Here is a 72,089-nt window from a genome sequence, read left to right as displayed (position 1 = left end):
CAGTGTCGACTTGGGCCAATGATGGAAAGAGAAAGATTCAATATCCTAAGTTTGAAATTTTCAAAGAAAGGTCTTTTATTTTAGTTAAATCTCTTCATCTATTCCTACTATTCAAAAATTGACAAACTGTACCCTTATTGTGTGCATATTGTCTTAAGTTATCCTTACGTTTTTCAATTTGTATTTCACTATTCATCAAAATTTCAAAATAAAACCCAACTTATGAACAAATAAACCCAAAATTATAACCTCTGCAGTGGCATGTTTCCCGGCCAAAAGTGGACTCCCTCCTCATCTTGCATTAGGAATTCTCTATCCCCAACCACCCTAATGATCTCCAGCCGTGATTTTGGAGTGCTGGTGGTTGGTGAACTGAGCGTTGAGTTCTCTAATGTAAAAAAAGCAACGACAATAGACCAGAATACCTTAGTCAAAACATGCTCCGCTCTAACGGACCGTGTTGCCCAAACTCGAGATATCTTTAAGATGTAGTGTCAAGGAAGGAGATGGGTTTGTGTGGGAAATGAAAGGATCCTTAGGCAAAGCTAAAGAACAACTCAAGGCACTGGATTTTGTGACGAAAACAACAGAGTATTACCATGCAAGATCTTCCAAGGGGATTATCCGCTTCAGTTCAACTATTTTCTAGGCATGGTTGATCAAGTATACATTGACATTGCCCGGGATTTGCAGAAGTGAGCGTCCGTAGAAATCAGAGCAGCAGTTGCAAGATCGTTGAGGAAAAGGGAGGCTTTGTCACTTAGTGCTGAGGTTAATGATGATGATAAGAAAGATTTGAGCCCAAGAAAGACAAGGAGGAGAGTCGTTGGAGTGGCATCGAACTGAAACTGAGGCTGAGGAAACTGACTGTGTTGTTCTTCAACCTAAAGAACCAACGCGCCGTTCAACCTAAGCAGGAACCCTGTGAACCCTGTGCTGTTCACGTTAATCGCTTCCCGCTTAGAAGTAGTGAGGACAGAGAAACCTTCAGGTGTGTGTAAGGTCTGTTTTATACTTGGTTGGTCGTGCCATTCCTTTTCCCAAAAAGATCACCAGACATCAATGGATCAAATGTTGCAAGATCTTGAGGTTCTTAATCTGTCAAAATCGCTCGCCCATTGGAACGGAGTTAACGCCAGCGGAGTTCACGCCAATGTGGAATGGGATTTGATCTGCGTTCATTCCAGACGGGCACCGGTCCTTGAATCGGTCCATATAAACGATGAGGGGGAGGACAAGGGTCATTGAAGACAGGCATGGAAGTCCGAAGATTACAGTTTTCCCCATACGTTGGAAATCTAAGCCGTAATCTGTGCACTGAACAATAATGGTATTTTAGGAATTTTAAAATAATTATACGTCAGACGAAAATTAATGGTAAGGGAGATTTTATACAATTGTCAGAAAACTTGAGGGTAGCTTAAGACAATATCTAAACAGTAAGAGTACAGTTTGTCAATTTCGTAAACAGTAGAAACAGTTTAAAATATTTATCCTTTAGTTTTTAACTCTATTTAATTTGATGGCAACTTATTCTATTTTCCTGTGTTTTTCCATGAAACAGGTTAATATTGGTCATAGCGGAGACTTGGGATTGAATCCAGTTGCACTTGGGTTGGAGGATAGGCTACCCCGTTGTGTAGCCATTCAAAATAAAAAACAAAAAATAATAAAAAGAGTTAATATTGGTATTTTTCTGTACCGGTCTAGAAGTTCATGGGAAAATCTTTGAAATTTTTGATGAGTTTGGTGGGTTTTATGCTTTAGGCAGTATTTAGATGCGATAAATCAAGAACCGATGTAAAATTTACATCGATTCAGTTTTGTATGCGTTTGGAAAGAGAGTGTGTTTATTATTGATGTAAAACTACACTTCGGTTCAGTTTTGTGTGCGTTTGGATGGAGTGTAGTTTTACGTCGATAATTGATGTAAAGCCTCATCAGCTCTAAAGTTTTACATCGATAATCGATGTAAAAACTATATCGAATTTATCGATATAAAACTTTACACTCTTCCACCCATCACTATTTTCAAAAAAGCAATAGTCACTTTCTAGTTCAATGTAAAACCCAGCCTTACTAATTAGTCTAACCCGTCAATGGAATTTTCTGTAGTATAAAGCCTCAAGATAGATCTAAATCAGGATATAGACCATTTCTCACCTATAATGGCCCACCCAAATGAAGTTATGGAATGTCAAAGTGTGGAGAAATTAAAGAAATAGGTAAAATCTATGATGCAGAAAAGATATGGTATGACTGAGTTTTGACCAATCAAAACCCACCCATGAATTTTGATAAATAACAGTTAATTGGTTACCATGTTTATGATTCCAGTTAACTGGTCAGAAGTTTTTCAGATATCATATTTTTTCCACATCATAGTCGAACCCCCAAGAATATTATTAAAAGTAATGGTAGCGATTACCATGAGAGAGAGAGAGAGAGAGTTATGGAAAGAGGGAGAGAGGAAAGAAGGAGAGAATAATGGGTGGGGGAGTTAGGATTAAAAAATAAAATAAAATCATAAAATAAAAAGGGTAACTTAGGTTGTATTTGGTTTCAATGCCACTTTTACATGTTTTATGTCGATCAATACAAATTTTATGAGAATAGATATTTTTTATCACAAATGTTTTTAGTTTTCAACACAATATTTGGTACTATTGATGTTTTTTTAGGAAATGACAATTTTGGTGTTTGTATTGACTAACTTTATATTAGGGATGACAACCAATGGGTTTGTTGGGAAGAGTTTTGTAAATTTTGGAACAACCCCACCTCCCTAACTCTCCCAACTTGTACTTGTTTCAAAAATCAAAACTCATAGTGGATTGGATTTTTGAAAATTCAAACCCTTCCTACATATGAAAATGCAAAACCCTCCCTAACCCTACCCTTTGCATTCAAGGGTAGAGGCATGTTAGGTTTAGAATCCACATCTAATTTTCTATTATTTTTGTCATATACAAGTAAAATGAAACAATATAAATAAACAACAAAATTTTCAATTATCTTTTATATCAAATTCAAAATATTATTAAATTCTAAACCAATTTCATTAAATTTGGATGCTTTTCAACAATATGCAGGTTGGAAAAGTTTGGGGTGATACCATAGAGCCGGGATTTTCTACCCACTCTCTACCCGTCGTAAATTGCATCTACACATCTCTCAATTCATAAAAGAGATGTGTCGCTCCAATTCACGACAGGTAGAGAGGGGTCCGAATGTAGAAGGCACGTTAGGTAAGCACAATGAGTGAGCACCTAATAGCTATGTGACACTTGTCCCAGTTAATGCGCTCTTCACCCAAGCGTTTTTGCTCCGTTAGACATGGATTATTTATTATTTTATTATCTTTGTCAAAATAATTAAGAAAAAATACAATTGAAAAGGAAAACCTACATGCTAGGAGTTGGAACTCATTGGACTCTCTCCAACCTTCTACCATTTAGATTTCTCTCTCCGGTTCTGACCTTCAACAACCATAACGGAGTTCTCTCATACCACAACTTTTCCTAGTCATATTCTTCCTCATTCGTTATGTTTACAATTATAAAGAGGGTTTTGAACTTCTACTACGGGCATTGTTTTTTAGCGTGCAAAAGGGCAAGAGAACTACACCGACTATTGTAAATTTGTAAGTCAGAAATATTAACTCTATCAATTTGTTAGAATAATTTATGCATATTCCTACAAAATTGAATCACCCTTTATTAAAAGTAATTATTATAAAGTATCCTAAAATGTAAAAACTATTAATTTACTTAAAAAGATTTTTATTTTTGGTGAATGCTCTAATTTTAGAGAATTAATATATAATAAAGCATTACATGTTACAATTTTAGAGAATATTTCTTATGCCTAGATTGAATTCTTTAATTTTCCATTTTTCCTCAATGTAGAGGTATAAATTGGGTCGTGTCACCCACGGCTTGGCCCGACTTTGGACCGGCTTGACACGGCACAACACAATGGCACGTGATGCATGCCAGGCCTGATACGGTGGTCCGTGCCATGCTGGGCCTAGGGTTTTAGGTTTGTGAGCCAAGCCGGCATGGCACGACATGTCAGCATGGCCCATATATATTATTTATATATATAATATATATTATATATTATATAATAATATATAGTATATAATATATTAATAAAATAAACAATTATTTTCAATTTTATTATACTAATTTATTTAATTATTATATATATATAAGAAATTGTATACATCAAAATTCATATAAAATTAAAATTTGAAGTTTCTTTTTTCAATTTTTTTAAATAAATATGAAAAAAATAGCTTTGGCCCTGGTCCATGGCCCAGTCTGGGCCCGTACGAGCTTGGGTCGTGGGCCATGCTGGACTGGCCCCCCAAGTTATCCCAGGGGAGGGTGGCACGGCCCAAGACGGCCCATAGGCCAGCACGGCATGGCCCGCACTTTGCGCGGGCTACCTGTTTTATGCCTCTACCTCAATGTATCTGACATTAAGATAAAACCATTTTTTACTTTATATAAAACTTATTAAACCGTGTAATTAAATTTATAATTTTCAAACAAAATGTTCAAGAAAAACATTCCCATAGTAGCCTATATTATATACTATTTCTTATTATTATAATTTACTTTCTTTTTGTTAAATTGATACTTTTTTTTCCATTTTTATGTGTTTAATAAATAAGTAAAATATTTTTATCATGTCTAACATAATAGTCAAAAGGAATATGGAGGTTGGTCCTCACTCTCTTGTATAGAAAAAAGGTTGGAGAGAGTCCAATGAATTCCAATTCCCAATAGGTGCTTTATTTTTAATTATTTTGATAAAAATAATAAAATAATAAATAATTTTTGTTTAATGATGTAAAAAGATTTGGATAAAAGAAATAATAATTGAGACAGGTGTCATACAACTAATAGGTGCTTTAAATTTGAGTGGGCACCGTAGGCTAGAAATTGTCATGTAAAAGGTTGCAAGTAAAATCGACAATCGTAGCAAACACGACATCGGGGAGATGTTTCCAATACACGGCTTGAATGTGCCACGGTCATACAACGTAGCAACATACTTTGCCCTCTGGGCAGGAATTCCCGCCCCAATGTTATGGTTCAGCACAGGCTTAGCCTTGCCTACGCTTGGCAGGCTTACGTTAGGGACATGCCCGTCATTTTCGCCTGTAAGATTTTTGGGAGAACTGATGTCATCTTCAGGCAGACCACCAGAAGCTTAACGTACTCTTTGAGGAGGGGTGGTCGACCTCCTTGGGTGCCTAACCTTGGCACTCCTAGACCTTCATCCCCTTGCGGGGCGGCCCTGGTTAACGGCTAGCATGGCTACCAGGGTTCCTCATGGGCGCGCACTTGCTCATGGGGACAGTGTTGGACCGGCACTGCGCTACCGATACTCAAGGGAGGCTTGGCATGCGGGCCTGGCTCAAGCATGTCCCTTCACTTCGCCAGCCCCTTGCCCAAGCTGATTGAGCTATCCCGTTGCCCTTAGCGCACGGGTGTGTTCCGGCCCAAGCGGTTGCCTATCATCAGGGCACACAGGTGCCTGTCATCATCGGCATACAGGAGACCCTTCACATCGGTGCCAAGTCACCTCATCGGCGCATGGTCGCCTTCCATGATGGTTGTCCCCCTTTAGCACGTAAGCGGCGCCTCCCGTGGACCGATCTGAGCCAGGAGAGTGCCCCGGCCATTGGACTTGAGGTCATGATCCAGTGCTACTGACGTTGGTGGAGCCATCCCATCGGGCAACTCCTAGCCTCTACGCGCAGAAAGGCTTGTCCTGGCCGGCCTTGGCCAGGACGCCGCACGGGTTTCTTCCGCTGCAGAACTACCCCCGTGACACGAAGGTAACCTTGGTCACACCGTGGACGGCTCCTTTTCGCTTCGCTTCTGCTCGGAAACTTCGTACGATAGGGAAAAAATGCGTTTACGACTTTGCAGTCAAGCTGAAAGCAACCCACAGAAACAATTAACATGAGCTGTTGAACGATGATCTGGTTTAATTATATGTAGAGCCAAGGACGTTTACTTGGCTCATTTTTTCTCTACTTTGATTAAAATTTTTTTTCTCAACATCTCTGCATGAAAATGTCTTCCAATTCCAACTCCTTTACACTAGCTTCTGATGGGAACGGCAATTACTGGTTCGCATACCCACCGCCGGACCTCTCCCAGTCGATAGAACACCAGTTCCAGAGAACACTTTCATGGGTGGTAGCAGCTTCTATTAGTAAGCTATCCGATTTAATTCGAAGCTTAATTCCAAATCCATCTTTTCGTTCAAAACTTAGCGTTTATTTTCCAATCCAACAGCCGGGACATATAACAACCTCAATAGTTTTATTTGAATTGCAGTTTCTGTATGGTTGGTTCAGCGGCAATTGTTGCGATAGTGTTCGCAATTGTCAATTGCTTGAAAAAAGTTGGAAGCGCAATACCAACATATGCCCGGGTGGCAACCAGAGAAAGTTCTGTAGCTTCATCACCGTCTGCTAGCAAAGTATTCCCGGATACAGGCACCGATACCATCCAAGTGACTGTACCACCAGCTTTCCCTGTGATTACAAATTAGCAGATGAGGATAGTGACTATCGAAAAGTTTCTGAGTGATATTGCCAGGGAGAGACCTATCCGGTTTTCGCCTGAGCAAGTGGCAGGATTCACCAACAACTACTCCACGGTATTGGGTTCTGGTGGTTTTGGAGTAGTCTACAGAGGAGAATTTCCAAATGGAGTGAAAGTGGCTGTAAAAGTGCTCAACAGAATTTCTGACAAGAGAGTGGAAGAGCAGTTCATGGCTGAAGTAAGCACAATTGGAAGAACAAACCATGTTAATCTGGTTAGATTGTATGGGTTCTGCTTCGACGACACCCTGAGAGCTTTAATCTATGAATATTTGGAGAATGGGTCCCTCGACATGTTCTTGTTTGGCGGGGCGCATACAGTCGAATGGGAGAAGCTGCAAGAGATTGCAATTGGGACGGCCAAGGGAATTGCGTATTTGCATGAAGAGTGCCAGCAAAGGATAATTCACTATGATATAAAGCCTGGGAATATCCTTCTTGATCCAGACTTAACTCCCAAGGTTGCAGATTTCGGATTGGCCAAGCTTTGTAACAGAGATAAGACCCATGTAACCATGACTGGGTTGAGGGGAACGCCAGGGTATGCTGCTCCGGAGCTGTGGAGGCCATACCCAGTGACCCATAAGTGTGATGTTTATAGCTTTGGAATGCTTCTATTTGAGATCATGGGTAGAAGGAGAAACCATGACCCTGATCTAAGCGAGCCTCGGCAATGGCTCCCAAGATGGACTTGGGAAATGTTTAACAAAGGAGAGTTGGCAGACCTGATGGCAATTTGTGAGATTGCAGAGGAAGACAGAGTCAAGGCAGAGAGGATGTCTATGGTGGCACTGTGGTGTGTTCAGAGCTCCCCTGAAGCCAGGCCTCTTATGAGCACTGTGGTGAAGATGTTGGAGGGAGGAATCGAAATTGTCCCACCACCAAATCCATTTCAATTTCTGGAGTCATCATCTCCAGATTTAGCAGCTTTTGGGGAATCTACCACAGGTTCAGACTCCTCATCAACAGTACAATCCTCTGAACCATGTTATTCCACTGCACGGAAGACAACTTTTGAGATAGAGATTGCTAATAGTTCATAGAAGCAAAGGAAATGGATTGGTTAATGTTTAAGATCATGTGTTTATGATGCAATTTCTTAATATTCAATTTAATTGCTGATCATCTGTCTGTTTCTTTCTGTATATAGAATGTAATATAATTATTTTGTTGTTTAATCATAATATTGTACATCTTATATCTGTTATAATCAAATATATGAAGCAGTTGAAGCTATTGGACATCAATAAAACAATCTAATTGAACCAACTATGCTAATAAACATACACTAGTTTCATGGGTAGATCGGGATTCAACCTGTTTCTAAATGGATATCATTATCTATTCCAGATCTTCTTCGGTTTCTCTCTATGATCACCACCAACTCATGCCGTATCGCCTTGAGTGATGGATGATCTTAGCTTGTCCAATCCACTAACATAGTCACCTCTCTATTAAAAGTTTCAACAGAGGCAACACTACAGGAAGCGGAGTAAAAAACGCAACTTCTACATTCTCAAGCAGCAGATGGAAACGGTAGAGATGATGCATATCTATCCCTTTATCAAGAGCTTTATTGCATCATCACATTTCTTGTAGATGGAACAAAACCATGGTATTAGGTACATGGATTTGGTATTAGAGTAAATGGGTTTGACTTCATTTCGGGTTGTGGACGTCACGCCTGTCATGTGTCGTGGATGATGTTCAGTGTCTTCCAAGCATTCAAGGGTGTTTTAAATTTTATATAGACATTAACTATTCAATGTAGTTTTCAAGCGTTTTTGTATATTCTTTGTCACCCCAGACCCCACAGACAAATCTGGCTTGGGGCAATTCAAAATTTAACAAATTCTCAGTCCAACTTGACCAAAGTTGCAAAGCTAGCCCACCTTGTTCCACTTCCCCTACACCACACTGACTTTCTATACTCAAGGGATATGGCCAAATCAGGTCAGGTCCGGATTGAGCTCAGCCCATACCCATACCAAATGTGACCCATTGACATTCCAGTCCAATCTATTACTTAACCACCCTTCTTAGGATATTTCTTGTTTCTGTTTGGCCTGGTGCCAGATTTAAGACCCAGACTGGACGATTGAACTTGCTAGTGAACCGATAAACTATAAGGGTCTTGGATGTTTGATGGGTTTCAGGGTCTGAACTATGAACAATCTAAGCAGCCGGTTGAGCAGTAAAATCATGAACCTATCAGCTTTTTGAGGAATCTGCAGAGCCTTCTGCTTGGCTGTGCGTCTGTGCCATCTTCATCTCACACAAGGTTCAAAGTATCAGAAATGATAAGTGCATCAGAAAGATAATTTTAAAAGATATACGGGAATACGTTTTGGATACGTATACGTACCGGAGAAAAACTAAGATACGCATAGATACGCTTGAAAACACTATAAATACTTTAATAAATTATAAAAAATACATCAACAACACTAAATATAAGACCTCAATGAGGTGCATATATATTAAGTTAATATATTTTAATGGTTTTATAAAGAAATATATTGTAGTTAACCATAATTTCATTAAAAATCCTATGCTTAACTATAATTTATAAATTATAATTCTTAAGTTGTAATGTTTTATGGATGGGAAAAACCCAACTCTCCTATCTAATCATAAAACATGCATTAATACAACTTCTATGTGAAAAAACAATTAATAATTATTTATTATATAAATAACTATTATTTATTATTCATTTCCAAAAATCATAAAAAATAAATACATTATATAATATATTCAAAAAATAGTTATTAAAGAAGAAATTTCAAATGCTTTGTGGATATGATAGGTCATCCATAGAATTATAATATATTCAATCATTGTGATCAAATAATAAACTATAATTAATTAATTATTTTTTAATTATAAAATATAAAAAAATAATAATTATTAAAGAAGAAATTTCAATTGGTCTGTGGATATGATAGATCATACATAGAATTATAAGAGAGACGAGTGATTTTTGAAACTTGTGTGCATTTGAGAATGGGAGAATATCAGTCTAAAAGCAAAATGAAGAAACGAAAAGAAATTACCAGATGAAGTTGAGCTTCAACGGGATTGGTGTTTTGGCCTGAACTTGGCTGGTGCTACAAGCAACGACTGATACTGATGACAATCTCTAGGACGTGGTTCACAGAAATGATAATGATTCGCCGGAATACGAGTGGCGACCACAACCATTCACTGCGGCGAGTTACTCTTCATTCACCGCCACTGTGGAGCAGGAGACGAACGGCGTTCTCTCCCGCCCAGAGCTCTCCTATCGACTCTCCTTCTTGCTTTCTCAAAATGAAGCTCCCGGTCCCCTTTTAAAGAAAAATCGGGGGCAGTTTCATAAATTAAAGAATTTCAGGATGAGGCCTACAACTTTGCACACGTGGGTCAAAAATGGCTCAGTGGGTCAAACCGTGGGTTTGGTTCGATGATGGGTGGTTCCGGGTTAAAGAAAATGGAGGATTGAGATTGGTCCGATCACAAAGAGAGATTTTGTGTCAGTGGGCTAACGATATTGGTGGAAATGGAATCTTTCTAGATGGATGGATAAATTGGGGGTATTTTTGACTGAAAATTGACAGGGTGAGGTTTTTGGAGATTCTGAGTTGTTTGGTGGGGTTGGATTGGGCCAAATGGGCCCAGATCTTCCTGATTTGGAAAAGGTTTGGTTTAGCTAATTTGGAGACTAGGAATGGAATATAGGTGTGATCAAGGGGAAAACAGGGTCTGTTTTGGATGAAACTTCTTAGGTAGGGTTTTTGGGTAGTCTGAGGTGATTTGGTAAGGTCATATCGGGTCAAATAGGCTCAGATCGGAAGGACTTGGGATTCGGTCAATCTAAAGCCTTGAAACGAAATCTTGGTTTGATTGAGGGTATTTTTGGTGAAAATTGGCAGGGTGATGTTTTCGAGGGTTTTGGACTGATTGGCGGGTCAGATTGGCCTAAATGAGCTCTGATCGAACAAGTCTAGAAAGGGCTTGATTCAGTCAATATAGAGCCTCAAAATGAAATCTAGGTGCAATGAAGGGTAACAAAGGTGTTTTGGCCTGAGATTTCATAGGGTAGTGATTTTTAGGTAGCTTGAGGTGATTGGTAAGGTTAGATTGAGTCAACTATGCCCGGATCGAGTGAGTGTTGGAATCCGATCAATCTAAAGCCTTAAAATGGAATCTAATGATAATTGAGGGTAAATGGGCGTGTTTTGGACTGAAATTTCACAAGGTGGGGTTTTCAAACATTTTGAGCCATTTGGTGGGGTCATATTGGGTCAAATGGGCCCAGATTGGGCAGATATGGAAAGTGTTTGATTCAGTTAATCTAGGGCCTCGAAACAAAATCTTTATGTGATCGAGGGGCAAACGAAGGCACTTTGGACTGAGATTTTACAGGTAAAGGTTTTCTAACATTTTGGGGTGATTGGCAAGGTCTGATTAGTTTTGACGTGTTTGGGTTAAATGGATATGGGTTATGGGCACGAGATGGGTCGAAAGGGAATCTTTGTTTGGCGAGAGAGGTTAAATGGATAATGGTTGTGTCTGATTTAATGGCTGAGGTGTAAATGGGTGTTGATCGGGGCCATCAGATAGGTATCAAGCAGGTTTAATGGTGGATTTGAGAACTCTCAGGGCAAAATTTGGGTTTTCTGTGTTTTTGGGTGTTTCGTGGAGATTGGAAGGGTCTGATAAGACGTTCGGGGTGAATTGGGGGTTTTGGCGGTAGACTAAGCAAAAATCAAGTGCTGACAAGGGACTTATCATAAAATGGAAGACTCTTCCACGGTACCTTAGGGCTCCCTATATGACGGGTCTACACTTACTATTTAGAAAGTTGTAATCTAAAATGGCAATGGACCTTGTCTAATGGAGGCCAAAGGGAAAGCTTATCAGATAGGTGGAAATGTGATCATGAACAGAAAGTAATGGAGTTATGCAACTAAAACAGTTGGCCCCATGGACCTATATGATTCCCCACATTTCTATAGACATGAACTATGTCCTTATTACTGAGATAGGAGGGAAATCTTAGAGATGAACAAATGGAGATGGAACATAGATGTAAGTCCATTCTATGAAAGATAACATGAAACAATATTAAGGTCATGGACTAATTAATTACGCCTTTTATCAAAAGTGGCTAACAGACAAATCGCTAAATTGTTAGGCGACAACAAACTCAAGGGACCCAACTATGTAGACTAGATACGTAACCTTAACCTAATGCTCATATCTGAAAAATTGGATAATGTTGCAAGTAACATGTACTGAAAGAGGAATTGCCTTCAACATCTAGAAACCCTCAAGAAGAAGAAATATGGTAATTCCAAAAGACAAGTCAGAGACCAATCTGTTGGTCACGTATGCATCCTAATGTATAGACTCAGGAACTTCTACTCATGCATGTAAAACATTGCAGGGGTTCAAGGAAAACAGAAAACTAAATGATGATGAGGTTGTAATTTACTTAAGGGCAACACATGTAGGGGCTTTTACCATGCATGTAACACATTGTAGGGCTCAGTTGATGTTGGTGTAGTCAGCGCACATGTGCCACTTGCTGTTGGCTTTCTTCATGGTTATTGGGTTAGCAATCCAGCTCGGGTATTGTACCTCTCTAACAAATTCTGATGCGAGGAGATTCCCAACCTCCTCATTAAAGGGTCAACATTTAGCCTATGAGTTATGACAAAGGGTTCTATGTCGAGCATTTCCTCTGTCGACTAAGCAAAAACATCTATATTTTTAATTAAAAAACTTACCATCTCAAAGCGTAGTGATTCTGTGAGGCAAGTTTTGAACTACATTGTCTTCTCAAGGTCGATAATCAAGACCGGCACTAGGATGGTGTCCACCATGGGTTAAACTCTCTTTTCATCGTTCTCTGGAGGTGGCTCCAAGTTGATGTCGACAGCCTGCTTTCCCTTTCCCTTTAGTACGGCCACGTAGCACTTGCGATACTCAAGTTGATCACCTCACACTAGTTCTACTCCATTATCTATCGAAACTTCATTAACAGGTAGTAGGTCAACACTACTGCTTGGAGGGCATGCAATATAGGTTGGCCCAGAATGACTTTATGGCCACCACAAAGTCATGATTGAAGAAAACTTAGTTCAGGGTTGATCCCACTGTTATTGGCACTCTCACCCAACCTAGGGAACAAACCACTTCTCTACTAAAGCAGACTAAGGGGACGTCGGCCGGCTACAAATCCTTCCTCTCGAGCTCCATCTGCTTGAATGCCTCTAAGAAGATGATATTGACCGAGCTTCCGGAGTCAACCAAAATCTGCTTTACCTCAAAGTCATTTATGACTAACTTGACTATGAGGGCACCATCATGCGGATACTGGATCCCGTGAGCATCATCCTCAGTAAAGTAAATCACTCTCTCTACACGAGGGTGCTTTGGCAAGTTCTCATCTTCACGCTTAAGATCCCGAACCAAGTTCTATCCCATTAAGGTGTTGCATCTTGCCACTAAGGACCCTCCCATGATCATGTTGATAACACCACAGATGGTTCGCTCTACTGGTGGTGGGTCTTAGGGAGGCTGGTCTCTGTTCTGGTCCCTCCTCGATTGTGAAACTTCTCTTGGTTGGTTAGCAAGTTGGTTTTGTTCCTCTCGCTTAATGAACTTCTTTAAATAACCTCAACGGATCAGCTCCTCAATCTCGTCCTTGAGGTTGCAACAATTCTCAATGTCATGGTTGATGTCCCAATGGAAGTGGAAATATTTGATGGGGATTCTATTGGCAGAGTCCCCTCTCATTCGAGGTGGCCATTTGATGTACTCAGCCGTCTTGATTTGCATCAGAATCTCTCCCCTCTTCACATTCAGCACAATGTAGTTATGGATCTGGACTAGAGGGGTGCAAGAATGCTGACTTGAGGACCTGCTACTTCTGTAAAGAGACATGCTTCTTCTCTGTGGTGACCTACTACAACAATTGTGGGAGAACCTAATGCGCCTTGGTGACTTTCTCTTACGACATTGTTTGTTGCTCCCTGGCTTGTCTTCTGACTTCTTTCGCTTGCTGCTCAGCTCCAACCAAGATCCGAGTACTTCTTTAGGCTTCATAAACTTGGCCGTTTGGTTGAGAAACTCCTCCATAGAGGCTGGAGGGTTCAACAAACAAGTCGGTGGATGGCATTCAACAAACAAGTCGCCGACTTAGGGCACCGCTTGCTCATTGCAAAGTATGTAGTAAACAAATCGGGAAATTGGTTCCAACTTTTGATGGAGCCTGGGGCCAGCCTTGAATACCACATCTAAGTTGTGCCCCCAAAAGGTGGTCGAGAAGGCCATGCGACGGCTCACATTGTTTGTATTGTGTATGTGCATCAGGGCCTAGAAGTTGTCGAGGTGGTCGACCAGGTCGGTTGTTCCGTTGTAGGACTCCAGGCTAGGGGCCTTGAAGTCTTTTGGTCATGGGGCCATAAGGATCTCAACTACTAGTGGTGAAGTTCGGTGCACTGGTTGTGTTGCTGATGTGTCGATCTAATTCACCTCATTTTCTTCCTCTCCCCTTTCTGCCTCCTCATTGTCATTCGGAGTGAGGCAATTCCTTCCTGTGGTGCAATGTATGCATATGTGACACCTTCTCCGTGACCCCTCAATTGACCTGGTGGCCTTGGTCTTGATCGGTGTTGTGGCCCGACTTAGTTCCTCGATTGGGACCTGTTTTGGTCGTCAGAGTGACGAGGTGGGTCAGGTATTGGGTTCTGATTCTAGTTATCAGACTACTGGTTTTGGTTATGACCATCGTTCTCCCCAGCAAAGCATCATTCCATGTTCTCATCTACAGGTTTATCCTACGAACGTATTGCATTAACTCATTGAATTGGCGGGCATTGATACCAATAGGAACTATTGATGGCTTGACTGTCGGGAGATGTGTGTTCATGTTGGGCAATGGAAAGTTGGGATTCTACATGACGGGGACGCTCGGTAGGGCTAGGAGCACATTAAACTGCCCAATAGTCACAGAGGGGATCTCGGGGTGCACATCGGGTTGATCTGGCCCCCCTATGACCGAGTTATTGTTGTTTACAGGGTTGTTGATGGGAGTGTTGTTGGAAGATGCCATTGAAGATATACTTAGAAAGGAAGTGTGAGAGTACAACTTTCGTGTAGTGTTTCTCACAGACATCGTTGATTGATGGTGCACGATTTGGAAGCTCCCTGTTGGAGGATAGCTCAGACACCGAATTATGTAGGTCTCTTGGTCGAGCTATAAAGAAAGTGAGAGGATCAGAGTACTCGGGCTACTTTACCCGATGTGGGCACTCTAATACTTAAGTCAGCGAATTAGAGTTTTTTTGAGATCTAGAAAGCAAGAGAGAGCTTGAGTGCTACATCGCACATACCTTATGAGGTTGGAGGTGAGGCCCTTATATAGGCAAGCTGTCGTGAACCTCACGAAACGCGTCCGGGATCTCTGGCCCATCTGGTTTGAAGGTGGTTTCACGCTTGGAAGTGGACTCCGCGTAAGTAGGTAATGTCTATCCAATCTCGCCCGAAGTGAGCAGGGTGATCCCACTCTTCCTACGTGGCTGTCGTGAACCTCACGAAACGCGTTCGGGATCTCCGGCCCATCTGGTTTGGAGGTGGTTTCACGCCTGGAAGTGGATTCTGTGTAACTAGCTCTTCCTACATGGCATTGTGATCCTAGGGAATTTGAAGGTGGTAGCCCACTTAAGGGGGAGGTTACTCGGCCTGTCAGGTAGGTCGCTAACCGGAAACAGGTCAGATAGGTGGAAGCAGGTTGCCTCTTACACCGACCTAAGGTCTTGCCTAGTTGTTCTCAATTCGGCCTATTAGGGTGGTGCTAAGATTGTTGATGCAGTTGTAAAGTGTTTGAAGTGCTCCTGGGGTCTACTTATGTGGTGTTGAGGTGTTATTTTTCTATTCTGCATTGTCACATGTCGTCATATCATTAGAGGACCAAATTATCACATCAGGTCGCTTGACAGGTTCTTGTTTGGCAAGACCTAGAAAGTCGAATGGGATAAATTGCAAAAGATTGCAATTAGGACGGGCAAAGAAATTGCATATCTACATGAAGAGTGCCAATAGAGGATAATTCACTATGAGATAAAAATTGAGAACATTCTTCTTGATCCAGAGTTAACTCCCAAGGTTGCAGATTTCGGATTGGCCAAGCTTTTTAACAGAGATTATACCTATCGATCTAACCATGACTGGGTTGAGGGGGACACCAGGGTATGCTGCTCCAGTTCTGTGGAAGCCATATCCAGTGACCTATAAGTATGATGTTTGTAGCTTTGGAATGCTTCTATTTGAGATAATGAGTAGAAGAAAAAACCATGACCCTGATCTAAGCGATACCCATTAATGGCTCCCAAGATTGAGTTGGTACATGTTTAACAAAGGAGAGTTGGCAAATATGATGGCAATTTGTGAGGTGTCAGAGGAAGATAGAGTCATGGCACAAAGAATGTGTCTATGGTGGCATTATGGTGTGTCTAGAGCTCCCCAGCGGCGAGGCCTCTTTTGAGCACTGTGGTGAAGATGTTGGAGGGAGGAATCGAAATCATCCCACCATCAAATCTATTTCAGTATCTACATAGTCATCTCTCCTCTAGAGTTAGCTTCCTTTGGTGGGAGTTCCACAGGTTCTAATCAATTCTTCATCAATAGTAAAAATCTGTGTATCATCTTTTACTAATAGTTCGTTGAACAAAAGGAAATGCGAATTAGTTCATGTTTAAACATCATCATGTGTTTATGACTCTATTTTCTTTATATTCCATTTTAGCTGGAGATCATCATCAGTTCGTTTCTTTTTGTATATATATAATATGTAATATACTTATTTGTTATTTAATCATAATATTGTGGGCTATCTGTTATAGTGAAATATATGTAGCAGGACAGTTGAAGTTATTGAACATGAATATAACTATTTTATTGCACTGCACTTGAACCAATTACCAGTTGGAAGTCATGGTAATTGCTTTGCCCAAAGTAATGGACTTAGATTTAATGACAATCTTTATTGTTAATACCTTTCCATTTCTAAGGAAGTGTTTGGTAAGTCTTTTTAAGAAGATCTTCCAAAAGCTCAAGACCTCAAAATACAGACTGATGAGCTTTTTTGGGTAGATTTTCAAAGATCAAAGACCGTTTGGTTGCAATTTTTTTTTCATAGATATTCTTAAAAGCAAAAAGACCCAAAGACCGTTTGGAAACACATATAGCACAACAAATAAGTGTTGAGCATTTGAATGGAAATACACCTTGGAAATGTCATGTGTGGGACCCACTAATGCATTCAAATGTGTATTTAGCACTTATGGGCCCCACCTACACATTGGCTTATGCAAATGTCCGGAGGTTTGTTCGTTTAGGAGGCCTATGTGTTCAAATTCCTCAGTGGTGGAATGTGAGAGTGAAACTAGGGTTTTTTTTTTAATGAAGAAAGATCTCAAGCTCAAAAAGACCAGAAGCCTCAAATGAAGCTTTTGAATTTTGTACAGTTTTCAGCTTTCTCGAGCTTTTTAGGGAGCCTATCTTTTTGGCTTTCTATCTTGTGGTTGCCAAACGAAAAAGCTCAGTACAAGGTCTTTCGAGCTTTGAAAAGCCTGAAAGACCCCATAAAAAGACTTCGCAAACACCCTCTTATAACCATGGTTTTTGAACCGTCATTGATTTGGATGGTCGGATTGTTTGGCCCAAGAACCGTTTAAGCAATTGGTTCCGTTTTACCTCAAGCCAGGCCCTTGTCCAAAAACCATTAAATTAGTCAATGACCCATTGACTTGAGTGGTCGAATCGTTGATTCATGCGACCCATTCAAAGATTTTTTACCATTTTTTAATTTTAATTATTTTTTATTTTTTAATTTATTTTATCAAAACATACCATCCATTCGGACCAGACGATCGAACCATTGACCCAAAAACCAATGGCCAGAACAATTCTGATTCTGGGTCATTTTTTAAAACATTGCTTACAACAATGCTCTTAGGTATTGGATGGTAAACCTATGGTTAGAGGTACAACTATTGGGTAGGAATGGGATGGGAAGTAGTTAAATTTTTAATGGACTTTAACCTAAGCTGAACTCAATGTTGTTGAAATTCTTAAGATCAAGCAATCCGGCTGACTTATAACCCTACCTGAGGTGCAAGTATTGCTATTTGCTACATTTGATCCTTTGATAACAGTCGTAGTAGCTGAACTGAATGACTTAAAAACAATGTCGTTTGGGTTTTGAGAAGTTTTCAAATAAAATCTGCTATCCTATTTTAAAACACTGATATTCAGGATATATAGCTGGATGCGCGTGACCAGCAATGTATCAGGGTCAACAGATCCGCATACAGGCCGATACGTCTCATATCAATATTCAGAATCTTGGTGGAGACAATAAATAAATATATATATATATATATATAATATCAGTTTTTACTTTTGAAAGCTATCATCGAAGACCTCATTAGATCGTCAACTGAGTGTGTGGTCCATGATGTACTAATTGCAATACCCAAGTGATGAGGGCGGATTTGGCCCTCCAATGACATTATGACACCAGGCAGCCTCTTGGCAACTAAGTGCATCCTCTTGACAACTACACAGCTCGCTACAGGCAGCTCGCCACAAGCAGCCCACCATCTTGTAGCCTGGCAACTCAGAACATCTAGGTGACACCTGGGGCCACTTTGGCAACAACTTGCCTTTGCTAAGATGATGGTGTCCCATAGGCATGGCCTGACACAGGCGCGGCCAGGCACAGACGCGACCTGGTGGCCTAGCCCTTGGCATGAGTTGGTAGCCTGGCCTTGGCACGAGCTGGCAGCCTGACCCTGGCCCGACCTGGTGGCCTGGCACAGGCATGAGCTGGCAGCCTGGCCCTGGCACGAGCTGGTAGCCTGACCCTGGCGGCCTGGCACAAGCACGAGTTGGCAGCCTAGCCCTCGCATGACCTTGCCCTGGCACGAGCTGGCGGCCTGGCCCAAGCACCAACCTGGCGGCCTGACACAAGCGCCGACCTGACAACCTCGAGGAGCTCACCACTGTACCCCGCATTTTACGGGATTGTGACTTGTAACGGCTATATTAGCTCACCCACTCCCCAGTTCTGACGAGAAGGGACAATTTTACCATTTGATGGCATTTCACCCACCTAACACGCAAGCGAGTTCCATCACAGATGGGATCTAGGAACTGCTCCACCTAAATCACGAGGACTCCAGTATATAAAGACCTCACCCCCAGAGGCAAAAAAGGATGAAAAGGATGGTAACCACTGCTCTCTAGCTCTCTCATTCTCTAATATCATCTTCAAGCTCTCTACTATCAAAGTGCTAACTTAGCCACTGGAGTGACCTCGCCGGGTAAACACCCCCGGGTTCTCTGATTCAGTTCTTGCAGGTCCCTCAGCTCTCGCTGTCTACAAAGATGAGCTGATCATCTCCTGCAGGGTGCAGTTGAGTTTCACCACCAAGTAGCTCATCAAGGTAGCTCACCACAGAGCAATTAGCCACCAGGTAGCTCACCACCAAGCAGTTCATCCAGAAAGCCAAGTAGCCCACCCGGTAGCTCACCTCCAGGTAGCCCATCAAGGTAGCTCACCTCCAGGCAGCCCATCAAGGTAGCTCACCACTAGGCAGCCCAGCACCAGGCAGTTCGTCACTTGGTAGCTCGCCACCAGGGAGCTCCGCTTCAGCCTCTGAGTCACTGACCACATGAGAGCATATGAGATGACAAGGTACTTAGCCAAAAAATTGACACCACCAAAAAATGATACGTGACCGGAAACGGTTACATCAATTGGCGTCGTCTGTGGGAAAAACACTACAAAAAGCTAAGTTCTCATCCTACAGAAATCTAAGTCCTCTTCTCCCAGAAAGCTAAGTCCTCACTTTTTAAGAACTGAATCTCGAGCTTTTTAGGCGGCCTATCTTTTTGGCTTTCTATCTTGTGGTTGCAAAACGAAAAAGCTCAGTACAAGGTCTTTCGAGCTTTGAAAAGCCTAAAAGGCCCCATAAAAAGACTTCCCAAACACCCTCTTATAACCATGGTTTTTGAACCGTCATTGATTTGGATGGTCGGATTGTTTGGCCCAAGAACCGTTCAAGCAATTGGTTCCGTTTTACCTCAAACCAGGCCCTTGTCCAAAAACCATTGAATGAGTCAATGACCCATTGACTTGAGTGGTCGAATCGTTGATTCATGCGACCTGTTCAAAGATTTTTGACCATTTTTTAATTTTAACTATTTTTTATTTTTTAATTTATTTTATCAAAACAGACCATCCATTCGGACCAGACGGTCGAACCATTGACCCAGAAACCAATGGCTAGAACAATTCTGATTCCGGTTAATTTTTTAAAACATTGCTTACAACAATGCTCTTAGGTATTGGATGGTAAACCTATGGTTAGAGGTACAACTATTGGGTCGGGTTGGGATGGGAAATAGTTAAATTTTTAATGGACTTTAACCTAAGCTGAACTCGATGTAGTTGAAATTCATAAGATCAGGCAATCCGGCCGACTTATAACCCTACCTGAGGTGCAAGTATTGCTATTTGCTACATTTGATCCTTTGATAACAGTTGTAGTAGCTGAATAGAATGACTTAAAAACAATGTCGTTTGGGTTCTGTGAAGTTTTCAAATAAAATCTACCATCCTATTTTAAAACACTAATATTCAGGATATATAGTTGGATGCGCGTGACCAGCAATGTATCGTGGTCAACAGATCCGCATACAGGCCGATACGTCTCATATCAATATTTAGAATCTTGGTGGAGACAATAAATGAATATATATATATATATATATATGTATATATAATGTCGGTTTTAACTTTTGAAAGCTATCATCGAAGACTTCATTAAATCGTCAACTGAGTGTGTGGTCCATGATGTACTAATTGCAATACCCAAGTGATGAGGGCGGATTTGGCCCTCCAATGACATTATGACACCTGGCAGCCTCTTGGCAACTAAGTGCATCCTCTTAAAAACTACGCAACTCGCTACAGGCAGCTCGCCACAGGCAGCCCACCATCTTGTAGCCTGGCAACTCAGAACAACTAGGTGACACCTGGGACCACTTTGGCAACAACTTGCCTTTGCTAAGATGGTGGTGTCCCACAGGCACGGCCTGACACAGGCGCGGCCAGGCACAGGCGCGACCTGGTGGCCTGGCCCCTGGCATGAACTGGTAGCCTAGCCTTGGCACGAGCTGGCAGCCTGATCCTGGCACGATCTGGCCCTGGCCCAACCTGGTGGCCTGGCACAGGCATGAGCTGACAGCCTGGCCCTGGCACGAGCTGGCAGCCTGACCCTGGCGCGACCTAGCGGCCTGCCACAGGCACGAGCTGGTAGCCTGACCCTCGTACGACCTTGCCCTGGCACGAGCTGGCGGCCTAGCCCAGGCACCAACCTGGCGGCCTGACACAAGTGCCAACTTGACACAAGTGCCAACCTGACAACCTCGAGGAGCTCACCACCGTACCCTGCATTTTATTGGATTGTGACTTGTAACGGCTATATTAGCTCACCCACTCCCCGGTTCTGACGAGAAGGGACAATTTAACCATTTGATGGCATTTCACCCACCTAACACGCAAGCGAGCTCCATCACAGCTGGGATTCAGAAACTGCTCCACCTAAATCACGAGGACTCCAGTATATAAAGACCTCACCCCTAGAGGCAAAAAAGGATGAAAAGGATGGTAGCCCCTGCTCTCTAGCTCTCTCATTCTCTAATATCATCTTCAAGCTCTCTACTATCAAAGTGCTAACTTAGCCGTCGGAGTGACCTCACCGGGTAAACACCCCCGGGTTCTCTGATTCAGTTCTTGCAGGTCCCTCAGCTCTCGCTGTCTACAAAGATGAGCTGATCATCTCTGCAGGGTGTAGTCGAGTTTCACCACCAAGTAGCTCATCAAGGTAGCTCACCACAGAGCAATTAGCCACCAAGTAGCTCACCACCAAGCAGTTCATCCAGAAAGCCAAGTAGCCCACCCGGTAGCTCACCTCCTAGCAGCCCATCAAGGTAGCTCACCTCCAGGCAGCCCATCAAGGTAGCTCACCACCAGGCAGCCCGGCACCAGGCTGTTCGTCACTTGGTAGCTCGCCACTAGGGAGCTCCGCTTCAGCCTCTGAGTCACCGACCACATGAGAGCATATGAGGTGACAAGGTACTTAGCCAAAAAATTGACACATCACCAAAAAATGATACGTGACCGGAAAGGTTACATCAATTGGCGTTGTCTATGGGAAAAACGCTACAAAAAGCTAAGTTCTCATCCTACAAAAAGCTAAGTCCTCTTCTCACAGAAAGCTAAGTCCTCACCTTTTTAAGAACTGAATCTCTCGTTTTATGGTTTCCATTTTTTGTGAACTCAAAGACTATACAGGGAGCTAATAGACTAAGTAGCTCTAAGATGCCCACTCGGCGGCCTAGCACGGCCTACGGCCTGGAGGCCTGGTCCAGGCGCGAACTCACGAACTAAAAAGGCACCAGCCTCAAAAACAAGTAAGCAAGCTCTAGCTCTCAGATTGTGATTTCTAGCTCACAGTCTACTTGAGAGTATTGACTTAGCTCTCGGAGCGACCTCACCGGGTTAGCCACCCCGGGTCCTCTGACATTTAGTTCCTTGCAGGTCTCTAAGGAGCAACAAATTTCAGGAGTGGACTACGGGTCCCTCCCAAAGTCTAAGGGCCACAAGAAGACTCAGTCGCCTCTACGACATGGGAGAACTCAGGAGCGGACTACGGGTCCCTCCCAAAGCCTAAGGGCCACAAGAAGACCTAGTTGCCTCTATGGCATGGGAGAACTCAGGAGTGGACTACGGATCCCTCCCAAAGCCTAAGGGCCACAAGAAGACCCAGTCGCCTCTACGGCTTGGGAGAACTCAGGAGCGGACTGCGGGTCCCTTCTAAAGCCTAAGGGCCATAAGATGACCCAGTCGCGTCTACGGCATGGGAGAACTCGGGAGCAGACTACGGGTCCCTCCCAAAGCCTAAGGGCCACAAGAAGACCCAGTTGCCTCTTCAGGCATGGGAAAAGTACAAGAGTGGACTACGGGTCCCTCCCAAAGCCTAAGGGCCACATTACTGCTGAAAGACCCAGTCGCCTCTACGGCATGGGCAACACTACTGCTGAAAGACCCAGTCGCCTCTACGGCATGGGCAACACTGCTGCACAAGAGCCAGTCGCCTCGTCGGAATGGACAAACTCAACAAGAGTGGACTATAAGTCGCTCCCAGAACCTAAGGGCTAAAGTACCAAACTGGCAGAGACCTCAGCACCTTACAGGCAGCTCACTTCCAAGCAGCTCCCAGAGCCTAAGAAATTGAATCAGCACTTACGAGCTCGTCAAATTATGGCCCAAAAGGAGAAAACTACTCCCTTCGCCGAGTTACTTTCAACTCGGGAGTGGGGGGCTAATGATGAGGGCGGATTTAGCCCTCCAATGACATTATGACACCTGGCAGGCTCTTGGCAACTAAGTGCATCCTCTTGACAATTAGGATACTCGCTACAGGCAGCTCACCACTAGGCAGCTCACCACAGGTAGCCCACCATCTTGTAGCCTAGCAACTCAGAACAACAGGTGAACACCCGGGACCACTTTGGCAATAACTTGCCTTTGCTAAGATGATGGTGTCCCACAGGCACGGCCTGGCACTGGCGCGGCCTGGCACAGGCGCGACCTGGTGGCCTGTCCCCTGGCATGAGCTGGCAGCCTAGTCTTTGCATGAGCTGGTAGCATGACCCTGGCGTGACCTATTCCTAGCCTGACCTGGCAGCCTAGCACAGGCACGAGCTGGCAGCCTGACCCTAGCATGTCCTGGTCCTAGCATGAGCTGGCAGCCTGGCCCAGGCATGAGCTGGCAGCCTGGCCTTGACACGAGTTGGCAGCCTGGCCTTGACACTCGCTAGCAGCCTGGCCTTGGCACGAGCTGGCAGCCTGGCCCTGGCACGAGCTGGCGGCCTGGCCCAGGCACCGAACTGGCGGCCTTACACAAGCGCCAACCTGACAACCTCGAGGAGCTCACCACCGTACCCCGCATTTTACGGGATTGTGACTTGTAACGGCTATATTAGCTCACCCACTCCCCGGTTCTGACGAGAAGGGACAGTTTTACCGTTTGATGGCATTTCATCCACCTAACACGCAAGCCAGTCCCATCACAGCTGGGATCCAGTAACTGATCCACCTAAACCATGAGGACTCCAGTATATAAAGACCTCACCCCAGAGGCAAAAAAGGATGAAAAGGATGGTAACCCCTGCTCTCTAGCTCTCTCATTCTTTAATATCTTCTTCAACCGCTCTACTATCAAAGTGCTAACTTAGCCATCGGAGTGACCTCGCCGCTTTAACACCCCTGGGTTCTCTGATTCAGTTCTTACAGGTCCCTCAGCTCCCGCCGTCTACAAAGATGAGTTGATCATCTTCTGCAGGGAGCAGTCAGGTTTCACCACCAAGCAGCTCATCAAGGTAGCTCACCGTAGGGCAGTTAGCCACCAGGTAGCTCACCACCAGCAGTTCATCTAGAAAGCCAGGCAGCCCATCAAGGTATCTCACCTCTAGGCAGCCCATCAAGGTAGCTCACCTCCAGGCAGCCCATCAAGGTAGCTCACCACCAGGCAGCCCGGCACCAGGCAGTTCGCCACTAGGTAGCTCGCCACCAAGGAGTTCCACTTCAGCCTCTGAGTCACCGATCACATGAGAGTAGACGAGATGACGAGGTACTTAGCCAAAAAATTGACACATCACGGAAAAATGATACGTGACCGGAAACGGTTACATCACCAAGGTTCCAAGCAACTTCCATTAATTCTATCAATACAAAGTGAACTCCTGGCCCTGGATCTATAGCAGCTCATGGCTGCTCTTAGACCTGATCCATGGACCAAATCGTCGGTGGGCTTTGTTAGGTTGAATACTCATGGAGCAGTTGGACCTTCAAATTTTGAGAATTCAGCTTGCTCACTGCCTTTATGCTAAAGCAGTGTGGACTTCCTTCCCACTAATCTCTGTCTGCTTGAATTGCATCATACATTGCCATCTTGTATTATAAGATGTGCGGTGCAGAGTTATGTAAATAAGGCAATGGGTAGAGAAAGTGAGTAGGAAATCTGAATTCCTCTCAAATATATCCAATCCACAACTTATAGAAGTGATGATAACCATTTTTGTAGGGTTCAAATTTGCATTCGAACTTGGAGTTTCACATATTAATTGTAGTTGAGGGCGACGTCTCTACTATATTCAAGTCCGAGTTGGTGGAGTCTGTGAACTTTGATGGATAGCAAGTTTTGTGTTTGCATTGAAAATTAAAGAGTAGAAATACAAATATACATATAGTACAAATACATTGTAGGCCCTGTTTGATGATTAAGTACTTGTTAAAAGATTGGAAATACTTATTTTAACAATCCTTTAGTTGTTTGATAACTCACTTTTTCAAATCACTTATTATGTTTTTAAGTATTTATTGAGGCGGGAATGTTTGGTAAACTACTTTCCCAATAAGTGCTTATATTTATACAAATGACAATTTTAGCTCTCTCCATTTCATACTTCTTCCTTTTCTTCTTCAGAACCCCTAGAAATCCACTGTTCATCATCTTCCTCACGACACAGAACTACATGGCAGTGAATTCATTCTGATCTCCACCTTCTACCATTCCATCCTCCTTGAACAGTCAAACTTCCTTTCTCTTACATTCGGAGCTCGACTCCAGCCAGTACTTAATCAATCCATTTCATAGACAAAAATCATATTTTTCCTTTCATCTCCTTTCCTCTTGATCAGAATTATTGCTTATATTAGTTTTTTTTTTACTAATAATCGTCCGATATTTATTAAAATGACCCTCTTATGTTTTCATTTCAAAAATTTCTGTCCACTTTGTTTTCTTTATTGCAATCAGAGATATAATCTGAGTACATATATAGGAAGGAATTACCGGTCCGTTGAGCAAGTACACAACAAGATTGATGGGCGCTGATTTGGGAGTTTGTTTTGGGCTTTGGATTCCTACAACTGTTTGGGAGTTTGATTCCCAGAGATCTGAATCTGAGAATTCCACCGCTTTTTTGGAGTACATCTAAGTACATATTTGGGAGTTTGACTCCTACAGCCGTTTTACATGTATTGTAAGAACTTCCACCGCTTTTTTATTCTTATACTAAGAAAGGTGTTGGGTGTTGTTGTATCTCTGTCGGTTGTATTATACACCCAACTCCGTTGGCAAGAACGACTGTATTATACTGAGAATGATGTTGGACTTGCAAGAACGGTTGTATTATACACCCAACTCCGTCGGTTGGCTTTTGCTCACCGTCGAACATCACCGGTGGACCTGCAACCAAACACCGTTATTGCCTGTTGTTGTAGGGTTTCAGATGGAAGATGATAAACTCAAGTGGGGGTAATTTTGTCATTGAAAAAAAAACAAGGACAGGTTTGTCCCATTCAAATGAAGTACTTTAAAAAATGCTGAAAAAAAAATCACATCTATATCACTTTTTTAAGAAGTACTTTTTTTAATAATAAGTACTTCTTACTCTCTTTTTTAATAAATATGCATAAGTACTTAAAAACCACTTAATGTATGATCCCATGTCTTAAAAGAAATACTTATTTCCAATAGAAGGGTTATGGAAGCTATCCCCTATTGCCTAGTCACCTGAAAAAGACAAAGAGTTGATTAGGACGTGACTGGTACTGTGGTGTCAAAAGTGTGGTATATTTCAGACTACTGGGCCCCACCATTATATGTTTAAAGGCGTTAGTTCTGAGACCTTGTTCCAAGATATTGGGATGTGAAAAATAATTTTTAATGCTAAATCAATGTTTTATAATTAGGCCTGTAAATGGGGCAAATTCGAATATGAATATGGTTTGATTCGAATTAGAAACTGCAAGAAATTATTCCAATTCGATTTGATATCCGACGTATTTTTAAAACAACCAACTGAATTCGAATTAGTCTAGTAAGTTAGAATATCTAAATTTGATTTAAATTCGATTGACATAAAATGAATAAATAAAAATAAAAACATATCAGTAGTGCTATAAAAAACCATTTAACTATAGTAGAGATTAGGTTGGTAACAATCTCAATCTTGAAATTGAAGAAATAAACTTTTGAATTTCAAGTACAAAAATATAAAACAATGTAAGGATTCAAGATTGGTCTCTTAATCCATACGAGAATGGAAAAAAATGTTCGCATGTTGCAAGGATGAAAGGACAACAAAAATGGATCCAAAGAGGTATTCAAAGCCGAGAGTGATAGCAATGTGAACAAGCCACACCGTGGTTTTGCTGAAGGTTTTCTACTATAGAGCCGCATTCTTTAACATAACTGTAACTTTGTGATTGATGGTACTTCTTTGATGAGTTAGTGAGGTATTTGAAGATATGATTCATCAAACCTTTAAGCTGCGAGCCTATGACCCATGGCTTGCCAGCCACCACCTGAGAGAGAGGAGAGAGAGAGACCGATGACTGCCATCCCTTGTAGAACACTATTTGAGAGAGGGATGAAAAGCGGCTACAGGGATTTGGAGGCCTGTAACCGGGAAGAATAGCCAAATGAAAATGTAGAAAAATGTAGAGAAAATCAAATAAAAAAGTAACAAAAGAGATGGTCGGGCTTCCCCTTAAAAATATTAAAATACCATTTTTTTTTTTAAGTTATGAAATCAAAAAGTAATGACAAATGGATGGGTGGGCTTTCCCTTAAAAATATTAAAATATCAAATTTTCTTTCAAAAGTTTATGATAGTTTCTCTTTACATTGTCTTTTCACCGATTTTTATTTACTAAAATAATATTATGTTGGACGGTTTTATAAAAAATCATCATGGTTTGCCATTCAACAATTAGTAAAATAATATTTAAAAATGAATATTCATTAACACAAATATCGATAGATAGATATATAATTTATATATTTATAATACCTGTAATCAAATCGTCTAATATTCGAATTCGATTCCATTAAATAATCGGTATTAAAATCATATTCAAATTCGATCATTCATACGATTCGAAATATTCAAATTCCATTGGTTTAACTTGATTTCGAATTCCAAGTCGAATTTTCAAATATCGTTTACAAACCTATTTACAATTAAAAAAGGGATGTGTATTTTGAAACACGAAAAATAAACATGTTTCAAAATTTGTAATATTTTACATTCTAAAATCTAAAGCCAATTTCAACTGCTTCTGATTCCAGAACACTCAATGTCCTAAAAGATCATGTGGCCTTCATGGTATGCTTTTGAACTTGCTGAATTGAATAGAGTACCGAATACCCCCTAATTATTTGGACTTATCGAATAAATACTATTTGGGCTTATTTCCTAAATGTAAATAAGCCTTGTTGATGTGGTCCCATGATCCCATCCCAAAATGGGTGGTTATTCGAACAAGTTCAAGCACTCGAAAACTTGGCCTAACTAAATTATACGAGTTTTGAATTTGATGACTCGGCTCTATATTTGGAGGGACGCCCAATGACCATCTCAGCTAATTCGGATATGTTTAATGTGGTCACATCCCAAATTGGTGCAGATTTATTTGAGCCCCTGTGGCAATGAACCATTTACCATTTGAAGACAATAAAGCGGATTCGGATGATCCAAACCCGATAGGGTCCGGATGCGGCAGTACGGATTCATTACAGTTACAGCCCTAGGGCTCCATGGAATCCGGCCCAAACCATTGCAGCCTCTTGATTTTGTCAATATCCAATTAGGCAATTTTCCACTCATTCCCCTACACTTGGACACCTCCTCTCCGCTTAGCTTCTTCTTGGAAACTTCATACGATGGCGAAAAAACGCGTTTACGAGAAGAATTTGCAGTCAAACTGAAAGTAACCCCATTGAAACAATCAACATGAACTGATGAACGATGATCTGGTTTATATGTAGAGCCATAGACGTTACCATGGCTCATTTTTTTTTCTCTTGCTTCGATTAAAATTTTTGTCTCAACATCTCTGCAGGAAAATGTCTTCCAATTACTACTCCGCTACAGACCCCTTCAGCAAATTCCAGACGATGGAAGACCAGTTCGGCAGTACATTTTCATGGATGGTAGCAGCTTCTATAAGTAAGTTATCCGATTTAATTCAAGACTTAATTCCAAATCCAACTTTCTGTTCAAAACTCAGCAATCCAACAGCCGGGACAATTAACAAGCTTATGGTTTTTGTTTGAATTGCAGTTTCTGTAGTGGTTGGTACAGCGGCAATTGTTGCGATAGTGTTTGCAATTATCAATTGCTTGAACAAAGTTGGAAGCGCGATACCCACGTATGCCCAGGTGGCAACCAGCGAAAGCTCTGTAACTTCAGCACAGTATGCTAGCAAATTATCCGCGGATACAAGCACCCATAACATCGAAGTGACTGTGCCACCAGCTTTCCCTGTGATAACAAATTCGCAGATGAGGACAGTGACTATCGAAAAGTTTCTGAGTGATATTGCCAGGGAGAGGCCTATCCGGTTTTCGCCTGAGCAAGTGGCAGGATTCACGAACAACTACTCCACCGTATTGGGTTCTGGTGGTTTTGGAGTAGTCTACATTGGAGAGTTTCCAAATGGAGTTAAAGTGGCTGTAAAAGTGCTCAACAGAATTTCTGACAAGAGAGTGGAAGAGCAGTTCATGGCTGAAGTAAGCACAATTGGAAGAACAAACCATGTCAATCTGGTTAGATTGTATGGGTTCTGCTTCGACGACACCCTGAGAGCTTTAATCTATGAATATTTGGAGAATGGGTCCCTCGACATGTTCTTGTTTGGCGGGGAACATGCAGTCGAATGGGAGAAGCTGCAAGAGATTGCAATTGGGACGGCCAAGGGAATTGCGTATTTGCATGAAGAGTGCCAGCAAAGGATAATTCACTATGATATAAAGCCTGGGAATATCCTTCTTGATCCAGACTTAACTCCCAAGGTTGCAGATTTCGGATTGGCCAAGCTTTGTAACAGAGATAAGACCCATGTAACCATGACTGGGTTGAGGGGAACACCAGGGTATGCTGCTCCAGAGCTGTGGAAGCCATACCCAGTGACCCATAAGTGTGATGTTTATAGCTTTGGAATGCTTCTATTTGAGATCATGGGTAGAAGAAGAAACCATGACCCTGATCTAAGCGAGACTCGGCAATGGCTCCCAAGATGGACTTGGGAAATGTTTAACAAAGGAGAGTTGGCAGACCTGATGGCAATTTGTGAGATTGCAGAGGAAGACAGAGTCAAGGCAGAGAGGATGTCTATGGTGGCACTGTGGTGTGTTCAGAGCTCCCCTGAAGCCAGGCCTCTTATGAGCACTGTGGTGAAGATGCTGGAGGGAGGAATCGAAATTGTCCCACCACCAAATCCATTTCAATATCTGGAGTCATCATCTCCAGATTTAGCAGCTTTTGGGGGATCTACCACAGGTTCAGACTCCTCATCAACAGTACAATCCTCTCAACCATGTTATTCCACTGCACGGAAGACAACTTTTGAGATAGAGATTGCTAATAGTTCATAGAAGCAAAGGAAATGGATTGGTTAATGTTTCAGATCATGTGTTTATGATGCATTTTCTTAATATTCAATTTAATTGCTGATCATCTGTCTGTTTCTTTCTGTATATAGAATGTAATATAATTATTCTGTTGTTTAATCATAATATTCTTATATCTGTTATAATCAAATATATGAAGCAGTTGAAGTTATTGAACATCAATAAAACAATCTTCGAAACAATCTTATTGAACCAACTATGCTAATAAACACACACTAGTTTCATGGGTAGATCAGGATTCAACCTGTTTCTAAATGGATCTGATTATTTATTTCAGACCTTCTTCGGTTTCTCTCTAGTATCACCACCAAATCATGCCATGTCGCCTTGAGTTGTGGATGATCTTATTGTCCAATCCACTAACATAGTCACCTCTCAATAGATTCAAAGTTTCAACAGAGGCGGCACTCACCTCTCAATAGATTCAAAGTTGCAACAGAGGCGGCACTACAGGAAGCAGAGTATAAAATGCAACTTCTACATTCTCAAGCGGCAGATGGAAACAGTAGAGATGATGTATATATATCCCTTTATCAAGAGCTTTATTGCATCACTAGGTGATGAAGGATGATTTGACCCGATTTATGAAACGGCGACACGTGGACACTGACTCGACATAGGCGACAGCTCAGCATTGCGGTCCAGTACGGCTAAGTAACGGGCCCATAAAGTAGCTCGCTACATCGTAGCGCACAAAAGGAGGAGCTCGCCACGACGCGAGCTCCGGGTTCCCCGAGCTGCCTTCAAAGGGATATTCCGAGGCAACCTTAGCTCGCAAGCTAAGGAAACCAGCTCGCCCGAGCTCCCAAGCAGACAAGTCATCCCGATGATCAATTCTACTAAGGGCACTCCTGAAGTACTCCGAGCTCGCTGAAGAGTAGCTCACGAATGAGTCGCACGAGCATTCCTTAGGAAGCTTCTATCCAACAGGCCGTACCAATCAGACTGCACCAAGTCCCTTACTGACGGCGTAGTCCCTATCCTTTTGGCAGTCTGCACTCACGTCTCTCAGCAGGCGGAGGTATGCCTATCACTTTGGGGACATGTCACTTACCCAAGCAAGGAGCACGTCACAACGGCCACCTGCGCAGCCTTGGCAGGTAACGGCTGTGGCAGGGGCCCAGTGGCGGTTATGCCCAGTCTCACAAAAGCGCCTCTATAAAAGCCCTCAGGGCAGAGGAGAAGCTTCTGGGGAAAAAAAACCTCTACTCGATCGAACATAGTGATAAGCGTAACCTCCACTCTTAGCCTTCGTTTTCTCTTTACTTCCCAGAATCAATACTAACTTAAGCTTCGGAGTATTCCCACCGGGTAAACCCTCGGAATCCTTCCTTTCATCTTCTCAGGTGTCGTTCGTTGCCAACAAGGAGCCAGTCAGCAGTCAGTTAGGAGTGTTCGGATCGCGCTACATCATTTGGCGCCGTCTTTGGGAAAGGGCCACCCCTCGGGGTTACAGACCACAAAGTAGTCTCGCTTCCAGGCGGGAATCTTATTCGGCAGCTCGTACAAGAGCTTATAGCCACGATGGGGAGAGAGGTAATAAAAGCGCCTCTCCAGAGGAACCCCAGGAGCAACGTTCTTTATACAAAGGATAGAGACGAAAATGTCAAGGTACAAAGGAAGACAGTACTTGTGACATAGGGATATGGTCCCAACCATATTTCGAACAGTGTTAGGATGAAGCTGGTCAATAGTGACGTTGAAGTGATTCAACACCTCCACTATCAAGGGGTGCAGGGGGAGGCGCAAGCCAGCCTCGAGCTGTTCTTGGAAGATTACTATATCATTAGGACCATGCTCCCAAGGGAAGTTGCCAGTAGGGAGGCTGTAAACCAGGTCCCGAGGAAGGCGAAAGTAGCGGATCAGAGACCTAAGTCTCTCCGCTGTCATTAAGGAAGGGCCAAAGGTATCAGGCTCCCTCCCCTAGAAGTAGACGCCATGTTGCCAGAGGCCTCCTGAGCCTTCGGGACATGCTCCAAGGCTCCTCCCGAGCTCGAGGGAGCATCATCATCTTGGCTATTGACCCTGTGATAGGTATGGCGTGGGTACCCAGACATGGCTGGCGGCGATTAGGACTCACTAGAGTAAATGGAACGGAGCAGAGTGAGGAACTCGAGTAGGCTAGGCGAAGTACGCGACCTCAGAATCCAAAAGATGGCGTGGAAGAAGATAGGGCCCGAGGGGGCCCCCTATTTATAGCCCCCATCCTTTCAAAATGACGGCCCGGATCAAAGCAAATCCAACGGTCCGCAGACACCCTGACCGCATGCCTTCTGAAAACCGAAGGTGATTGGCAGCACATCTTCCATAATTAAGGTAGTCGCAGCCGCACGACGTTCGGAATTAAAGGCCACCTCAGCACGTTTTCGGAATCCGAAAAGTCAGGGAAGTCAGAAGATCTCTTGATTCCCGCAAATGCATTTAATGGGGTATTCAATCAAATTTGAATTTCGGTCAAATCAGTCCATCGCGCTTCATAAACTCCCCGCACTAAGGCGATACTCTTAGCCCGAGGAGTGGGGGGCAATTGATGAAGGATGCTTTGACCTGATCTATGAAACGTCGACACGTGGACATTGACTCAATTTATGCGACAGCTCAGCATCGCGGTCCAGTACGGCTAAGTAACGGGCCCATAAAGCAGCTCGCTACAGCGCACAAAAGGAGGAGCTCACCACGACGCAAGCTCCGGGTTCCCCGAGCTGCCTCCAAAGGGATATTCTGAGGCAACCTTAGCTCGCAAGCTAAGGAAACCAGCTCGCCTGAGCTCCCAAGCAGACAAGTCATCCTGAGGATCAATTCTACTAAGGGCACTCTTGAAGTACTCCGAGTTCGCTGAAGAGTAGCTCACGAATGAGTCGCACGAGCATTCCTCAGGAAACTTCTATCCAACAGGCCGTACCAATCAGATTGCGCCAAGTCCCTTACTGATGGCGCAGTCCCTGTCATTTCGGCAGTCTGCACCCACGTCTCTTAGTAGGCGGAGGCATGCCTGCCACTTTGGGGACGTGTCACTTACCCAAGCAAGGAGCACGTCACAACGGCCACCTGCGCAGCCCTGGCAGGTAACGGCTGTGGCAAGGGCCCAGTGGCGATTATGCCCGGTCTCACAAAAGCGCCTCTATAAAAGCCCTCAGGGCAGAGGAGAAGCTTCTGGTGAAAAAAAAAACCTCCACTCTTAGCCTTTGTTTTCTCTTTACTTCCCAGATACAATACTAACTTAAGCTTCGGAGTATTCCTACCGGATAAACCCCCGGTAATCCTTCCTTTCATCTTCTCAGGTGCCATTCGTTGCCAACAATGAGCCAGTCAGCAGTCAGTTAGGAGTGTCCGGATCGCGCTATATCACTAGGGGTGAGCAAAAAAAGTGAAAAATCGAACAAAAAAATTGGTTAATCAAATCAGTCGGTTCGGTTTTGGTTCTATATTGTTAAAATATTGACAATTCTGATTCAATTTCGGTTAACCATTTAAAAAAATCGGCGATTAACCAAGTGGTAATACCTGTTGCCACCTCGCCCGGAAGCAAGCACCAACATCGTGTCTCTATCTCTCTTCTCTTTCTCATCTCTCTGCAATTTTTATTTTGAATGCATAAAAGTTCCAAAAAACCGAGCTACGGTTACTCGGTTGACTGATTAACCGATTAACTGGTAGCATCAGTTCAGTTTCGACTTGGATATTTAAAACCGATCGGATCGATTCGATTAAAAAAAATCCCACACCCCTAGGTCCATCACATTTCTCGTAGATGGAGCAAAACCATGGTATTAGGTACATGGATTTGGTATTAGTGTAAATGGGTTTGACTTCGTTTCGGGTTTTGGACTTCACGCCTGTCATGGATGAGGTTCAGTGTCTTCCAAGCATTCAAGGGTGTATATTCTTTTGTCACCCCAGACCCACAGCCAAATCTGGCTTGGGGTCATTCAAAATTTAACAAATTCTCAGTCCAACTTGACCCAAATTGCATAGCTAGCCCACCTTGTTCCACTTCGTTCCCCTACAATGCCTACACCACACTGACTTTCTATACTCAAAGGATATGGCCAAATCAGGTCAGGTCCGGATTGAGCTCAGCCCATGCCCATACTAAATCTGACCCATTGACAGTCCAGTCCAATCTATTACTTCACCACCCTTCTTAGAATATTTCTTGTTTCTGTTTGGCCTGGTGCCAGATTTAAGATCCAGATTCAGACTGGACGATTGAACTAGTGAACCGAGATGTTTGATGGTTTTTAGGGTCTGAACAATGAACAATCTAAGCAGCCGGTTGAACAGTAAAATCATGAACCTATCAGCTTTCAGGAGAATCTTCAGAGCCTTCTGCTTGGATGTGCGCCTGTGCCACCTCCATCTCACATACTCGCTTGTCGCTTCAAATCCATATCCTACTCATTTTGAAAATACTCTTGTTTAATCAGTCCACCTCTAGGGTGGAATTAGGATTTTTAGACTGAATCTTAACCGTGGATTGATACCAAATTTATGGGTAGGATAATATCTTTCTTTTTTTGGGCGACGGGGGAGAAAAGTTCACATCTCTACTCCACAACTTCTCGTCTCACGGCACATTCCCACCATGTATTGAGAACACCTCCCGATGATAACATCATTAGATCTGATATTATCATCAGGAGATATTCTCAATACATGACATGAATGCGTTGTAGGGCAGAGATGTGAATTCATCTAAAAATCCCTTTTTTTTTCTTGAATGGAGTTTGACTTTGACCTATCCATGTGAAACCAGAAGCCTGGAAAAATATAATAAAGAAATGTCCATGTGAAGACAAATTGATGGTACCACATCCACATTACCTAACCACAAAAAATAAAATTGAAGGGGAATTCCATGAACTCGAGACCTCTCGCACCCTAAGCGAGAATCATACCACTAGACCAAATGCCCTCACTTGTAAATAGTTAAAGTGTCTATCTATTTGAAGGCGGAAAACTCAACCAAATTGGTTTCTTTCCTTTAAATTGCAACTCACCGTGATAAGATAAAGCAGGATATATTTGAAGCCCACCAACTGTTCTATGCGGAGAGTATGATTTTACATATTTGATGTGGGGTGGGGAGGGGGAGGGGGAGGGGGGAAAGATGGCTAAAAAAATTAGCAGACGTTTTTGAGGACTATAACACCTTTAAACCACAAGAAAAAAATCGCATTTTTATGGGGTTGGGTATGGTGGCCGGGGTGTAGCAAGTTGCCACCGTAAGACCAATTGAAGTGGCAGATCAATTGCCCCATTAGGTATTTCTGGTTTAATAATAGGAATTCGGATTTCCTCCTCACAGGTGTTAAGTACATCCACCTCACACGGGCGGAGATAAGTATACTTGTGGGACTTCTTTGGCCTCCCCAAGTTTTTTGTTAATTCATTATTTATATAGGATTATTAGTAGGAGGTTGGGTCAAAATGTAATAAATTGGATTCTAGCTTCTCATACTCTAACTCTCTGCCAACCCTTAAATTAAAAAAATAAAAATGTTTTCTATATCCTATTTCTGCTCTCTATATCTCATTTTCTAGCTCAACTTAGCCCCTAAAAGAAAATTTCTAATTCTACCACTGACTTTACATTACATGCAATTGCACATTAGGAATATCTTTCTAGTATTATGTTTTCATTCATAGAGATGTCACACAATGCGAGGTGGATGCGAGTGAGATCGACTTTTGTGAGCACTGAAGCTGATTTCAGTGTGAGGGCGTGGAAATCCAGATTCTAATTTTAGTATTATTCAATGTGATTTTGTTAATTTCTACTTTTCCGGTTGATAGGTCAAATTTTTTGACAGGAGTTCACATTTGTGGGGTGCCCCCACAGCACATTTCCGTCATGTATTGGGAATATCTCTCGATGATAGTACCAGTCTTGATGATGTCATCATCGGGAGATGTTTCCAGTACACGGCGGAAAAGTGTTATGGGACACTGTGGGGCACCCCCTTGTGGGACACAGATCTGAATTCTTTTGACAGGTCCATCATCGAACCATTTTTGTTATTTCTGGAACCAAATTCAAAAATATCTGGAACAAACTTATTATACCAATTCACTCGCGCCCCACAACACATCTCAATCGTGTATTGGCCTATTGGGAACATCTCCCAATCACAATTATGGAAGATGTTCACAGTGCATGCTGAGATGTGCATGTGGGACAATTGTGGGGCACACTCTGTGGAGTGCAATGCGAACTCTTATAACACATGGTACAGGTATATATAGACCCGGTAACACTACTCTAATCTAATCTAATCAGTTTGCACTGTTTGCACTCATGTATTGGTTGCTTCTAATTCTTGGTAACTATGACAAGTATCAAATCATGGGGCTCAGATCAGTTGCATTTTTGTGCCAACATCCAGGATTTAGGGGCCATTTAATAACAGCCGGAATGGCTGAACTGAATTACTTAATTGCTCTGTGCTGTAGTGAATAAGTAGGAGGTTGAGAGTCCCTTGATGCTTTTTTTTTTAAACACCCATACGCTAGTTCATTCAACAATTACTCAGTTATATTAGATTTTTGAAATCGAGAAATCAGGTGGTAAAGACCAAGTATAAGGCCTGAAATAAGAGATAGCATGTTTAACAATTCAGTGAGCCACCCAATTACAAAGTCTAAGTGTATAGGTAACTGAGTAGTTTGGATGGCAAGCGAGAAAACTCTTGCAGTCAAAAAAACACCCAGTCTCACATTAGAAACATATATCTATAAACTTAACATATACATAGAAGATATTCCCAATATGTGGCAAGATTCTGTATGTGCAGAGCTTTTGTTTGCAGGAGATCCGAGCTCTTATCATATGATCCCACAAATAGTGTGTACTCCTTTGATGGATGAATGAAATGTTTTGGTTGATTATTATATATATACTTAGTTTTGAAGAAACTCAACTAGGGGTGCAATTTAGGTAGACTTGGGTTGGGCTTTTATCAAATTTTGAATAGGCGTGGGCCAAAGGCCCGAAGAAGAAGCAATGTAAATTGTTAACTCATGCCAATTCAAATTGTATCGCTAAACTTAACATAATATTAGTGAATAGAAAAAAAAAAAAGAAAGAAGATATGCATTGCATTTTACGTAGAAAAGTGTAGAACATCTTTGTGCATATGAATATATGTATTAACAGCCAAAGAACAATTTTTTTAACGTTTTTTTGGTAATCGATGTCTTTGATTTTGATAGTTGAGGATTAGAGAAGCCATGGTTGGAGAAAACTGATTGACTAAAATGAAAATTGGATTTGTGTATCTTGGGCCTGGCCAAGGCTAGCTATGCCCTTCGTCCGTGTAATCATATTTCTCAAAAAAAAAAGTGCATCCTCCGACTTTATTATTTCTCTTTCGTAAATTAAAGTTTAGTCTTATGTTAAAATCTCGGGCTGAGGGGAGTGAGATGGCAGACACGGATTCATATTTGAGAGTGGTCAATTTATGCAAAAAAATGACAAAAAAAAATGCCCTTAACCAGTATACACCTTCAAAGATAAGGGTGCAATTTGAGCGGATTTGGCTTGCAATTTTATCAAATTTTGAATGGGCTTAGGCTTTGGACCTGAAATAGTGTAAAAGGTTAATTCAACTAAACCCCATTTGCAGAAAAACTTTGGCTGTTGGTGGCCAAAAGCTTTGAGAGCGTTTTTGAGAATGTCACGTTACTTTATAAATAGAAATTGCCCTCAATTTTTTTAACCATAATCATAGACATGATTGTGAATTGGTGAATGTGTCCGGCCTAAAAATGCTGTCTGGCCCTCAACAGCCAAATGAACTCCTGACTTACGCCCCTATTAAAGGACCCCAGATAGCTGGGAGTCTTGGACCAATTGTTTTACCCTTCATCACTTAAAGCCAAAAGAATAATTAGACAACCACTTCAAAGTCCAAACAGCCCTACTGAAAGGAGTCTGAAAGTCTTATGGTATCAAAATATCAAAGTATTGGGCTATGTTTAATTTTACAGAAAACTAGCGAGACCCCTGGTTTGTGGAGGGGCGAATAAGAAGGAAAAGGCAATATGAAAAAAATGGTTGAATTTGTAAAATTTGAAATTTCCTTATTCTAAAATATTTATATAAATATATATATTCACATTATTTTAATGAAAGGCGAGTGCTATCAAATCCATTAAAGACATCATGGGAGTTTCACAGGGGCAATTGTTAAAATTAAAATAGAAATTTCTTTCACTTTTTGTTTGTTTACAAGTATTGGAACTTGTTACTTGGAAATCGTAGAACTTCTAACGAGAGGTGGGGGTGGACCATGGTTTTAGATTACAAACATTACATGCATGTATAATTATTAACTAAAAGAAGACACATTAACCAGAAGAAGACAGGAGTAAGAAAACTTTGACAAGTCAAGATCAATATCAGTTTGTAAATATATATATATATATATATATATATATATATATATATATATAATGCATTTAAATCAAATTCCAAAAAAACAAACTTGAGGTCAACCATCCCATAACTTCATCCATGCTCTCTTCCCTGGTTTTATAAAATGACACGCTAAAATCACAAGGCAAATAGAAAGAAACACTGTCCAGCCATTATAGATGGAGATGGGCCAAGCCGGTGGCTTCTGCTATTTACAATCATCACCGGAAGGACGGTATCATCTTGTGGATGGATTAAGTCATCAATGATTCTCTTGCCGATTACTTGACAGAAGATACAAGTCATCAACACCTAAAGTGCAAAGGAATATGAGACCCCACCATTTGCTATAGTTAATATCAAAATCCATCACAACAGAAGTAATTGCAAGAATGGTGAATATCAAAATCCAGCATTCCCATTTGCTCTACCTAGTTCACTATTTGCTCTTGTTAATCTATGTGTTGAACTCCCCACCAAATAAAAAATTCCTCATACATATACATAAATGTTATTAGAGTTTGGAAACAGGGGCTTCAAGTATTAATCTAAAGAAAAGCATTGAGGAATTATATTTTATGTTATAATATATACAAATATTTTATATAACATGCTTATTATTTTATATAAAATATAAAAAATTTAAGTTTTATTATATAAATAATAAATAAATACTAATAAATTGACACATATCAACACTTGCAATCTAGGCCTGGGGAGTGGGCCAAGCTAGGCCCAAGCCTAGGATAAAGCCCTTATAATTGATGCTAAACCTAATCTAAGCTTAGACCAGCCCGACCCATGACCACTCCTAGTTCTCCCATTCATAGAAATAAAAGCGAGAGAAGCGAAGGAGGTTCATCAGTAGTCATTCACATTCATACATCATATCCTTTACATTTTCGTGCTGTCTTGGTTGTATCGTGTTGCTCAACAAATTAACTCTAGTAAGTTGAATTAAATTTACATTGTCAGACATGAACAATTCTCTTCATTTTCACTTTCTAATTCTTTCACCAAGTGCCACGCCAATAGCTTTGCTTGTTTTATATACAAAATTTGCACTCGATTTAGTTTTGTGTTGTAATTATGATTTGCACTCTTATCTGAAACAAGTTTTGTACCTTTTATTTTATCTGCTCTTAATAGTGCATTACTTTTGATTCTAGTGATAGTGCAATTTTGTATTTCAACGGCTGATGCAAAATATTTGTCACCTTATTCCCACCTCAATTTTCTTTAACATCAAAGTGAGAATCACATTATTTTTGCTTCCTACCTCACTCTCAAGTTCCAAATCCTACCTCTAATCTCTTTCATATGAGGTGGGGATTACATTATTTTACTTTTCACAAGCAAACAAGGCAAAGTCAGATCAAAGCAAAAGCAAACCAGTATTTGCATTTCAAAATATTTGTAATCTTATGCATTTGCAACATTATAAATAAAATTTTCAGTGCAAATAAACTGAGCCTTAGTTCTAGCAAGGTATCAATGATGATACCTGACCGGTTTTATGAAATTAGGACCAATTCAGTGATTCTTCAATTGGATTGGCTACTCCACCAATTTTGGCTAATTTTTATCATTCTTGACTTTAGAGATGTGATCGAATTGGCAAGTAGACCAATTCCTGGTTTTGGGTTTGATTGACCAGTTTGTATTATTAAATTTGGAGTCATGCAACAAAGTGTCAAGACCTGTTAAATGCACAAGGCATAAGTCTAACTAGTGACTGGTGCTCGTGCTAAACATGAACATGTACACAAAAAAGGTTACTATAAAAAAAATAAAAAATAAAAAGTAAAAAAAAATCATAGAATACTCTTAAAGTAGATAAAATAATAATGAAAAACATGATTGTCACATAATAACATTATTAAATTGACACTAATAAATCTTGACTTAATTATCTATAACATCTCACAACATACAACAATAAGACAGAGCTACATATGGCCCAGCAGTTCACCCCTAAGATCAAGTTTGGCCCATCATGCTTAACAAACATTAGCAATCAAAACTTCAACCTGGTCTATACCAATTCTTTGCATTATCCACTTTTGAGAACATATAAAAATAAAATGCAAGACTTAACTAATTAATCCACCCTCTATAGTTCAATCCCCTGTACTACCCATTTCTCCCAAAATATAAATACACTACTAGTGGGGACTTATGCGATGTACGGGATTTGTTAAATTAAAGATAAACAGTAGAAATATGTAAGAGTATACAATTATTTTATATAATAATTAATAATTATCTATATTTTATATACTATTTTTAATAATTTTTTTACAATATAAAAAAAACAATAATTAATTTTAGATAGGGCTGTTTATCAAACTTAGGGATGGCAATTTCCTCATTTCCCGATCCTTGTGGGGATTTGCCCCGAATGGCATAGGGGTGGGGATGATTTTCCCCTGTGGGGACGGAGATGGGGAAATTTTCACTCCTGATGGCGGGGACGAGGAGAGCACTCCCTGCCCCACGTGGACCCTGATCCCTACCCCATTGGATCCCCATTAATATATATATATTGGTCTTGGGGTGAACTGCTAGGCCATATGTAGCTCTGTCTCATTGTTGTATGTTGTGAGATGTTATGGGTAATTAAGTCAGATTTATTAGTGTCAATTTAATAATGTTATTATGTGACAATCATGTTTTTCATTATTATTTTATTTACTTTAAGAATATTCTATGAAAATTTCTTTTTTTTTATTTTTTTATAGTAACCTTTTTTGTGTACATGCTCACGTTTAGCACGAGCACTGGTCACTAGTTAGACTTGTGCCTTGTGCATTTAACAGGTCTTGGCACTAGTTAGACTTATGCCTTGTGAAAAGTAAAATATCCACATATGTATATATGTATATATATACACATACTCTATATGTTAATATTTTTAAGGCTAAAATACAAAAAACTCCCCTGAAGTTTCTGACAATCATAAAAACATCCCCTATAGTTTTATTTTAACAAATACCTCCCTTGAACTTTTCAAAAACTCGACAAAAGCCTCCCTTCTGCCACCGCCCCAAATGGAAAGTGTTAGACTGATGCACCAACTTTTTCCAAATATCCATTCTACCCTTATAAATTATTTTACATACAAAATTACTGAAACAAACCCATTTTAACTCAACAAAAATACATATTTCAGTAATTTTGTATATAAAATTACTAAGATGATCATAAAATGGTGTTTTTATTGAGTTAAAATGGGGTTATTTCAGTAATTTTGTATGCAAAATAATTTATAAAATGGTAGAATGGGTGTTTGGAAAAAACCAGTGCATCGATCTAATGTTTTTCATTTGGGACAGTGATGGAAGGGAGGTTTTTGTTGAGTTTCTCAAAAGTTTAGGGGAGGTATTTGTTAAAATGAAACTATAGGGGAGGTTTTTATGATTGTTAGAAACTTGGAGGTTTTTGTATTTTACCCTATTTTTAAAAATATGGTTGAATATGTTTAAATCTTTTTTAATAGGATTGTAAATTTTAATTATTTTATTTTTAAATAAAATGAAAAATAAAAACATGATGATTGGCATTATAAAGAATCATGGGGAGTGGGGATCCCAATGGAGATAGGAATGGGGATAACTTTGTCCCTGTTAACGAGGATGGGGACGAGGACGTGGATGGGGAGAGGCTCCTCGTTCCCACCCTGTCTCGTTGCCATCCAAATCAAACTAATGAAAATCGAGCAACCCGATTTCTAGTATTTCTAGTCAGCTTTGGTTCAACAATTTTCCAACCTGACTAGGTTGGATCAGTTTCGCTTTGGCCATTTGCAAACTGACTAAAATCAAACGGCTCAAAAATAGATATATATTAATATTTTATATTTTAAATATTTTTTTTAATACAAGAAAGTGGGAAATTTTCAATATTTCTTAGGCTAAAATAGTTCAGATCATAAATTTAATTTTTTAAGTTTAAATTTTTGAACCAACCAACCAAACCGATATAACCTGATTGACCAACCCCCTAAACTGACCAGGTCAATTTGGTTGGCCAAACAACCAACTGAACCAAACCAACTTGCGAACAATAGTTTAATCTCCAATAATTATTAAAAATTTATAGCAAAAATAAACAATAAATTAAATTTAGAAAGATAAATAATAGTAGTTTAAACTCTAATAATTATTGAAAATTTTCTATGAAATAATAAAAGAAAAATATATTTATACAAGATTATTGAATATATATTTATCACAGAAAACGATAAATAATTACTAAAATACAATAAATATTAATTTTAGTATAGATAAATATATAATAAATAAAGATTAAGTAGATAGATGTAGATAAAAAGTGGGAAACAAAATAAATAAGAATTAGAGATAATTTAGGAGAAAAAATCTCTACTAGATTAGAGATAACTTAGGAGAAAGTTGGGGATAGTGGGGGAGGTTGTTTAGGAGAAACTTTAGGATATTAGATTATTTAAGTTTTTAAACGTGAGAGAGAGATAGAGAGAGTGATTTTATGAAGATTTATTTGGGGAAATTAGAGTTTCTAATTGGTTGTTTCGAAAATGACATTGCTCAACATGGGCTTGTAGGGCTAGTTATTACTTTTATATTAATAAAGAAGTAACTATTAGTATAAAATTAATTATATTTTAAATTACATAACGAATAAGGATTGCTCAACATGGGCTTACGGGGCCGGTTGTTACTTCTATTTTAATATAAAAATAAATTCGATCTAAGTTCTTATATTTTAAAATTATATTTTTTAAAATATCAAAATGAAATGGAGTTGGATTCAAATTCCGATCAAAGTTCTTATATTTTAAAACTACACTTTTTTAAGGATTCAAATCTGATGCAAGTTCTTATATTTTAAATTAATATTTAATTTAAATCCAAATTTAGATTATTGAACCAAAATATCAATCTAAAATTGGATTGAAACTAGGAATTTCAGTAGTCAAATTGAAACATGTTGATTCCATTTTAGATTGGTGAATTAAGTAATTTAGTTAATTATTGTATCATTAAGTTATTTACTAATTTACTTGAACTTAATGTAATTCTTTAAAATTTGTTATTAATTAATTACTTGCAATTTTTATTAGAGTTGTTAAAATTTGTTATTAATTAATTTACTTGGGTCGGTTTACTGAGATTTTTCCAACCGACCCGACCTGGTCGAGTTACCCAAAATTGAAACCGAAACCGACCCTGTGTTAAGCAAAACCGACCTGGTCGATTTGAGTCGAGTTGGGTCGGCTTCGGCTCTAAGTTCAACCATGCTTGAGAGTCAAATTGTATTAGAGATTGTGCTTGAGTTGAGGGGCTAAGGGGGGCAGACCAAGTTAGAATAGAAGTTATCAAAAAAATAGAAAGTCAAACTATATTAGAGAAAGAAGACTAAAATTTGTATATTTCAAGAAACCTTCTAATTTAAGTAAAAAATGGCACCTAATTATAATTGTAATTGGTTGCCTATTTGGTGTAAAAGACCATAGAAAATAAGATCCTTTGATTCTTTTCTTCAAATTTTTCCAAAAAGATTCCTTGTCTAGTTGTCTTACAATACTTGTCATTAATGTCATTCCTAACTAGAAGACTACAAATTAAGTTAGGTTGTAACTAGGATAGAGACAACTTAGTTAAGTAGGAACTAAGTAGGTTGTAACTACTAATTAGGAACTAACTACTAACTACTAAGTCGGTTTGGTTCAGGTCAGTTTCGGTTTTCACACATGAAAACCAAAACCGACCCGAACCATCGGTTTATAATTTTTTACAACCCGAAACCGACCGGTATTGAAGAAAACCCGACCAACTCGGGTTGGGTCTTCTTATGAACAGCCCTAATTTTTATTATGTAGTATCAATTTTTGTGTTGTTTCTTCTACAATTTATATATATATATATATATATATATATATATATATATATATATATATATATATATATATATATTTTGTAATTCATGGTTGAAATTCTATATATTAATACAAAACCCCCCTCTTCTCTTCCATTACATGCCATTTAAAGCTTTTTCCTTCTCTCTTTACATCTTTGATGCATCCTCTCCTTCTCACATGGTTGTATAGAACAAATACAACATGGGGACCTACTAGACTTCACTTAAGTTACGTTAAATAAGTATGTTAAATATCATTAAGTTATTGATAATTTGCTTAATTAAACTTAATATAATTATTTAAATTTTTTTATTAATTAATTGTAAAATCATTTATTTATTTATAAATTTAATTGATGGTATTAATTTGATATAATATAGCTAATTGATAATGGTGAAAGGAAAATAGAAATGAGAGAGATGAGAGGGAGAGAGAAAAAACATGAAGAAATAGAAGATAGAGAGTGAAGAGAGTTAACAATTGAATGATATAAATGATATAAATTTAATCTTTCTTTAAATTGGTGAATTAATTTATTTTGTTAATTATTGTATCATTAAGTTATTGATTAATTTTCTCATTTGAACTTAATGTAATTGCTTAAAATGTTTTATTAGTTAATTTTAAAGTTAGTATTCAATTATAAAATACATGAAATAAAAAGTATTTTCACTATCATTAAGTTATTGATTAATTAATTTACTTATTTCAATTTATTGTTTAAAATATTTTATTAACTCTCTCTCTCTCTCTCTCTCTATATATATATATATATATTAAAATTGGTTAGTCCACGTCACCATACCTCTCTTTGCTTCAAACCTCCCTTTTTATGAATTTTTATTTTTTTTATTTCCACATAATTACCCATTAAACCAATAAGGAAATCACATATGCTTAACTATTTCTAACAACCATAAACAAAGAGGGATTTGTTTTTCTAATGTTTAGCCAAGTGGCATCACTTTCCCCCACTTCCTCCTAAATTGTCTCTAATTTTTATTTATCTCCTAAATTATCTCTAATTCCCATTTATCTCTTAAATTATCTCTAATTTAGTAGAGAGATTCTCTCCTAAACTATCTCTAAATCCTATTTATCCTCTCCCCCACTTTTTATCTATATATATCTAAAGAAAGTTTCAGTTAAAAAAAATTCAGAACTATTTAAATGTTATAACGAAATTATATACTAAATTTAAAATATTTATTCAAAACACAAAAAATAAATAGATTTAATAATATTCATATTATTTATAATTCAATACTTTTACAAAATTCATCATGAAATTATGTAGTAACAATATAATTTATAATTTTACGAATTATTCAATTTAAATGTTAATCAAATAATAACAGTATTTCAATATTTCAATAAATAAAAAATTAAAATAGCTAAATAATATAACAAAATATTTGATATTATGTAATAACATTAAAATAAATAAAATTCAAATAATGAAAAATTTTAAATATTTTACATATTATTTAAATATTTAAATAACAAAATATTTAACATGACAAAACTTTAAGTAGTTAAATAACGAAATTATGTAATAAATTTAAAAAAAATCTTAAAAGTAGAAAAATAATTATAATAGATTTCATAATATTCATATTAATATTAATTTAATATTTTACAAAATTAATAACGAATTATGTAATAATAGTACAATTATAATTTTATGGATTATTAATTTCAATAAATAATTAATATTTTAAGAATTTAAATAACAATATAATTTCAATAACTAAATAATATTGTAAATAACTAATTTCACTTATATCACTTAATAATTATAGAAAATAACTATCAACAAAATTATATTTATTAGTAATAATATTACAATAATACTGAATATTTATTCTATATTTATATATACTATAATTAATATTTATTTTATTTTCGATAATTATTTATTTTTTTTTAAATATGCTTTCAATAATATTTATAAATGTATTTTTATTTTTATTTTATAGAAAATTATCAATAATTATTGGAGATTAAACAACTATTATTTAACTTTTGAAATTTAATTTATCGTATTTTTTATAAGTTTATTTTTAGTAATTATATATTTTTTTTATAATTTATAGTTTAATACTTATTAGAGATTAAACTATTATTTAAGATTACATTATTTATTGACTAGTTTAGTATATTTTCAGTATTTATTATATTTTTGTAATTATTGTATTTTTATTATATATATATATATATTATATTCATTATAAACTTATTTTCAATGATTGTGTACTATTGCTACAAATTTTCAATAATTATTGGAGATTAAACTATTGTTATTTATTAGAGATTAGACTATAATTTAGTTGAAATTAGGAGTGTTTAATGATTGGTTTAGTTCAGTTGCAGGCTGTTTCACCAACCAAATTGATTTGGTCAAGTCTGCAGTTTGTCACTCAAAACTGATTGACCATTAGCGAAAACCCACTAACTTGGGTTGTATCGATTTGGGTCTATTTTCGGATTAGTTTGTTTGTTCAAAAGATTTAAAATTAAAAACTAACTTTAAATTCCATAAATTACAATGATATTATTAAAAAATAAATTACAAAAATTAAATCTATGTTATAAAATATTTTAGACTAACAAATATGGGAATTTTCCTACTTTCCCATATTAAAAAATTAAATTTAAAATATAAAATATTAATATATATTTATTAAACCAAAGCCGATCTGAAATACTAGAAAACCAACCAACTCGGGTTGAGTTTGATTGGATTGTTTATTAAAAGGTTAAAATTATAAAACAATTATATACTCTTATGTATTTCTATTGTTTAACTTTTCTTTTAACAAAACATGGGTCCCCGTCACCATGCCTCTCCTTGCTCCATTATCCCCACCCTGCATTCTCTCTGACTTTCTCTCCTCTCCCTTTCCCACCACTCCCATTAAGCCATGTCACCCAACTACATAAAAATATTTCTATAATCTCTCTCCCAAGGTATCTCATTTAAACCAATAGGAAAGTATCATGTTGCCCCACTCCCTAATCAATTCCTAAAATGCATCCCCCCAATTTATATCCACTCTCCCTCATTTAAAATATTCATCTTAATTAATAAATAGTTAAATACGATTAATATTTAATCCCACCCATATTCAATGAGTATTAAATAGTGTTATTACCAAAAGTTAATAAATGCGTTTAGTAAATTACCAAAAAATAATAAATATCGTTACTAATTAACTCATAAACAACATTTTATAGAAATTGAAAACTCTTTAACTAATTTCTATAAAATTGATAATTATATTTAACAATTATAAAAAAGTATAAAATTTTAGTTATTGTTATTATTATAATTAATAACCAAATACAAATGGGGGAACAAAATATTATAATGTTAGAAAATGAAATTATTAATTAATTTATATTGAAAAATAAAAGATAAATTAGTGTAATTCTGTTAGTAAACTACCAAATAAAAAAATATATTTAATAACAATTTAAAAAAAATCAATAAATTCCCATAGTCACACAAATGTAATAATTTTTTCAAAAATTTTCATAAAAGTACATTTTCGTAAAATAACATTTTTGAATTTAAAAGATATAAATTTATTTGAAAGTTTATTTAAAATGCATTAAATAATTATTGAAAATTATTATAATATTTTGGAAATTTTAGGAAATTTTATTATATTTGGTAGATTTTGGAAAACCATTGAAAAATTATGTAATTTTCATTGTAATTATTGAAAATTATTAAAGATAAATGACTACGGGAAATGGAAAACTATAATTTGAACAAATAATTACACAAATTATTAAGATAAATCAGTATAATATTGGAAAAAGGAAATTATTGATTAGTTTATATTAGAAACTATAAGATAAATTAGTACAATTCTATAAGGAAACAATTTAAAAAGAAAATAAATTATTTAATAAAAATTTAAATAAATTTGAATAAAATTTCAAAATTACAAAAGTACAATAAATTTTCCAAAATTTTCATAAAATTACATTTTTGAATATTAAAGAAATTTCATACTCAATATATCATTTTGATCATTTCTATCATCAAATTGAATATTGGGTTGATGGAGACAGTGTTTTCAAAACTAGATCAAACTAGATGGTTAGAGCGGAAAAATTGGCAACCAGACACCGTTTCACCTCAAAACTGCTTTTTGTCCAAAAATTGTTTATTTGGTTAGTGAACCATTGACCTGGGCAGTTGAACCGTCAACCCGGACAATAGTTTTTGGCCTCTTTTGTTTTTTTAATTTTTTATTTTTTTGGTAGAGCGAGTCATCCATTCTGACTAAACAGTCAGACTGTTCGACCCTAGAATGGTTCCCTATCCGGTCCAATTTTAAAAACCTTGGACGGGGAGTGGGTGCGTTGCCTTGAGCTTAGCTTGGTGTACGGCATGGCCTGGCCCAAGTCTCAGCGAGCTCGAGCCATAGGTTGTGTCGAACCAACCCCAAATTATCCTAGAGGAGGGAAGCACAGCCCGGGATGCTTCGTGGGCTAACATGGCACGACTCACACTTTGTGTGGGCCACATGTGGGTCATGTCATGCTGACCCAGCACGACGTAGTTTACACCTCTACTTGAACCTGCCCAATACTGGGGATAGGGCAGGGCTAGGATTCTCCATCCTTGATGAGGAGTGGGGTTCCTTGCCCCTGAACTCCCTCGACATTGAGGAGTGGTTACCTTGCCCTGAACCCGCGTGACACTAGGGATGGGGCAGAGATGGGGTAGAGTGTCTTGACTATGGGGCAAGGAGAGGGATGGGGTGCCTTGCCTTGAACCCACCTCGTTATCATTCCTATATAATTGTTAATTATTAGTGGAATTAATAAAAATGTTAGCTTTTTTAAATATTTTTATTTATTTAAAATTAATCAAAATTTCATTAAAAATAATAAAAAATATTAAAATTACTATAAATTATTAATAAAATTAAATTTATTAAAAAATATTTGTTCATATTCAATTAACAATAATTATTTTTTATAAATAAATATTAAATAAAAAATAAAATTATTAAATCTTTTAGATTTTCCTATGCATCACACGAGTCCTTGTTAGTAATTTAGTATAAATTAGCCAATAGAATAGTGGAAAAACATGAAGATGAGAGAGAGAGGGGGGAGAGAGAGAACGTTGGGAATGAGAATTGAGAAGAGATAGGGCTAAGAGTAATAGATAGTCAATTTTTTAAAGAAAAAATTAATTAAAAGAGAGATTAAATAATAAATAGTCAATTTATAAATGTGTTAAAAAATATAAAGGACTAAAAAGTAATAAATAAAGGACCAAAAAGTAATAAATATAAAAATATCGTTATTACATTTGTCTTGTCGCATTTAAAAAATGATTAAAAGAGGAATCAAAATAAATAATCTATTCACAAATGGATTAAATAGTATATAGAAGATAATGAAAAGTAATAAATAAAGGACTAAAAATAATAATTAAAAAACCAACAAGTAGTAAATATAAGAATTTGTCTTGTCATATTTTTTCAAGTATCAGCCTTTTCAATTTTTCTCACTTCCCCTCTCTCTCCCCCCCTCCCTCACATCCTTTTTATATGTGAAGAACATATTTGTAGAGTTATAAACAATCCTCTAAGTTCTAAAAATTTGAAAAATGTCTTAACTTGTATAATTTAGAACTTAAAGGAACCTCTAAGGTTGTAATTAGCTAGATGAGAAATAGATTAAAGGACACATGGCAGCACTTATTCACTTTAAGATCAAAGGGTTGGTCCAGATATGGGCAAAATTGGGTCTGATATCCAGGTTTGGTTGTATTAAAAACCCTTAATTAATTAATAGTAAGTATTTATCAATAACATATTAACTAATAAAATTAAAATATTAATTAACTAATTAGTTACTTGAGAATTGATAAGAAAATATAAAATAAAAAATAGAAGATAATATTTATTAATTAAATATTAATGAATAATAATTGAATAATATATAATATTTAATTAATTAATTATTTTATTGGGAATTATTTACCCACTATTTTCTCTTTGCAAACAAACAATTGAACATGAAGATTTTTTCTATATTTTCTATAATAAAATTAAATTAGCATTTTATCTTTTTATATATAATTTATTAATTCATATGGTCCAACTTGAATGCAAGCTCCGGACATATATTATCAAGCCCAAGGTGTGGACCGTCAAGTCTAATTAGCACTAAAGTCTATTAATAGTCTATAAAAACATAACCTAGGATCATCCCCAATTAAGACTTAACTGGAATTTTATTAAAATATAATTTTTAAATGTCTAAATATATAATCTATGACCCATTGTTCGGATCCATCAATTTAACAATTCAAATGGCCGATTTATTGGGTTATTTTAAACTTAAATAACCTTTACATAATAATTACAAAAATGCCCCTAAATGAAGATCTTGTGATTTTAATTCTATGACAAGCATTTAATTATCTGTCACCATATATAAATCAATATTCGTGAAAAAAATTCAACTGTCCATTACTATAAATGAAGTTTTTGTGACAGTCACTAATTGTTTACTACTATATATCACAATTTTGAGATTTTGTGATAGACATTCAATTGTTTATCATAAATCTTTTTTTTTTTTTGTGATGAAAATTCAATTGTCTATGATTATAAAACAAACTTTTGTGATTGACGTCATACATCCATCTTTATATATCAACATTTTATGATTTTGTGACAAATATTTAGTTGTATGTCACTATAAATCAAGATTTTGTGACGGAATTTCAACTATTTATAGCAATAGAAAATCCTTTCATCAATTTTCTATCACTAAATGCTAGATTTATAGCAATGGAAATTTTAGTTTGTCACTATAAATGATTTATAGTGATGGATACCATTATACGTCTATCACCAAAACCAATTTTCTTGTAGTGAGTGTTGTATATCAACAACTGATGCAAAATTTGCACCACCTTATTCCCACCTCAATTTTCTCTTATATGAAAGTAGACCGCATCACCTTGCTTGGTACTGGTACCTCACTCCTAACCCCTAATCTTAACTTCATTCTCGTTTATATGAGGTGGGGATCACATCATTTCACTTCTCACAAGCAAAGAAACAAAGTCAGATGTAAACCAAATGTAAACCGAAATTTACATTTCAGAATATTTATACTCATGCATTTGCAACACTGTAAATAAAATTTACACAGAAAATAAATAGAGCCTTATTATCTTATATATCTATCTGGTGTGTGATTAGTCTAAGGTGATGAAAAGGTAATGGACAGTGTACGATAAAAAGAAGTTATTGTGGTTGGTCTAAGGTGATTTGATCAGAAATGTTCTTTCAATAAAGAAAGAAAAGGTAGAAAAAAAAAAAAAGAATTGCAAGTGTTAACCCACATCTATATACATATTGGGGAAAACTATATGATGGCCAAGGGTCTCTCACCACAGGCCTCACATGGAATCTCTCCTCTCCTTCAAACATATGAAAGTTAAAAATATAGAGTTTATTAAAAGGAAAAAAAGCTTTTAAATTAGGCATCTTATACTCCCATTATAAAAGTCTCATAAATTTTAACTTACAATCTTATAATTCTCATTCTTAAATCTCTCTCTCTCTCTCTCTCTCTCTATCTATCTATCTATCTATCTATCTATCTATCTATCTATCTATCTATCTATCTATCTATCTATTTATCTATCTATCTATCTATCTATCTCTCTCTCTCTATATATATATCCAATGGTCCATCCTTATAATATCTCCCCTCCCCTTTGACTATCTTTAATAAAAAATGGGAACAAATGAAATGGATTGGAGGAATTAAGGGCCAACCCCCAAGACCAACCCTAAACAAGGACCTTGACATAAAACCAAACTGATGATGTCCAAATCTAAATTTAACCAAATGAATTTGCATAGTATAAGAGAGAAGAATTAGAGAATTGAGATTAAGAAATTGTTAGGGCATGCAGTTAGTGTTTTACATTATGCAAGTAATTGAAAAAGGAAATTAGGATATGGGTTGTTGGGACTTAATTATAAGAATTGATAAAAATGAAAACAAGGGAATCTCTTTAAGGTTGTTTAGACATTTAAATGACTGATTCAAATGCTCTAACTAAGTTTGAAAAGAAAAAAAAATGTTCTGATTAAGTTTGACTAGTCACAATTATGGGCTCCTACATTCTTGGGCTTTCCTCCAAAACGAGATAGAATAGAGACAAATAACAAAAGACGAGATACTCGCTGACATGTTCTGGTGGTCGACTCTCAAGGCAAGGTTTTCTAGACCAATTAAAGTAACCTCGACAACTGTATTTCCAAAATAAATTAGACATTACTTAACTTGAAAGAAAGATTTATTTACTAAACTGACTATGACACTTACTAAAGTTAAACTAAGAAATACGTAGCCAAAGTTTACAGATAAGATTCTTAAGAAAGGAAATTAATTCAAATCAAAATCAAATGTCACTCAAGTGTACTCGGATCTTATGGGTTCCTGGGTAATATGGTCAACCCATATTGGAGAACTCAAATGTTTGCAAACCTCTCCAAAAATGATAAGGAACTAGCTTAGTTGGGTGGGCCACCAGGGTGGATGTAATAGAGGATAGGCTTGTAGGTCATCCTGGCTGAATGATACAACTTTTTGGGTTATCTCTTTCTCTCCTGTTCAGTTGTAAGTACCTTGTGACCTAGATGTTGCAATTTATCACTTCTCTATAGAAGTAGATGTCCTTTATTTATTTATTTCTTGATATTTGGTGATGCGTCTATATCCCCTGTAGGGGCTGTTGAGTAGCAGCACATCACTACACCCATACCCCCCTCCCAACCCCAAGTTGGTGGCAGTAGGATTAGTTCGAATCCTTGTCTACGCTGAAATGCAATTCGGATCCGTAGATAAAATGTTGTAAATATATTTAATGAGCATTTGAAATTTTTTTTAACACCTGTTTCTTAAAATACCCAAAATCCACTTTAAGAAAGATTAAAACTTACGTTTGACAGTTGTCAAAATACTTATTAAGTGCTCATTTAAGTGCTTACTTATATTGTGCTTATTAGATCTCGTCCTATTGAAATGAGCCAACAAATATATATACCAATTTAACCACCACGTACCCATTAGTTGGTTGTTTTCTGTACTTATGCACTTGCTTGCTTCTCATAGCTTTCATTTTGCTTAGAATATGTTAACAACTAGCAGCTGCAAAGAATGCAATATTCCTGCAAGCAACAATGAAGAGTGTTGGAAAGTATCAAATGGCTTAGTTAGTAAGGTATCTAGATGGTTATATATAGTGGAGACTTCGGGATCTATTCCTGCCTCATCCAGGTTGGGAAGGTTGTGAGTTTGGAGGATAGGTATACCTGACCTATTTAATTTGTTGAAAAAGAAAGAAAGAAAGAATGAAAACAATAGAGAGTATTGAATAACCGGAATTTGCCACCCATAGTATTATCAATGCAGTTTTCAACAACATAATATATAGCCACATATCTCAAACACATTTCATATCTTTATGTTGTCATTAATGGGATTGTACTTTCCAGGCCACAATCATGTTTAAGATGCTCAGCCATGCATAGATCATGTTGGAACCTCCACATGGTTTCAATTCTACAGAATGTAGTGATGGGCACAACAGCCATCATTATTGTCTAGAAAACAGTATCTTATCTAAACCATATAGCAATAACAAATAGAAATAAAATTACATCATTAATTATAGAAGGAGAGTTGAAGCTTTTTTTTGACTGTCTGAAAGGTGTTCACAGTTCTCCTTGGAGTGTGTCAAGACTCTCATTGAAGAATTCCAGTGTATGTACTTGATGAGTTGAAAGTTTGCTACTCTCACATTTAGAGAGGCAGAATGGTACTGCTGTTCTGATTGAATTCGGATTTCCTCCTATAGACTCCTCCTCACAGCACATTGCAGCCGTGAATTGAGAACCTCACCCCATGAATGAAATATTTCTGTACTTTATATTTTCATTCATGGGGAGATTTTCCCTTTGCATGACTGCAAGTGCTAATTGGTTGTCTAGTTTGAGCCATGAGTCCTGTATCTTAGCTAGGGTTCGGATGGGTTGAGCTTTCAATTATATCATTTTGGTTAGTGATTGTTGAGGAAGGCTACCCCTCCTTCTATGTACCCCACTTTTTTTTTTCTAACAGAATAAAAAAAAAGCTTATTTTCAAAAATAACAATTGATGCTTTTATTGAACTAATCCAATAATAACCTCAACAAGGTTTCAAAAGGTTAAAGACATAATTGAGAAGAAATATATATACCCCGGAGAGGTAGTTCAATGCATATATAAAAGAAACCTCAAAAATTAAAAAAAAAATGAAAAGATTAATTAAAGTTTATAAATGATGAAACAAACATTTGATAAATCAAAATAGATATGATGGAAGCAGTTGCAAACATCCTTGTTTACTTTTTCTAAGGTTGCTTCTATTGCACCCTTATATGGGCACGGCTTTTTCTCAGACCAAAATGTAGTGTAGACTTTGTTTTCCTATTTATTGAAGTCCAAACAGTTATATCTTGCACGAAACCAACAAATTTTGTTTAGTCTAATCGATCCAAGACATCTACTTCAATCCAACATGGTCAGGCCGTGTCGTGCCTACACTATCCAACTCTTAAACCATATTTTATTTTGTATTTTGTGGCCTTCTGTTCATCAAATTAAAATATATAATTAAGCTTAATCTCTATCTCTTTCTTCCTTGCTGGACGTGGTCCAATATAAACAACTCCCATGTAAGTTTCACCATCAAAAGGAATAAATAATGATAAAAATACTGACTTAATTGGTTAACTAGTTTTCAATTCTCGAGATAGATGAACCTCCACTGTCTTAGATCTAGAGGCTATCCATTGTTTCCAAGAGGCAGTTTGAATGAATGAGGCTGGAACGATTAGCTCAATTGACAATGTTTTAGAGTTCGGATTAAACCGGTTCTGGATGCCCTAGACCAGTAGTTCTAAGTTCTAACCAGATTAATTAAACCTTTAAACCATCCGGTTTTGACAAGTCAAATCAGTCAGTTTAATCTAATTAAACCCTGGATTTCTTATGATTAAGCAGTATTTTGTCCTTAATCAAATGTTGGGGTCCACCCAAATTATTGGGTCGATGTAGGGTCAGCCTAGGGTCCGACCAGATCCAAACATCCTTTCCACTGACCGGATCTCTACCTTTTCAGCTGGGCTCAGAATCACGAAACAAATAACATCAATGATGTATCTACACTCTACAGATGATGACCCAGTAAAAGATCTGAGAAAAGATGGATATAATAAACAAAAGAATAATAATAAATAAATAATTGAAAGAGTCATACTCCAAGCTACAATCCACATGTTTTGATGACAAATGGGGCGTAATGAAGAAAGATAACCTGACTAGATGATGGGTATGTGGGCCGGGTTATTTCTCGATTAGCCCACACAACTAAGAGCCCATTAAAGGGTAAAGACTGTTAAACTAGTAGACCTCCAAAAGAAAGAAAAAAAAAAAAGTTACAGGGAAAAAGTACCTCCAACTTCTGTCTTTCATGGATATTACCCTGAAGACATCTCTCTTCTTCCTGAATCTCTTTATCTTTCTTATAAGTCTGATAATTGTTTGAAGAGGTCCAGAGATTGAGAAGGAGACACATTAGGAGGTGAGAGGAAGGCTGAGGGGCTAGGCGTGAAGAGACCTTCTATGTAATTCTTGTTACCCTGGAAGATGGGGCTTAGGTCTTTCAGGTCTTGAAGGAAGCCTAATGATGTCGGATCAGGCAGAGACGAGAAGAAGTTCGGAGAGATGGGCGGGAGGGAGCACGGAAGAGGCGATAAGATCCCCGGAATTGAACTCGTTCTCTCTACGTTTGCACCCATTTCTACCCCATGTACCATGCCCAAATCAGCTTTTCTCAACTTCTCAGCGGAGGTATTAGTCTTTTCGATGGAGGCGAACCGGGCTGCCGGAGAAATTGCACCGCTATGATCAGCATAAGACGATGACGGCAATGAAGAGGAAGCAGCAGCGTCGCCAGAAGCATCAGACGATGTTGATGAAGACGGGCCCGTGAGACGTTGCACCAATGCCATGAACTCGCTAGCGTTGGCGTGAATTACCTTAGGGGAGACAGTGTAAATTATGACGGGGGCACGGCGTTGGGGCGGCGGTTGCTGTGGCTGAGACGGTTGTGGCGCCACCGGCGGTTTCTTGATCTTGTAAGAATCTTTATGGACTTTGAGCGGCGTCGGCCGGGGTCCCTGGAGCTCTCTCCTGGGAGACGGCTTTCCGGTGGGCTGGTCAGAGAAGTTCATGGTTGAAGAATTAATGAAGGAGCGATTTGGGGGAGAAGCGAGGTGGTGGTGTGGGAGAGACAAATGAGACATGCCTCTGGCTATTCCGGAGCAAGGAATATAAGAAGAGCTGACATGAACAGACGAAAGTCAATGGGAAGCATGGATTAAATAAGCCCAGAAACTGTGTTGAATAGACTCGGTTCTTTTCGAGCATTAATTCTTGGGCCAGGGAGGAACAGAACCGGTTTCTTGGTGCGTTGAACTTGTCGCATTGAGAGGGGGAGGGAGGGATGGGGCCCTTGGCCAGGTCAGACGGGTAGATGGTGATGTAGGCCATCCACGCTTAAGTAATAAGTGAAATGTGTGAAATGGCCTTGTTAGCCCCGTTGTTTTTGTTTAAAGTAAACCACTGAGCTGTCGGTGGAGAGCTGCTGATGCCTCAAAATTGAAAATTGAGTTGTGGTGTGAGCTCGTCAGTTCGTCAGCTCGTCAGCATAGACGCGTACGTGAAGAGTGCAGTGCAGAGATGGTAAGAAATAATCTGGTGATATACGACCAAAACTCTACTATTAATTAGAAGAATCCTAACCGTCCTATTTACGTGATTATTTGACTTGGTTTTCTCCGTATGCTCTCTACCATGTTGATATTGGACGGAGCCACGGAGGTGATCCTCTTTTAGTCCACTAGCTAGGGAATGTAGTGGGCCCACATGAGACGCATGTGCATAGCAATCCTCATGCAGCGCCATGCACCACTACAATGTAGAGAGGGAACGGGATCTGCTCCTCACATGCACACCTATCGTGTATTGGGAACATGTCCCGTGAATAATAATTTTAAGTACGTGAGATATTCACAATGTATGGTACGATGTGCGTGTGAGGCGCCCTGTGTAAGGAGCAGATCCAGTAGCTGTAGAGAGATGCTAATGACAGTCGCTACATTTGCACGCGCTGTCTATTTGGTGGGAGTTACGTCAACAGGGGAATTGCCAAATCACCCGCACCGAGTCCCCGTCTACCCTTCTCACCGGACTCAACACTAGAGGAGGTTATAATCGTCTACAGATCTACTCGTAATAGTAGGCCAAATATAATAGACCATGTCCGCTCCATGACCTGGACTTCATTTTGCTCATTCCATGAAGCGTCCACTGATGGACACGTAAGCAAATTGGATGTCAGCTTGGAAAAAAAGATATTTCAAGCCTTAATACAAATCTGGTTAAGTAGCGATCAGGAAGGTGCTCAGATGGACGGTTCAATCTTCTTTGAAGGAGAAAAAGCGCTTTTGGAAGTGCTTTTCGGCTTAAACGGCAGGGCTTGTAAAAAATTATTTTTTGAAAAATTATTATTTCAGTGTTAGGTTGGTTATTGATTTCTTTTTCTAAGAGGAGCTTCTTGTAAACATTAATTAAAAGGAAAATAGAGTTTTCAGGTGCGTTTTGTTATTTTGCTTTTTGGCCCAAAAAGCGCTTTTACCAACTGCTAATCCAAATGGTATTTTCTGCTTTTGGCTTCTTAAACTCAAAAAAACACAGAGCCCGTTTTGGAGGGCTTCTGTGGTGATTGATATGCATTGACAGAGCCGATTCCAAGAAGTTACCAATGATAATTTTACTAAAAAATCGATCTTTGGGCTCATTAAGTTTATTTTCAGCTTTGGAAGATGACTTATGACTTTCCAGGATTTTTGGCTCCTACAACATCAAAAGCCCTGCGTGAAAACCTTCTCAAACGGGTAAAAAAAGAAAAAACAAAGAAACCCCATTAACAAGCAAAGCACACTCAAACACGACTTAAACTCTATAACGCTCTGGGTTGGAAAAACTTTAGCTGTTGGGGGCCAACAGCCTCTGGATTTGGCATATCAGGCTGACATGGCATGTTATGACTAGCTGACTGCCATGATGTTCATGTATAAGATTGAAAATAATAGAAAGTAGGGCTGCAAATGGTTGATTTAAAATTCGAATCATTTAAAATTAGATCAATATGGATTTACCCCTATCCAATTCGATTCAATCTAAATATGCTCATATATACTTACAAATTATATTATATTATCATTGAATATTATTGAATATTGTATTTTTACTAAATTGTTATAGCTCCAAGTAATTTCCAATTTTGTTTATAAAATATAATATTAAGTTATTTTTAACTCATTTTAATAATAATAATATAATATTTTGATTATTTTTAATCTAATTTATTTATACTATTTAATATCCAATTATAATCTAAATTTGATTTAAATCCATTAGATATTCAATAAATATAAACCTACTTGAATTCAAACTTAAATAAATCAAATTCGAATACACCTATATTATATCTAATTCGATCCGATCCGTTTGCAATCCTACTAGAAGGGGAGTGGTTGAACTTCCGATTGACAACAAAAGAGACTGGTTTGTGACTTGAATCAAGATGGGCTTGGCCAAATTTGAGAATTTCAACAAAAGCATCTTTGTTTATAGGAAGATGAGATTGAAATGGTCCAAAAAGGACAGTTTCTGGAAGAGAATGAAGCTGGGACAATTGGGTAGCTCTGTGTGTTTAAACTGGAGTACTGGTTCAAGAAAAAACCAGGCTGAAATAGAGTGGTTAGAAATGCGCATTTATTTCTAATCCAGCATTTCAAAAGGTGAACCAATAATGGAGGATCTTAGAGAAACCTAAAAGCAAAACTGCAATATAAAATTATGGGATAACGACCTCTGTAATTGTCCATGGTTGCAACGTCATTGTAATCCATCTACGCATTATCTTGCTGGGTTGGATTATTGAACCTTCCTGTAAATCTTGGTTTGCTTCCTTTTTCCCTCTCAGATTAAAAAGTTTTTGAAGATACGTGTGGTTATCGCATTTTTTGAACCTTCACAGAAAGGTAGTAAAAAGAAGATCTTCATCTGGAAGAGACGTGAATTTGTTTCTAAAATTTTTTGAACATCACTTAGACGGGAAAGACCGAAAGTCTTCTGCTGCAAATAAAGAATTGGAGTTGTTGACACATTGTTTCTGAATATTTTGAGCCCAGATTTAGCATATCTTCTATTAACTGAACTACAGTAATTCTTCTCTCCATTCTAAGCCCTTGTATATGGATTTCGTAATTGAACTACCGCTAGGTCCTTCATATTAATAGTCCTGATTTAATGCGAACTGGAATGAGTTTTTCCCAAGCTTTTTGGTTTTCATCCAAGTCAAGCTGTATGTTGACACTGTCATAGTCTCCTAGATTTGTTTTCGCTAATAAGTCGTACGACCACCTGAAAGAAAATCAGATTTTAAAGTTGGAACCATTCCAATAAACAAATACATGGTTGGATAGATAAAAAGGAAATTGGATTTAATCTTCACAAAACCGTGCTCACGCCAGTCGCATAATCCCTTTCAGCATTGCATTGAGAATGTTTCCTCATAAAAAAAACAAGATATTCCTAATGCAAGGTTGTATAAGGCGTACAAAAGATGTCAACATGGTCTTGTCATCACTATCTCAGACAAAGGATCATGAATGAGCATCAAAATTTTCAACTAATTTTGCTTACAAGATGAATGTGGGTGGGGCATGTCACGGCAATCTTGGTGAAGGAGGGGGCTTACTTAGAAATTCTTTTGGAACTCTCACTGTTACTATGGTCAGTCTACCTCTATTCAAGCAGAAATTTTAGCTTTGTATGATGGTCTAATCCTTTGTTTGTAAAGAGGCTATAAAGAGATTGAGGTTGAAAGTAATAACATGATAATTATTAACATTCTAATGGGTAGATTAGATTATTCATGGAATTTTGTTTATATCTTGCGCAGGATTAGAAACTTGGTGCAGAGAATGGATATTAGATAGACCCATATCTTATGAGAAGGAAATCGTTGTGCTGATCTCCTACCTAAGAAAGGAATTGATGAAAAATACACACTTAAAGTGATCAATGCTAATTCCCAAATTTCTAGAGATTTGACTCGTCTTATTCACGAGGATAATTTGGGTTTGCCTATCCTTAGAATTATTTAGGTTTTGTTAGGTCTTTTTTTCTTTTATTTTTGGGTGGGCCTGAGATGGTGAGGGAGAAATATGTATACTTGGGTAATGGGGCAAGGCGAACTAAGTCCTCCCCTATTATTATAAATTATCCTTTTAAAAATGGTTAATAAAATTTAAGATGATCGCCCCCTCCATCTAGAATAAAGTTTGGAGTTAAAAATAAATAAATAAATAAGGTCTAGCTCCTTCCCCCCTTTTTGTTGCACAAGGAAGCTGAATTTACAAATTGAGGTGTATCTTGTAGGCCACAGTTGTTGGTGGGTGTTGCCACTCCTTCCATGAAGTAGGTATTGCTGCTTTTTTTCAAAATGAATTTATTTTTTTTGAAAACGGACAATCATGGTGGGTCATATCAATACATCAAAGGCTTTCGTTTGGTTGTTTGGGCGCAAATCTATTAAACTTTCATTGCAAGTGTTTTGTGTATGGCCTTATCATCCGCCATGAAAAGTAGGAGGATGAAATGTTTTTTTATTCTTAAGCACAAATTAGTGTAAACTTCTCGGTGGCTTGTGTAAAAAGTTAAGTTAACACCGTGGCCCACAGCTTAGTTAAGGCTTTTTGTCGTTTCGTTAATCCTTGTATCTAGCATGAGCCTCTAGCATTTGTGAAGGACTTGTTTATTTATGATATGTCTGATTGATTAATGCATTACAGTTTATTCTCAAAAAAAAGTATAGAACTCCAACTTTAAGGCCCATTGGAGAGGACTTTTGGCTGTGAGAGGTGGGCCTCGCTAGACAGTATACAAGCAATGTTTCATGAAAAATTTGGAAACCCCAAATTTTGCTTCCTTTTGATTAAAAATATTTAAAGAAATTCCATTAAAGCTTCTTTTAATGATTTCTGCAAAGTGGTCTAATGAAAGTTTAGTGAAAGTAACTGGGTGACCGTCCTCTTCACGGTGGACCCCTGACATAACCTGACCATACGTGGCACAAACCATCCCTGCTAACCTGAGGAATCCATGCCACATGCATCTCCGAGTTGACGAGGAGGGAAGACACATACGAAGTAAAAGCGACACCACTACAGAATACCCCTTGGTTGACGAACCCGAAGGCATAATGGTCACTACTCCCGATGACCGAAGCCAAGGCCTTACCTCGACTATCATATCCATTACTAGCCGAAGTCAAGACCTCACCTTAGCTTTGGGAGTGGGGGGCAAATGATGTGGGCTAGCCAGGCCCAGCCCATTATGGGTTGAGAGGCCTGACCCACTAATGCCTGATAGCGCCAACCACAGCAGGGGGGAGCTTTGCTGCCTTCGTACGGAGCCAACCGAGAAGTAGTTTGGTGTACTCGCAAGGACCTGTCGCCTGACTTCATATGGCTCTCATCTGGTGCGTTCATCTCCACTTGCCTTCAGCTTACTCAAGTATAAATATGAGGTAACTCTCCCTTGACAAGGGATCTAGGCCCCAGAATTCTGGTACAACTCCCTCATTCACTTCTAGTGCCTTGAATTAAATTCTTGCACCTACCTCACTTCATTAGCATTTACTCCTAGGGACACAGTGCATTCGAGGACTACCATAGAAACCCCGTCTGCACCTTCCCTCACCTTACACCTCATACTAACTTGAGTGTCGAAGTCTTCGCTTCATTAGCATTTATTCCTGGGGACTCAGTGCATTAGAGAACTACCATAGAGACCTCGTATGCACCTTCCCCCACCTTACACCTCATACTAACTTGAGCGTCGAAGTCTCTGCCTCGGGTCTTCACTCGAGGCCTTTGACATCCCTTGTTTTGCAGTGTTAGACAGTTTTGTATGCCCTTAGCTTCAATCAGAATGATGTACTTTATGAGTTTATTGTAAATGAATAAAGATACATATTTGAATCATGTTCCCTTGGTATGTTTCTGTGTAATACCCTTAAACTAAACACTTAATGAGACCCGTGTTAGTTTATAATGTTCACAACTAGTGGGTCGGTCTGGGGAGACCTATCCTGACAAGGCTGACACTATGGTGACACCAAGTCGGTTGGGGTGGCTTGTCTCAACTGCTAGGGTGAGACCCTAGGCACATACAGTGTAGGATTAATTGAATCTTTGAACTGGACCAGATTTCCAGTATTGCCCTGGACCTTGGAGATTGATGGGCAAAACTGGAAAGTTACACCCGACCCCTAGACTCGATTATGATATTGCACTAGGTGTCGGATTGGGCTGTCTTTGATATGCCAATCAGTGAGATCCTTAGCGGGGGTCAAAACCTGGGTATGTTGGGATAGTCCGAGAATTCATTTGAGTTGGTGATCATAGTGATAGGATCAGCCCCTTTGTCGGACAAAGGTAATGATCGGGGATGCACTCTCACTGATGGAAACCAAGACTGCCGGCAGCCGATTTCAACCGTTGAAATTTGTTTTGCAAAGTATATTTTATATGAGATATAAAAGTATATATATATTATGGTTTCTAAAATGTTTGCAAAAGGTTTTAATTCCCGGGATCCATAAAAGTGGAGAGTGCAACACTGTTCCTTGCAACCAAGGGAGAGGTCCTCTCTTGTCGGGCAGTGTATGATCATTATGGGTTGAGAGGTTAAGTGTAAGACCATTGAGGATAACACCTGATGGGCTAATCTTGCATCTGCCCACAGTCCCTGGGTGTTACAAGGTGGCTTGGCCCAGGGACCACTTAGGGTAAGTGTTGGGCCCATAGAGCTCATTTGATGGGTTTCAAGCGGTGCACTGTCTTTAACAGTGTATTCGGCCAGGCCTTGTAACAAAGGCTGGGCCGAACCCATGTGGCTGATGTGTAGATCAATGCTTGGGTCCCATGCCATACAAGGAAGCCCAACTGGGCAGCAGTTAGGAAGGTTAAGTGAGCACATAAGCTTAATGGGCCTAAAGCCCATTTCGAATTGGGCTGTTTATTTAGTTAATAAAGGGGTGAATTCTGAAGTGGATCAGCTAATAGGATTGGGCTTAGACCCTATCCACTTAGAGAGTCCAAGATCTAAATGAGATTTAGATATGGAAACCTCCTAATCAGATTAGGAGATGGCTGATCTGATCTGCAGATAAGATAAGGATTATCCCTTATCACTTAAAGGGACTTCTAACCCAAATATGATTTGGATTAGCAACTCCTAATCTGATTAGGAACTGATCCCTTTAAGATTATGAAAGAAGAAGGGGGCGATAGCTTTTGACAGACAACAGATTTTCTCTAGTACTGAAATCAAGAAGAAGAGAATTCTGCTCCCTACGAATACCCTCTTGCCGCCTCCCTGTTCTTGCTGCTCTACTTACCAGTTCGATCTCCAGTTGTGGGAGAAGTCAAGATTGGATCTTGACATCAGTTCTTTGAGAAAGGATTGAAAGGAAGTTGTGCTCACGTACCATCTTGCTGATCCTTGCGAAGGACAGAGTTCTTGGAGAAGAACACTGCTGATTCTGCTCCACCTGCACTGCGCCATCTTCAGTGGGAGCAGTCTTTGGGTCCTTCCTTGGGCGTGAACACCTTCGTTGGGAGATTCTACTTCTCCGTATCAGGTATAATTCTCACTTACTCCTTTTGGTTCAGATCTGGTTCAGTTTAAGGTTCAAGAACGATCCTTGAAAATATGATTTTCTAAATAGGGAATGTGATTCCTAGTTGAAGGGAGAGAAAAATTTTTGAAATTCGCCCCTTATTCCGCAATCTTTGGGCCCATGGGATGGATCTCTCATCCCCTTCAGTGGTATCAGAGACATGGTTCAAATCTTGAACCATCTTGTTTCAGATCTGAACCTACGCAAATGGGCAGAAGGTGTTCTACCCGATTTGCGCAAATATGGGTTTTGGGAAATTTCTTCCCAAAATTAATGGACGAATAATCTGAAATTAATTTTACATAAATCTAATTATTATTTAGAATTGTTCTTTGTGATTTTCTTGATTTATGGGCTGTTCGTACACAAGGAGATCGAATTCTTGGTTTGCGTAGGGAACCTGCGATTTTGCAGTTCTTGAATTATTTTTGGGTCTGTAAATAATTTTTTTTATTTTTTAGACTCAATGTATAGGTATTCGATCTGATGTAATTATTAATAGAAATAGGATTTCTATTTATTTTATTTTGGATCGAAGATGGCGACGCAGAAAAGGAGATTTCGCAGAGAAGGAGATTTCGTAGATGAGAGAATCGCTATCTGCGATTTGCAGTTTGTGAAACTGCATTCTAACATCTAACCTCTATTTTGCAGGATGGATTGTGCGAACAGCCCTGATTGACTGATTCTTGTTTTCCTTTTATCAGTATTTAATTTTAGATTATTTTCTTGAATTAAAGATTTAATTAAAGATCAAACCCTAGACCCATTCGAACCAAGATTGGTTCAAACAGTTTGAACCGAATCTAGGGTTTAATCAAGGCTGAAAGTCAGCCCTAATTTTCCCACTGATGGGCCTAAGGATTGGTGTTTAATTAAATGGTTAATTCAGCCCAACCTGTAAAGGCCCAGTTTTAAAAGGCTAAAACTGCTAAAAGCCCACTTAACATTTAAAGCTATATGGGCTGAACCTTTCAACCCATATACCTAGATAATATTAATGGTTAATATTATGGATTTAAAATGGGCCTCAAATGGGCCTTACAGATGATTAATTGATTGGATCAATTTATCTCTGCATGTGATGTATGGATGTGTGATGTGCTACGTACATGGGCCATAAGTACTTGGCCCATGCTCAATCAACAGTGGCTCTTGCGCGCACCATGGCTGAATGCACATCATTGCCATGGTGTCCCTTTTGGTCATTGGATGACCTCCCTCAGTGGTGGGCCCTACACCTCATCAAGAGGTTACGTGCGGAACCCTAGCCGATTCAGGCCCACCAAAATCTGGCTTTATGAAAGTCAGTGGGAGCCACTTTGGTTTGACCTAAAATAAGATCTAGGGCGTAATTGTTTGTTCCCTCCGGCTAATATGAATGCATGTGATAGGGAGATTCATATGATGAACTCTGTAAAGGCCTTCCATCATTAGCATGAAGATGGGTCCTTCAGTAATGAGGAAATGCACCAGAAAATGGGGTATCCATTTGCTATAGGGCTTGTCTGAGTGTTTCATAAGATGATAGGGGCGTCATAGACCGATGTGGGAGGGGCTTCACCAAAAAATGGGAACTCTCTCACGGTACCTTGGCGTTCACGAATATGATGGATAAGCACTCACTGGATAGAAAGGTTTACCTGAAAATGGCTCTGAACCTTGTCTGACAGAGGCCAAAAGGGAAAACTCATATGATGAGTAGATATGATCCTTCACAGAAAGGTGGTGGGTTTATGCAGCTGAAACAGTTGGCTCCATGCACCCTTTGTGATTTCCCACATTTCTAGAGACAACCTGTAGTCTCCGTCACTGAGAATGGAGGGAAATCTCAGAGACGAATAAATGGAAATGGATCGTAGATTAAAATCCATATCTATGAATTGAACATGAATCAAATTAGGTTGTGGACTGATGTTTGCTCTTTTATCAGAAAATGGCAAACGGATCATTTGCAAAACTGTTTGATGAGAACAAGTTGAAGGGCCCAAACTATGTTGACTGGTACAGGAACCTTATGCTGGTCCTAGCTTCTGAAAAGCTGGACAAAGTGGCAAAGAATCCTACCCCGGAGCGTCCGGGTGATAGGGCTTCTGAGGCCCGAAAGAGAGACTATCAAGAATGGGAGGAGAAAAACTCCTTTGCCCGGTGTTACATCATTGCCTCTCTAGACAACCCGATACAGAGGCAGTTCAATTAGATCGAACTTGCCAAAGACATATTGGACAATCTCAGGACAATGTATGAAGAGCAGAATCGTTCTACTCGACAGAAGGTCTTGAAACAGTTCATGACCGCACAAATGTCCAAGGGTCAACAAGTTCACGACCATTGTCTTCGGATGATGGGATACATCAACAAACTGGAGGCTCTTGGATTCGGGCTGGACCTTGCAACCTAGATAGATGCTATCCTTAACTCTTTGCCTCCTTCCTTTAATCCGTTCATCATGAACTATAACATGAACAAGCTAAATGTCAGCTTGCAAGAGCTCAGCAATATGTTGCAAAGAGCTGAAGAACTGATTAGAAAGGATGAGCCTGTAGCCATGCTTGTTGAAGCTAGCAAGACAGGCAAGAGAAAGAGGAAGGCAAAGAAGCCTCAGAAGAAAGCCACTAAAAGCAAGAAGCAGAAGAAAGACAAAGCATCGGATGCCTGTCACTTCTGCAAGAAGACCGGCCACTGGAAAAGGAATTGTCCTGCCTACCTGGAATCCAAGAAAGGTAACTTCGAAACTTGTGTTATAGAAACCAATTTGTTGGTAGCTTCTACGTCCAGGTGTATTGACTCCAGGGCTTCAACTCATGCGTGTAACTCACTGTAGGGGTACAAGGTAAGTAGAAGGCTGAGTGAAGGAGAAGTCACACTCTACTTGGGGACTACTGCAACTGTTGTAGCCGTGACCATAGGAACCATGGAACTATTTTTTAGAGAAGGAATAATTGTACTGAAAGATTGTCTTTATGTACAAAATTTAAGGAGAAATTTGATTTTTGTCTCAAAACTGTGTGCAAATGGTTATTTTGTCTTCTTTAGTAATACGATTACTATTAAAAGAAACAACAGATTCATCGCATACGGGGAACTAGAGAATGGTCTCTATGTTCTACATCCTTCTCTAGAAACTAACATAACTGAAACTACGTCGGCTGAAATCCCCAAGAAGAGAGCCCGTGATACAGTTAATCCCACGTGTCTGTGGCATTACCGACTTGGCCACATCGGTGTTGACCGAATCACAAGATTGGTAAAGGATGGTCCTTTGGATTTTCTAACTGTAGAAGATCTTCCCACTTGTGAGCCTTGCCTACAAGGCAAGATGACGAAACGGCCATTTAACGGTAAGCCTGAAAGATGTACAGGCACATTTGACCTAATACATACTGATGTATGTGGTCCCCTGAGTGTTAGGACACGAAATCAACACGTGTATTTCATCACCTTCACAGATGATTTTTCACGATATGGTTATGTGTACCTAATGAGACACAAGTCTGAATCTTTTGAAAAGTTCAAAGAGTTTAGACAAGAGGTCGAGAAACAGTTAGGGAGAGAAATTAAAGCCCTTCGATCAGATCGAGGTGGCGAGTATCTCTCTGATGAATTCAGGGACTACTTAAAGGACAGTGAGATAGTATCACAATTGGCTCCTCCTGCTACACCACAACTTAATGGTGTTTCAGAGAGGAGGAATAGGACCTTATTGGATATGGTCCGGTCGCTTCTCATACACTCAGAGTTACCCACATCCTTTTGGGGTTACGCATTAGAGACTGCGATTTATGTGCTGAATCAGGTTCCAACCAAATCGGTTCCGAATACTCCATATGAACTTTGGACCGGAAAGAAACCGAGTGTCAGACACTTGAAGATTTGAGGTTGTCCAGCACACGTTAAAAGAACGAGTGCAGACAAGTTTGAATCCAAGACCAGTCGTTGCCTATTTATAGGCTACCCAAAAGGCTCTGTAGGTTATCTATTCTATGACCCAAGTGAGTAGAAAGTGTTCTGTAGTCGAAATGCACAATTCTTGGAAACCGATTATATCTTGGACTCCCATCGTCAGGAAGTTGTTCTTGATGAGGAGAGCTCAGGAGCAGTGGGAGATGTCCCACAAGTTCCAGGTAGTGACCAACCTAGAAAATCCACTCAGGTATCCAGGCCACCGGTCCGTTATGGTTATGACCGGGATAGTTACCTGGTGGAAACCATGACTAGTGAAGAGGATCCCGTGACTTACACGGAAGCTATGTTGGACATAGATTCCCAAAAGTGGGTGGAGGCCATGAGAGCAGAGATGGACTCAATGGAGACTAATGGAGTCTGGACTCTAGTAGATCCGCCCTCCGGGGTAAAGGCAATCGGTTGCAAATGGATTTACAAGAGGAAGAAGGGCCTCGATGGTAAGGTTGAGACCTTCAAGGCTCGTTTGGTGGCGAAAGGGTACACTCAGAAAGAGGGCATCGATTATGAGGAAACCTTTTCGCCTGTGGCCATGCTTAAATCTATTAGGATCTTGCTAGCTGTAGCAGCATACCATGATTATGAGATTTGGCAGATGGATGTCAAAACTGCATTCCTGAATGGAGATCTTACTGAACATATCTATATGCAGCAGCCGCAAGGCTTCATTGCTGCAGGTCAGGAAAGCATGGTATGTAAACTTAACAGATCCATTTATGGACTTAAGTAAGCTTCTAGAAGTTGGAACATCCGTTTTAACTCTGTTGTCAAATCGTTTGACTTCGAGCAGAATCCGGATGAACCCTGTGTCTACAGGAAGTACAGTGGGGATAAGGTTACCTTCTTGGTTCTGTATGTAGATGACATTCTACTCATTGGGAATGATGTAGGAATGTTAACTACGGTGAAAGTATGGCTTTCACAGCAATTCTCCTTGAAAGATCTTGGAGAAGCCTCCTATATACAGGGTCTCCGACTCTATTGAGATAGATCGAAGCGGATAATAGGATTATCCCAATCTGCTTACATTGATAAAATAGTCAAGAGATACAGCATGGAAAACTCCAAGAAAGGAAATGTTCCTTTCAGGCACGGAGTCACTCTCTCCAAGAAGATGTCTCCCAAGACTTCTGAGGAGATTGATGGCATGAAAGACGTTCCTTATGCCTCAACCGTAGGGAGCATCATGTATGCCATGCTGTGCACTTGTCCTGACATAGCTCAGGCAGTGAGTGTAGTAAGCAGATTTCAGGCCAACCCAGGGCAGGAGCATTGGACTGCTGTGAAAAACATACTTAAGTACCTTCAAAGGACAAAAGAGTTTTGTCTAGTATTCGACGGTAGCTCACTACAGATCCAAGGGTATACAGATGCCGATTTCCAGTCAGACCCAGATGATAGAAAGTCTACATCTGGATATGTTTTCACGATAGGATCGTGTGCTGTTTGCTGGAAAAGCAGCAAACAGGGGTCCACTACAGACTCCACAACCGAGGCCGAGTACATTGCCGCAAGTGAGGCTGCCAAAGAGGCCGTGTGGATGAAGAAGTTCGTTCACGAGTTGGGAGTAGTTCCGTCCAGCACATCACCCATCCCATTGTTGTGTGACAACAATGGAGTCATTGCACAGGCTAAGGAGCCACGAGCCCACTCGAAGTCGAAGCACATCGAGAGAAAGTACCACGTACTGCGGGAGATTGTTGGTAGAGGGGACGTCCTGATTCAGAAGGTAGCGTCAGCGGAAAATGTAGCAGACCCATTGACAAAGCCACTATCACAGAAAATGTTTGAGAAACACGTGGAAAGCATAGGACTCCGACTAGTACCTGATTGGACCTAAGTGTAAGTGGGAGATGTTAGACAGTTTTGTATGCCCTTAGCTTCAATCAGAATGATGTACTTTATGAGTTTATTGTAAATGAATAAAGATACATATTTGAATCATGTTCCCTTGGTATGTTTCTGTGTAATACCCTTAAACTGAACACTTAATGAGACTCGTGTTAGTTTAGAATGTTCACAGCCAGTGGGTCGGTCTGGGGAGACCTATCCTGACAAGGTTGACACTGTGGTGCCACCAAGTCGGTTGGGGTGGCTTGTCTCAGCTGCTAGGATGAGACCCTAGGCACATACAGTGTAGGATTAATTGAATCTTTGAACTGGACCAGATTTCCAGTATTGCCCTAGACCTTGGAGATTGATGGGAAAAACTGGAAAGTTACACCCGACCCCTAGATTCGATTATGATACTGCACTAAGTGTCGGATTGGGCTGTCTTTGATATGCCAATCAGTGAGATCCGTAGCCGGGGTCAAAACCTGGGTATGTTGGGACAGTCCAAGAATTCATCTGAGTTGGTGATCATAGTGATAGGATCAGCCCCTTTGTCGGACAAAGGTAATGATCGGGGATGCACTCTCACTGATGGAAACCAAGACTGCCGGTAGCCGATTTCAACCGTTGAGATTTGTTTTGCAAAGTATATTTTATATGAGATATAAAAGTATATATATATATTATGGTTTCTAAAATGTTTGCAAAAGGTTTTAATTCCCGGGATCCATAAAAGTGGAGAGTGCAACACTGTTCCTTGCAACCAAGGGAGAGGTCCTCTCTTGTCGGGCAGTGTATGATCATTATGGGCTGAGAGGTTAAGTGTAAGACCATTGAGGATAACACCTGATGGGCTAACCTTGCATCTGCCCACAGTCCCTGGGTGTTACAAGGTGGCTTGGCCCAGGGACCACTTAGGGTAAGTGTTGGGCCCATAGAGCTCATTTGATGGGTTTCAGGGGGTGCACTATCTTTAACAGTGTATTCGGCCAGGCCTTGTAACAAAGGTTGGGCCGAACCCATGTGGCTGATGTGTAGATCAATGCTTGGGTCCCACGCCATACAAGGAAGCCCAACTGGGCAGCAGTTAAGAAGGTTAAGTGAGCACATAAGCTTAATGGGCCTAAAACCCATTTCGAACTGGGTTGTTTATTTTGTTAATAAAGGGGTGAATTCTGAAGTGGACCAGCTAATAGGATTGGGCTTAGACTCTATCCACTTAGAGAGTCCACGATCTAAATGAGATTTAGATCTGGAAACCTCCTAATCAGATTAGGAGATGGTTGATCTGATCTGCAGATAAGATAAGGATTATCCCTTATCACTTAAAAGGACTTCTAACCCAAATATGATTTGGATTAGCAACTCCTAATCTGATTAGGAGCTGATCCCTTTAAGATTATGAAAGAAGAAGGGGGCGGCAACTTTTGACAGACAACAGATTTTCTCTAGTACTGAAATCAAGAAGAAGAGAATTCTGCTCCCTGCGAATACCCTCTTGCCGCCTCCCTGTTCTTGCTGCTCTACTTACCTGTTCGGTCTCCAGTTGTGGGAGAAGTCAAGATTGGATCTTGACATCAGTTCTTTGAGAAAGAATTGAAAGGAAGTTGTGCTCACGTACCATCTTGCTGATCCTTGCGAAGGACAGAGTTCTTGGAGAAGAACACTGTTGATTCTGCTCCACCTGCACTGCGCCATCTTCAGTGGGAGCAGTCTTTGGGTCATTCCTTGGGCGTGAACACCTTCGTAGGGAGATTCTACTTCTCCGTATCAGGTATAATTCTCACCTACTCCTTTTGGTTTAGATCTGGTTCAGT

General features: G+C 39.1%; 2 protein-coding genes and 2 pseudogenes across 3 annotated transcripts; 3 read left to right on the top strand and 1 right to left on the bottom strand.

The window, feature by feature from the left end:
- Positions 1-5,991: 5,991 nt before the first annotated feature.
- LOC104587956 (rust resistance kinase Lr10 pseudogene) lies at positions 5,992-7,829 on the top strand (annotated as a pseudogene).
- Positions 7,830-14,709: 6,880 nt separating this feature from the next.
- On the top strand, positions 14,710-16,291 carry LOC104587957 (G-type lectin S-receptor-like serine/threonine-protein kinase SD2-5; annotated as a pseudogene).
- Positions 16,292-28,399: 12,108 nt separating this feature from the next.
- Positions 28,400-30,283, top strand: LOC104587921 (rust resistance kinase Lr10-like). Of its 2 annotated transcripts, XM_010245697.3 has the most exons (3): positions 28,400-28,535; positions 28,668-28,774; positions 28,889-30,283. In XM_010245697.3, exons 2-3 carry the CDS (start codon positions 28,672-28,674, stop codon positions 30,199-30,201), a joined length of 1,416 nt encoding a protein of 471 aa, XP_010243999.1. In that variant the 5' UTR covers positions 28,400-28,535; positions 28,668-28,671; the 3' UTR covers positions 30,202-30,283. The 2 variants fall into 2 exon arrangements, with proteins under 2 accessions (XP_010243999.1, XP_010243998.1); XM_010245696.3 differs by lacking the exon at positions 28,400-28,535 and having other exon boundaries at positions 28,555-28,774.
- An 8,487-nt stretch (positions 30,284-38,770) lies between these two features.
- On the bottom strand, positions 38,771-57,084 carry LOC104587923 (protein MKS1-like). The gene is made up of 3 exons (XM_010245698.3): positions 56,110-57,084; positions 53,678-53,782; positions 38,771-38,965 (listed from the first exon to the last, which is right to left on the bottom strand). The coding sequence occupies exon 1, from the start codon at positions 56,960-56,962 to the stop codon at positions 56,180-56,182; it is 783 nt and encodes a 260-aa protein (XP_010244000.1). The 5' UTR covers positions 56,963-57,084; the 3' UTR covers positions 38,771-38,965; positions 53,678-53,782; positions 56,110-56,179.
- Between the last annotated feature and the right edge of the window lie 15,005 nt (positions 57,085-72,089).

The sequence above is a fragment of the Nelumbo nucifera genome, chromosome 1, assembly GCF_055504915.1.
Source record: "Nelumbo nucifera cultivar China Antique chromosome 1, China Antique-T2T, whole genome shotgun sequence".
NCBI lineage: Eukaryota > Viridiplantae > Streptophyta > Magnoliopsida > Proteales > Nelumbonaceae > Nelumbo > Nelumbo nucifera.
This window is presented reverse-complemented; position numbering and strand designations above follow the sequence as displayed.

Excerpts from the sequence above, each read along its gene's own strand:
- LOC104587921 (XM_010245697.3), top strand. The coding sequence starts at position 28,672 with ATGTCTTCCAATTACTACTCCGCTACAGACCCCTTCAGCAAATTCCAG. Across the intron at positions 28,775-28,888 it reads GATGGTAGCAGCTTCTATAA|TTTCTGTAGTGGTTGGTACA; the intron begins GTAAGTTATCCG and ends TTTGAATTGCAG.
- LOC104587923 (XM_010245698.3), bottom strand. The coding sequence starts at position 56,962 with ATGTCTCATTTGTCTCTCCCACACCACCACCTCGCTTCTCCCCCAAAT.